This window comes from Sabethes cyaneus, chromosome 1 (genome assembly GCF_943734655.1).
Source record: "Sabethes cyaneus chromosome 1, idSabCyanKW18_F2, whole genome shotgun sequence".
In the NCBI taxonomy this organism is placed as follows: domain Eukaryota; kingdom Metazoa; phylum Arthropoda; class Insecta; order Diptera; family Culicidae; genus Sabethes; species Sabethes cyaneus.
Window position 1 is genome coordinate 165,736,317 of NC_071353.1, and position 70,697 is coordinate 165,807,013.

The 70,697-nt window shown below is 44.0% G+C and overlaps 6 protein-coding genes across 6 annotated transcripts; 3 read left to right on the top strand and 3 right to left on the bottom strand.

The window, feature by feature from the left end:
* The first annotated feature begins 1,964 nt into the window (after window positions 1–1,964).
* On the top strand, window positions 1,965–3,666 carry LOC128732648 (proton-coupled amino acid transporter-like protein CG1139). The gene is made up of 4 exons (XM_053825942.1): window positions 1,965–2,603; window positions 2,659–3,110; window positions 3,182–3,354; window positions 3,419–3,666. The coding sequence occupies exons 1-4, from the start codon at window positions 1,965–1,967 to the stop codon at window positions 3,664–3,666; spliced, it is 1,512 nt and encodes a 503-aa protein (XP_053681917.1).
* Window positions 3,667–10,664: 6,998 nt separating this feature from the next.
* On the bottom strand, window positions 10,665–21,362 carry LOC128745268 (proton-coupled amino acid transporter-like protein pathetic). Its single transcript, XM_053842296.1, has 5 exons — window positions 21,283–21,362; window positions 11,979–12,417; window positions 11,700–11,912; window positions 11,011–11,638; window positions 10,665–10,948 (listed from the first exon to the last, which is right to left on the bottom strand). Exons 2-5 carry the CDS (start codon window positions 12,381–12,383, stop codon window positions 10,680–10,682), a joined length of 1,515 nt encoding a protein of 504 aa, XP_053698271.1. The 5' UTR covers window positions 12,384–12,417; window positions 21,283–21,362; the 3' UTR covers window positions 10,665–10,679.
* Window positions 21,363–31,665: 10,303 nt separating this feature from the next.
* On the top strand, window positions 31,666–35,293 carry LOC128732402 (uncharacterized). Its single transcript, XM_053825649.1, has 3 exons — window positions 31,666–34,450; window positions 34,511–34,664; window positions 34,726–35,293. Exons 1-3 carry the CDS (start codon window positions 31,666–31,668, stop codon window positions 35,291–35,293), a joined length of 3,507 nt encoding a protein of 1,168 aa, XP_053681624.1.
* A 40-nt stretch (window positions 35,294–35,333) lies between these two features.
* LOC128732404 (minichromosome maintenance domain-containing protein 2) lies at window positions 35,334–37,005 on the bottom strand. The gene is made up of 3 exons (XM_053825650.1): window positions 35,945–37,005; window positions 35,657–35,886; window positions 35,334–35,596 (listed from the first exon to the last, which is right to left on the bottom strand). Exons 1-3 carry the CDS (start codon window positions 37,003–37,005, stop codon window positions 35,334–35,336), a joined length of 1,554 nt encoding a protein of 517 aa, XP_053681625.1.
* A 17-nt stretch (window positions 37,006–37,022) lies between these two features.
* On the bottom strand, window positions 37,023–44,726 carry LOC128732405 (uncharacterized). Its single transcript, XM_053825651.1, has 3 exons — window positions 44,465–44,726; window positions 37,412–37,670; window positions 37,023–37,353 (listed from the first exon to the last, which is right to left on the bottom strand). Exons 1-3 carry the CDS (start codon window positions 44,724–44,726, stop codon window positions 37,023–37,025), a joined length of 852 nt encoding a protein of 283 aa, XP_053681626.1.
* Window positions 44,727–45,033: 307 nt separating this feature from the next.
* LOC128732406 (cyclic nucleotide-binding domain-containing protein 2-like) lies at window positions 45,034–60,381 on the top strand. Its single transcript, XM_053825652.1, has 6 exons — window positions 45,034–45,057; window positions 45,130–45,309; window positions 45,371–45,619; window positions 45,690–45,801; window positions 59,437–59,570; window positions 59,647–60,381. Exons 1-6 carry the CDS (start codon window positions 45,034–45,036, stop codon window positions 60,379–60,381), a joined length of 1,434 nt encoding a protein of 477 aa, XP_053681627.1.
* The last annotated feature ends 10,316 nt before the right edge of the window (window positions 60,382–70,697 follow it).

Consider the following 70,697-nt stretch of genomic DNA (forward strand, 5'->3'; position numbering starts at 1 on the left):
CTGAGCTAAACGCTACGTATATTTGTCATCGGATCGGATTTAGTTTTTTTCATCTAAAAAACAAAAAGCAGCAGTTGATGGCACGAGCAGAAGTGGGGTTTTTGCGCACCGGAAGCGGGAGCTGGTCACGCGATTACGGTACGGCGCTACCAGCAGTGGTGGTATCGCCACTATGCCACCCGACCATAACAATTCTGGCAGCTTTAGCCCGACGCAATTCATCTCGCTGAGCAAATCTATTGTGAGTAACTCGCAAAGCGTCAAGCAGAGCTGGTTGCCTTGGACGAGAGATAACGACACGCCGAGGGAGAAGATACATACCGTCCAGACAACAACAAATAAAAGAATTGCCACGACCAGCAAAGACTTGTCTCTGCTAAAAGTGGTAATGCAATTTTTTTCTATTCTTAATCCGTAAAAAAAGAAATAAAGTGTACCTAATATAAATTTATTTATAAAAATTATAAAGTGTGAAGTATAAAGTGTCATTCAAGTTATTGGTGTTATTGGCTGCCATCAAGCACTATTTATTCCACACCTGCTCTTGGAGGTGCTACTGATACGTTTGTACGACGATTAATCGACACATATTTCACACTTGCTCTCAACAATGCAGCAGATACGTTTGCGTAACTTTCATTCGACCCTTATTCCATCACTATTCCACAGTTGCTCTCAGCAATGCTGCTGATTCGTTTGCGCAACATTTATTCCACTTTTATTCTGCACGTGCTGTCAGCAATGCTGCTGATACGTTTGCGCCACGTTTATTCCATCCTTATTCCACTACTATTCCACACGTGCTTTCTGTAATACTGCTGAGACGTTTGCACAATGCTTATTCCACTCTTATTCTACTTTTTCTCCACAATTGCTCTTAGCTGATACGGTAGCTTTTAAGCGACCGGTATTCCACACCTGCTCTTAGCTGTGCTGCTGATACGTTTGCACAATGCCTATTCGACTCTCGTTCCACACTTGAATAACAACATGTAGATGTTGATTAGAAGCTAGGAAAAATGTGGGATATAACGTTTAAACAACACGTACTTCAGCAAATTCGCTTATTCAGCACCGGATGCTACCACGCAACTCTTATTCCACACCTGCTCTTTTAACTGCTGCCGTTTTGCTCCTTGGGTGGGCAGCGGGAAAATGGGCAATCGACCTGGTAACACTTGGTGAAACACCTAAACTAGCTTGACTAGTCTATTTTTGGCATTATGCAAGCCACACGGATACGATTTTGTCGAGCAACTACACAATAGGGCCCATAACCTGTTGATATGAAAAATCATAGAAGTACCATTAAAACAAGATAAATTCGTTTTGTTCATGTTGACAAACCAGTTGCAATGTTTTATTCGACAGAGCATCCAATAAAAAAAATTCCCGATTGAGTTTTAGCAGGCTTGGTCTTATCCTATCTTATTATAAAAGCACAATGCAAACGTGTTAATGTGTTGTTTTGAAAACAGAAACGTTTAAAAACTCTCAGCACCTGCGCTATTGCTAGTACCCAACCTCGTCGGTGCGAGGCAAGGAATTATCGTCGGCTGCTATCAACCACCATTCACCGTTGGCAGTGTAACCGATTGGGTTAATTTTATTTTGTTTTTATTTTTTGCTTACACCCACAACGGTCAACAAGGTTGGTCAGTTACCCTTATCAAAGCACTCCGGCAATTTTCTCGTTCACTATAGAACGAACATGATAGTTGCTTGACACAAGCCGTAAATTTTCCGACCACCTCTCACGCCTACTCTGATAGAGCACGTGCTCTTTAGATTGTTGCAAAAACAGGAAACAAGCGCAGCTTAAATAGATTGCACAATTAGCGGAACGTCAAATTAAGACGCCGTGCAATGATTGACCAATTAAATTCACTTCAAACAATCCGGTTTAAGTAATTGTTAAGACTGCATCTCGAATTTTTTTTCTCTCAGCTTTTTCACTACCAACGATGACCGTTGTGGTTGCGGTGGACGAACGAAACGCACAGCGGAACGGAACCGTCGAGCTGTCCGCAACCGCAAACGGAACCATCAATCATAGTTTCGTGCTGGAAGACATCAGCGGCAGTAAACCGCAGAACGGCATCGAACACCCGTATGGTCCGCATCACGGGCACGATCATCACTACCACGTGCACCATCATCACCTGCGGGAGAAGCCTGGCCACGACTACAGCGAGGATGTCATCACGACGCACGGCGTCCAGCCGCATCACAAGACAACCTACCTGGAAACGATGACCCACCTGCTGAAGGGTAACATCGGCACCGGGTGCTACGCGATGGGTGACGGGTTCAAAAATGGCGGCATCGTACTGGCACCGATTCTGACGGTGTTTCTGGGCTTCATCTGCGTTCACTGTCAGCACATTCTGCTCGATTGCGCGCGCAAGTTGCATCTCGATCCGAACAGCAAGGCTCACCTGCCGGACTTTGCCGAAACCGTTGGTCTTTGCTTTAAGTACGGACCGCCCCGTTTCCGGCGGTGGGCCAAACCGATGAAGATGGCCGTCAACATTTTCATCTGCGTAACGCAGCTGGGGTTCTGCTGCATTTATTTCGTGTTTATCAGTTCGAACTTCAAACAGGTTGGTTTAAGTTTAGTTTCAATGAATGGGATTGAACTATCGAGCTTCGTTTCAGATCTTCGACCGGTACGACATGCCACTGGACGTCCACTATCACATGGCTCTGCTGCTGGTGCCCATCATTCTAACCTCAATCATAACGAAGCTTAAATTTCTGTCCTACTGCTCGATGCTGGCCAACGTGTTCATGTCGCTGGGGATCGGAATTACCTTCTACTACGCCGGTCAGGATTTACCGTCACCGACGGAGCGGCGCTTCGTCGCCGACTGGAACCAGCTGCCGCTCTTTTTCGGCACCGCCATCTTTGCGTTCGAAGGTATCGCCCTGGTGCTGCCGTTGCAGAACGAAATGAAGAAACCGCACAACTTCAGCAAACCCTTTGGCGTACTGAACGTCGGTATGGTGTTTATTGTGACACTATTCACCAGCTTTGGCTTTGTAGGTTACCTCAAGTGGGGTGAAGAGGTTGAAGGTACCATGACGCTCAACCTGCCGGATGGTGAGATGTAATTTCGGTCCCGACCGTCACCGGTTCGTATTAAATGTATCACGAGTTGAAGTTTCACTGTTTTCACAGTTTGGCCGAGAGCGTTAAGGTTATGATTTCGCTCGGTGTCCTACTGGGCTACGCCCTGCAGCTGTTCGTCGCCATTATGATCATGTGGCCGAGGGTGCAATGTCGGTTGAACATTACCAAACACCGAACGTTAGCCGAGATGAGCTTCCGGGTGCTGATGGTGTTAGTCACTTGTAAGTTGCTAAGTTTCTTTTCTAAATCCTAGTCTTGAAAGTATTTTCATCATCACACAAACAGTCATCATTGCGGAATGCATACCGAAGCTGAGCTTGTTTATCTCGCTGATTGGTGCCCTCTGCTCGTCGGCACTGGCGCTGATGTTTCCGCCGATCATCGAGCTGATCGTAGCTTACTCCGACGGGGAGAAAAAACCTAGCTGGTGGATGCTGCTGAAGAATGGATTCATTCTTCTGCTGGCACTGCTGGGTTTTCTGACCGGAAGCTACGAAAGCTTGAGCAAAATCATCCAGGAGCTGTTGCTATGAGTTTGCCATTTTAACGGACGGGCAGTTGCGGTCAGTTGGCTGTTGTTAAGTTTTATTTGTTTTGATGTAAGGAATAAAATAAGAAAGTTTAACTGTTGTAGTTTCTTTTTGTTATCAATCGTTTGTCAGTGCGATTGTTAAAATTCTGCTCTTTAAACTTTAATTTTGTTCTACTTACATACAGAATAGACGAAATCATGGAATTGGAAAGGTTGAAAAGACTGGAAATGGAACTAGCTGATTTGAAGAAGATATTGATTGACCTGAAGGATACGAAGAAGAACAAGAACGAACGGAAAATACCAATCAAACAAAAGAATTCGGAAATGGAAACGAACGTAAGGTGGTACAAAAGAGGAAGCCAACCGAAGTCGGCCGAGACAAAAATAGGATCATCTGCCCTCACAAGAAGATTGGAAATACCGGACTAAACATCTCGCAAACCGGCAAGAATGCTTAATTGGAACCCTCCGGTAGTACCGCTGAGGACTATCACGGCCCTGACTAGATCGGACGTGACCTACCCCGTCACCAACGCAATTGATCATGGACCAGCACCAACGAAATATCAATAGCTCTAATCTTTCTATGACTGAATCGGAAATCTCCAATGCCTTTTATTGCTAGTGATATCAAAACTCAATCTAATCGTTTACTGTCCCTACAATGGAACAACAATATAGACGAACACTTATGTTAGTGAACCAAAAAACCCCTAATTGTGATTGCGTTATAAGGGACTCGTAAGTAGGACAACTCTTTCATCGGACGTTTCCTGAAAGAACGTTATACCTAGTTCAATCGTGCTGATCCTGTAAATAGTGCATCTCGTGGTGTTTCCCTTAGTGTTCGGTTCGTACATAATTTGCCCCGGTACAGCTAACTCTGGACCTATCCATATTAGCCGAGGCTGCCGCCACAATTCGATCACCATCCCTACTAGCACAGTTGTTATAAACTAGTTGTGGTAACCGATTAATGACTAATTTCAGTCGCAAATACGTTGCAGCAATCAGAAATGACAAAAGTGTGCTACTCGGGATGTCCATCAACTCTAGTGTAACTTTATCTGCCCTCCGATTGCCTCACCAAAGAACTGACCAACAATTTCGTTTCGTTTAACTTTAACTTTTTATAGCAAAAAGATGATTCAACTACCTTGCTTCAATCGCTTAATCAACTTTTTGTGCATTTTATCACTTTCTTTAAATTTCCTCTTTGCAATCCTTTCCTCTTTCTTCTTTTCTTTCTCTAATTGCTCAGATCTTTTAATGCTATCAATATTATCAATGTACTTCTGGAATGCTTCGCTCGTTGCAACAGCTGGAGGATGCAATTTTACCTTTCGCTTTTTCTGCATGCTTCTCTCTGTTGACGGATACTGAAAACAATCTGCAAAAACATCCGGTGAGCTTCGTCGTTCAGGATCATGATACTTATCACCAGCAAATATATCGTTATTTTCTAAACTTACTAAAATTATAAATTATATAGTAAAAAGCCAAATTATGGCTTACCACTTGGACTAGAGTCATCAAACCCCGCAAAGGGTTCTTCATCGTCAGTATTTAGAATCAGATCACTTAATTCTCGTTCATTGGTGTCCTGAAGAGAGGTCGATTTAAGTTAGTAGCGAATCGGATAACCCTCTTTTAATTTCCAGCCAAACTTTTTGCAGCTTCCATGTTTTTCGCTACGATTGAACACTTCAATTTGGTGGTGGGTCAGATAAACTTCCAATTCCGAAAGCAAATTTTTTCGTCGTTTGAAGATTTTTCATCTCATCGACTGCCTTTTTTAGTAAAGGAGCGATTTCCTGCCTGGGAAGCAGAGCACCGGCGTTATCAATTCTCCAGTCAACCAACAACTGATTCCAAAACGTTTTGAGAGATCTAAAAAAGCTTACGTCGAGAGGCTGTGTAATCTGAGCAGTGTAAGGAAAAAGACAAATCAGCACCATATTTTTTTCCTTACAAAAATCTATGGAACGGAATACGTGAGATGTATGCCCATCGACGAAAATTACAACAGGAAATGGAATTTTCTCTTTCAGTAGCCAAGGGTGAAATAAATCACGCAAACATAAGAAAAATGTATGTCTGTTCATCCATCCCGATTCAGTTTTTCCAGCTGCCCATCCACTTGGAAGACTTTTAAAGATGTCGTGTGGCATTCTCCGTTTGTAAGGAAAAATTATCATCGGAGGAGCTAATTTGCCAGCTGCGTTTGCTGCGAAAAGAGCAGTGTAAGATTCTATGTCAGAATTGCCAACTTTTGCGTAGACGTGTTTTCCGTTGGACTCCGCGAGAACAATCTCTCTGGTTGGAATAGTTCTGACAGCTGTTTCATCCATATCGAAGATTTGGTTAGGGTTTTCCATTTCCTGTTGCAGATTTTGCTTAACAATGTAAGCTTGTACTTCCTGAAACCATTTTCTTATCTGCTGTTCAGTTACAATAGATCTTTGCTTGGATAAAACCCTCGCAACTCTTCTAGAGACGTTCGGATGACGTTCTAGGAAGCAGCTTACCCACTTTTTACCAGGAACTCCCCCAGCGAATGGATTCTCGGCTTTTTTTAATCTTAAATATTGCGCAACACATATCCTCAGACGTTTCGTACTAACAGGGAATCCCGCTCTGGCCATATTTATCACCCACTTCTCGAATTCATCCTCTATCACACGAGAAAGAATGGGCGGCTTTCTAGGCGACTTGTTGAAATAACTATTATTTCGTTTATCCTGCACGGTACTTGCTGGAATTCGGAACAGTTTTGCCGTAGAACGAACTGAATGTCCTTTCCTGATGTTATCCCGAGCTTCTTCAATCGGCACATCGGTATATTTCTTCTTTGGTATTCTACCCATATTTCTCGAATCCGATTGCGTGGAATTGGGCACCTGTGCAAAAAAGGGTTTTTAAATCCGTTCACTTTTGCATTGAAAATATTGAAAACAAAACAATTGTAAATAATGGGAATTGCGGTGTACTGGGTAAATAGTACCTGCAACAATCCGTCGATACACTTTTGTTTACAAAGATTTGTTAAATCGCTGCAAAAACACAGTTTTATTATTCGCACACGCTCTTAACCGATTTGCTAAGATGGCGGAATGAAGTGACAGTTCATCGATCGTGTTTTTCTTTTCTTTTTTTTATTATGTTGCGTGATGCAAACTGTCGATTTGTTTTCATAAGAAGATAGATAACACTTGAAGATATAGTCTCAAACTTTGATTTCGGAAATATTACGCATGTTTAATTAGAAAATTGTTAATTTAACGCAAAGTGTACGGAGTTAGGCACCGCACGGATTTAGGGCGCCTCACGTTAGAAGGTTCTAGGCGATTATTGAAGGACTCAAAATACACGTTTTTGCAGAAGATTGCAAATCTCTAGGACCTTTCCTTACAAAGACACTAGGAAAAAAGTTCCACTTTTCGCCCTTTTGGACTACTGTACACCGAATGTAGACTTATTGCTGTTATTTGGGTTGTGGTGTCAACGAAACACGTTGTATGCCGTGCCAAATAGTTGTAAAGAATTAATGCGGTCGTCTAGTCCTCTCTCGGTCAGGAATAGTGTCAAAATCGCTCTGAGTTGTCGATAGAAAGAGCTAAAGCACGCACGCGTCAACGTACCGTAGAAAATAGGAATGTTCTCCGTAGGCTATAGGCAGAGTATGACGAACACGTTTCTTCTTCCTTCCGTGAGTATATCTTTCGAATTGAAGACGAGGTTAAGTCGGATCCGTCCTCTTTCTGGTGAATTTTCAACAGTAGAAAATGTAATCGGTCGATTCCGCAAGACATGTCGTTCGACGGCAAAACGAGTAACGACTCAATGCGCGGATAGTTAAAATTGCCGCAAACTATCACAGTGTCACGCTCAGAGCAGGCATCGCACAACTCACAGACGGATGAAATATGTGCAATGATTACATCGACATCCCGACTTTTATCAGGCGGTATGTATACATCTATCTACAACAGAGCAGCAGTTTTTTTAATCACGGATAGTGACACTTACACCCTTTTCTCGCGCAAGAATATCCATAAAACCACCTGGAGATCACCTGACCAACGTACAATGAACCAAATTGACCACGTTCTCATAGACGGCCGGTTTTTCTCTAACATCACGAAGGTACGCTCCCGACGGGGTTCGTATATTGATTCTGACCATTACCTAGTAGCAGTACATGTGCGCTCAAAACTGTCCACCGTATACCGTACACGTCAAAGCCGCCCTCCTTAGCTGAACATCAGGCAGCTAGATAACCCGCAAACTGCCGAGAACTACGAGCGAATACTGAATGACGCACTGCCTTCTTCCGAGGAGTTAAGTGCTTCAAACCTCGAAGACGGAAAAAGCTCCAAAAGGAGGACAGAGATCGTGAAGAATTAGAACAACTATTCCGAGCTAATGACACGCGCAAGTTTTATGAGAAGGTGAACCAAACTCGGAAGGGCTACACAGCGAAACCTGACATGTGTACGGACGAGGGAGGGAATCTAATCACAAACGAGCGCGAGGTGGTCGACAGATGGAAGCAGTTCTTCGATGAACACCTCAATGGCGAAGTCGCAGAAGGAGACGGAACGGAAATTAACCTAGGAGCGCCCATGGAAGATAGTAATGTCCTAGCACCTGATCTCCAACAAGTCAAACGAGAAATCGGGCTGCTGAAGACCAATAAAGCCGCTGGGAAGGACCGCCTACCATCAGAGCTGTATAAACATGGCGGAGAAACGCTAGCAAAGGTTCTACACTGGGTTATTTCGAGGATTTGGAAGGAGGAAAAGCTACCGGAGAAATGGACGGAAGGAGTGGTTTGTCCCATCTACAAAAAGGGTGATCAGCTGGACTGCTGCAACTATCGCGGTATTACGCTGGTAAACGCCGCCTACAAGGTACTCTCCCAGATCCTGTTACGCCGGTTGACAACGATAGCACAAGCTTTCGTAGGGAATTATCAGGCGGGTTTCATGGGGGCTCGCGCAACTACGGACCAAATGTTTACTATCCGACAGATCTTGCAGAAATGTCGGGAGTACAACCAACGTGCTCACGCATCACATCTTTATTGATTTCAAAGCAGCATGCGATACAGTCGATCGAGACAAGCTATGGCAGATAATGCACGAACACGGTTTTCCGGACAAACTGACGCGACTGATCAGAACTATATTGGATCGAGCGATGTGTTTCGTACGCATCTCTGGGACACTCTCGAGTCCCTTCGAGACGTGGCGAGGGTTGAGACAAGGTGACGGTTTATCCTGCATGCTGTTCACCATCGCTCTTGAGGGGGTGATCCGACGAGCGGGTATCGAAACGAGAGGCACGATTTTTACCAAGGGTAGCCAACTTCTAGGTTTTGCGGATGACTTCGATATCATAGCCAGGAACTTTGCGACGGCGGAGGCAATCTACGCCAGACTGAAAGCGGAGTCTAGGAGAATTGGGCTAAAAATAAATGCGTCGAAGACCAAATACGTGAAAGGAAGAGAGGCTCAAAGGAAACAAACGCGCGTCTCCCACGGACGGTAACCGTTGACGGCGACGAACTAGAAGTGGTAGAGGAGTTCGTGTATTTGGAATCGTTGGTGACCGCGGATAACAGCACTAATAAGGAGATCCAGCGGCCTACTTTGCCCTTCGTAAAACGCTACGATCAAGAAGCACACGCCGCCGTACGAAGCTAACAATGTACAAAACCCTTATCAGACCGGTAGTTCCTTATGGACTTTAAGCCGTGACGCTGCTCACGGAGGACATACGCGCCCTTGCCGTGTTTGAGCGGAAAGTGCTGCGGACGATATTTGGCGGAGTACAAACTGAAAGCGGAGAGTGGTGGAGGCGTATGAATGACGAGCTACAGGCACTGCTTGGGGAGACTCCCATCGTACATCTGGCGAAAGTTAGCAGGCTACGGTGGGCCGGACACATCGTAAGGATGCCGGCACTTCAACAACCCCACCGGCACCAGGAACAGGGGGCCCAACAACGTTATATGCCGTGCCAACACCGATCTGCGATCGTCTAGTCCTCTCTCGGTCGGGAATATAGTGTCAAAATCGCTCTGAATTGTCGATAGAAAGAGCTCTTCGATTTTTGTTCTCAGGTCGCGCACATTTTGAACATAGAAGCCTTAATGACGCTTAACGGGTGCATTGAGATTATTTGCTCAAACCATTCCCGCCACTGAGGCTAAAACCGTTCTCCAATGTTTGGGCATTTTACCTCTTTATTTTACCATTTTACAACGCTTGTGCGCACTCCTAAACTTCTGATAGCCGCAACAGGTGTACAAAAAACACTATCAAACACTATCGTATCACGGAACTGTACGACTGCGTCGCTTATATACTCTACCAAATCTCCTTACAGCTGCAGATCAAGTGGCTGATGTCTGGCCACATCACTAAATCTGTTGTTCCTCTTGTCCATTTCGCCACGGACCTGCTACTGTACCTCATCGATCTCTGCTTGCAAGAGCACATTATTCCGCAGAATTGCTCGTCGTTTTACTCATCGATCGCATTTCGATCTAGCCGTCCCAGTAACTACGGATAAGCTTCGATGAATGCTTTCTGGGTGCTCAAGGTAGACCGCTCATATCCGTTCCTAATGCTGGGCAAAGATGGTTGGCGTAAATTACGAATCAATTAATTTCCGCTATCCACATGATTCGTGTCCTTTGACTTCCTGTCAGGGTGTACGACTGGTGCATCCGAGCGGTAGCGATAGATCTTCGGTTTGAATCCGGTTGGAACCCCGCTCTTGCGCTTCAACTTCTTGCTCTAAGCCCGCCTTGATTTCACGTTTTCACATTTTAATTTTTCATTTTCCATTCACTCGGTGTTCAATTTTCAATTTTCTATTTCAAATTTTCAATTTTGGACTGTCTTATTTTTGACTTACAACTCTGGCAGGAATTTCTTTCCTCAGAAAAATCAGCAAATAGTGTTCCTTCTTTTTAAACTACGCTACATTAATATCACACAATCAGTGTAGATGTCGTATTTCATCCAAACTTTCCACGGTGCCTGTCACAAAAATGAACAGGGCCAGCACCAGTATCAGTAGATTCTTGCTCCACACAAACCATCCAATTCGGCTCCCACTACTGCTAAGACCGGGTTGACATTCCTGTTCTGCCATGCCGAGAATCAGCTGCAAAACCGGCGGAAAAACCAACGCCAGCGCTGTCGAACAAAGTGCTCCGATCAGTGAAATCAGGGCTCCCACGTTAAGGATGCTCTCGGCGATGGCAACTGAAAAATTCCAAATCGAATTATGCTTCAAAGTTTATGCACCCTTAAAATCCCATACTCACATGTCACCAGGACCATCACCGTTCGGAACCCCAACTCCACCAGCACTGGATAGCGCTTTCCCAACCGAACTCGCCTCAACACCGACGGCAACATAATCTGTATCGCTATGAAGAACTGAAGCGCGTAGCCTAGCAGTATACCCAACGAAACCATCACTTTTACCGACTGCGCTAGGATCTCCTCCTTGGGCAGGTTCAACGTCAGACTACTCTTCACGTCGTCGCCCCACTTGAGATAGCCGACGAAGCCGAGCGCGGCGAAGATGATCGTTACCGCGGCCATCCCGACATTCAGCACGCCCAGTGGTCGGCCAAAATCGCCTGGATTTTTCATGGCATTGTGCAGCGGTAGCACCAGTGCAATGCCCTCGAACGCAAAGATAGCCGTTCCGAAGTACAGTGGCAGCTGGCGCCAGCTGCTGAAGTATTGTCGCTCGCTGATTGATGGTAAATCCTGCACGGCGTAATAGGCGGTAATGCAGATTCCGAGGATCATGCATGCATTAGCCAGTGTCATGCACCAGGCCAGATATTTGAGATTACGAATCAACGAGGGAAGCAGAATCGGCACTAGGATGATGAGCATGTGCATCCGAACGTCCAGGTGGATGCCGTAGAAGTCGTAAATCTGAAATTAGACCAGGGTGAAGTCCTATTTTGATTGAAGTGTTCAACGGCGTTTGACTTACGTGCTTCAGATTGTTGCTGATGAATCCAAAATAAACGGTACAGAATCCCAGTTGGGTGACGCAAATAAAAACGTTTACCGAAAATCGCATCGTTCGGGCCCAGCGTCGGAATCGAGTCGGCCCGTGTATGAAGCAAAGCTCAACCGTTTCCGCGAAGTCCGGTAGTGCATTCGAATTCGGAAGCTTAGATTTCATCCTCTTGGCACAGACGAGCTGCAAAAATCATGTCAGATTAGATCGAAAATAGCGAAAAGTACCGCCCCCCCCCCCGTCACCTACCAGCAGATGCTGACTGTGGACGCAGATAATTCCCAGTAAAACCGTCAAAATAGGCGCCGCTATGATTCCGCCATTCAGGAAAGCCTGTCCCATGGCGTACAGCCCCGGTCCTACATTACCCTTGAAAATGTGCATTATCGTCTCCAGATAGGACGTCGGATGACCGCTGTCGATTCCATGTCCACTGCCGCCACCACCGTCAGCTTCGTGGTCGTGCGCCGTTTGATCGGCATCCGATCGGATCGGTTTGCCGGCGCTTTCGACGTCTGTCAGAGCGAATGCCTGGTTCAGGTGACCCCTGCCGACGTCAGCGCCCCCGTCGCCATTCCGTTGGACTGCGTCCAACCGTGGCATCGTCGTCTGCTGGGACTGGGACTGGGACGAACGATCGACAGCATTACTCATTATTGTTATTGTCAACGTACGCTCGTCGAGCAGGCTAAAAAAAGAATCGGACATTTATTCTTGGTGCCAGCTGGTATGCACGGTGGGTCTGTGCGGTGGTGAGAGATGGTCAAAATTAATACATAAAGCTAATAACAAAACGATCCATTGTATGTACGCATATTGTATAGCTTTTAATGTCAACATTTTATTAAAAAAAAACTCATTAAAATCTTGGAAATGTTGATTATTTCATTAGGGTTGATGTGAAGTTTCAATATTGTTCTTATCCCGTCTGTCAAACATCAACATTCTTCTATGACGATGGCGCGTGTTAAGTTCCCGGAATTGAAATTTTCTCTGTTTACTGGCAATTAGCGGAACTGAATCACATTTCATGACACATTTAGAAGTCTAATTACTGATAATGAGCATTTGTAGGAGATTGACAAATGCACATTGCTCCATACTCGTTGGTCTGGAGAAACTGTTGGAGTTGGAGTTGGCAGTCTACTCCGGCAACACATGCCTACCAGGTTGTGTTCCTGCGTATCGTCGAATAAAAACATCGATCTCAAGCAGCCTGGCTTCACTTTCAATATAAAGACGGCGTCGGATCATTTGGAGCCCTCGTTGAGCTAAAAGTGGTCTTTGGTGGGTCATTTCTGGCTACCATGATCATTGATTTGTCTTCTCCATTCATCGTTTTTCGTGCACATCTGCTTCCTGATTTTCTCCCCACCAAGCTGGTATGCAAAAAACATCTTAAAAACTCCTTCCACTGTTGTGTAACCAAACTGCACTAAGCGGCACTGCACTAATACCGATGCCAAGTAGCCTAGCTTTTCAACCTCATCGGCAGGTACCAAACCTGTCCCCGCTAACTCCCACCAACAGATCGTCGATGCGAATTAATCGATCCATCAAACGGTCTTCGTTCAACCCCAAGCGATGCTGGGTCACTGCAACTGTGCAACTAGATGGGTTGTTACTGAAGTTGCCTCCGGTGATGCCCTCCGGTCCCTGAACCTAGAAACTCGTTTGACTTATCCCGGAGTTATTGCCATCAAGTGTCCTTAGTATGACCTTAGTTGAGCAACTCAACAAGTTGCAATGTCCATCATCAATAAGCATGCACCGTGAGCTTTTGCCATGATTCTATAACATTAGCCCGAATACCGCTAGCCCGAAAGCAACTAGCCCGAATAGCACATACCCGAATGTAACACAAGCCCGAATGTAACATTAAGAGCTCCGTTACCGCAAGGTTGCAGAATTGTATAAAAACAGAAAGTTATGTTTTCAAATGGAGTGTAGCACCCAGACTTTGCTTTCGGATCGGATATTCCTCACAGACGCATACTCATTCTTTCGGACCCTCGCTCTTATTAATTCACGCACTGCAACGAGTTTTTGCAAGTGTGTGTTTAGCTAACAGCTACGGTCGTCTCCCTCGTTCGTCGTTAAAGCCCGAGCTGCTGATACCAATTACTCGCGAGGGTTCGCACTCCCGCCCATGAATAAAAGGCGAAGGCGAAGATGACGAAAAAAAGGAAAAGCAATGCAAAATTTGTATCACATTACTCCATTAGCTTCACGGGCAGCTGATTGCTCATGAGTTTTTTGACTCGCGAATAAGCTACACAGGAAGACAATGTGAGGATGTGCGTGCGCTAGTGTGTCGGTAGCAGAATGTCTGCACACAGCAACGAAGCACAGTTACGATATTGAATTGATATCAATTTAATTTTTATTATTTATTGATGACAAATAATATTAAAGTTATAGCAAGTAATGTGTAAACACCGCTTGTTCAGTGTAAAAACCAAAAAAGCGCTTTCGTGGCTTTTTATCTTATATATAAAAATGGATTTCTATCTGTCGGGATGTTCCTTATAGGATCAAAAACTACTGAACCAATCGGCGTGAAAATTTGCATGTAGAGGTTTTTGGAGCCAGGAAAGGTTTTAGTGATGGTTAGAGACCTCTCCCCCACTAAGAGGGGGGGGGGCTCCCATAAAAATGAAACTCAAATTTCTGCATAACTCGAGAACTAATCAAGCAAATAGAACAAAATTTGGCATGTGGGTGCTTTTGGTGACAAGAATTTATTCTATGGTAAATTGAGACCCCTCCCCTCTTTAGAAGGGGAATTATGACTCCTCTCCCCTTTAAGAGGGGGGGCTTCCATACAAATGAAATAAAAATTTCCTCATAACTCGAGAACTAATCAAGCAAATGGAACCAAATTTGGCATGTGAAGGTTTTCGAGGACAAGAATATTTTCTATGGTGAATTAGGACCCCTCACCACTTTAAGAAGGGGGGGCTCCTGTACAAATGAAAAACAAATTTCCTCATAACTCGAGAACTAATCAAGCAAATGGAACCAATTTGGCATGTGGGTGTTTTTGAAGACAAAATTTTTTTCTATGATGAATTGGGACACCTCCCCACTTTAGGAGGGGGGGCTCCTATACAGATGAAATACAAATTTCCTCATAATTCGAGAACTAATCAAGCAAATGGAACCAAATTTGAAATGTGGGAGATTTTGGAGTGTAGAATTTATTTTATGATAGTTAGAGACCTCTCACCGCTGTGGTAGGGGCATATGAATTTTTTGCGAAACTCAAAAACTAATCGGACTCGAGAAATTCGAGACTCTTCCATAAAACATTAGTCAATAACAAGACCACAAAAACTATCTATAGTAACTCTAGATCATTCAGGACGAGACGGCCGCGAGTGTTGCCGGCGAACCGCCGTCGGAAGCGTCGCCCACTGGGGGTAGGCAACTCCCCGCAGAAATCACTACTGTCTAGGTTTATTTGTTTTCCTAGGTCTACCTGGGTTTCCTGGAACGAGCGATAGCGAGTAAGGAGAGGATCGCGAAATGGTACTTCCCACAAAAAAATTTTCCGTGAAATGGTACATTCCGCTTAAGGTTTTTCGCAAAATGATATTCGGCGAAATGTTGTACAATCATGGCGAATATTACTATCCGCTTTCTGGCTATGCAATGAGGGGACAGGGGAGTTGTTTTCTACTTTACTGTGAGGAAAAATTGCAAATTTGTATATTAAACTACCCATTCCAGGTAACTAATAAGCAATAACATAAGCAGCAAATCAGCGTATCTGGCATTTTATACTGCACGTTGTTGTATGTTAGCTTTTTGACTGCACAGGTGTTGTAAATTGGCATCCAAAATTGTATTCAAATTCTTCGTATCGGTAATTAGCTGTAAATTAGCATTGTCAGCACTATAAGAAGGTTATCAGTAAAGTAGCTGTATATTTTGCCAAAATAGCATTTAAGTAGCATTTAAGACGACTTAAATGCTTATTGGCCTAAATTTGAATAGCATTGGTGATGCTTATTGGTTACCTGGGATGCTTTCATAGTTACGTAACTGCCAAAATGAATCATCTAAGGTTGAGCTCCTCAGAAACTTGCAAAACTCGAGATTGTGACAAAGATCATCCGATATTCATGATTTATGTATAACACAGGTTAATTTGTGGCAATACGAAGTTTGTCGGGTCAGCTAGTTTTATAAAAAAAAGCAAAGCCTTGGATTTATACCGTCTTTAGATATTATCCTTCTTTATCGACAGACTTCGCAGCCGGCTGTTAGAATACAGGAAAATTACGGAGCCAGTGCAACGATCCTACGGACTCCATCTAGCAAGCACCGACAAGCCGAGATTCGAACATACGACGGCCGGCTTGTTAGACCAGCATCGTACCTCGAAGCTAACTGGGCGGCTTTATTTTATAAAGGTAACTTGATGCGAGGACTAGGGAAAAATAACTAGAGGGCAACTAGTCAACTAGGAAAACAAATAGCCCTAGACAGATGTAATTTCTGCGGTTCTAGTGTTACACTCCGGCTACTGTTCCATTCGGGCTAGTGCCCTTCGGGCATGTGGTATTCGGGCTTTTGGCAATCGGGCTAGTGTTATAAAACCCTCTGAAGCTTCTGAGGTGATGATGAAAGCCTTTTTCTCGAAGATCAGCTTTTCATTGCAACAAATGGTTGAAGTTAGCCAGCTTTCACCGCCGCTTCCCAGATACCACCCTGATGGGGACTGGACGGCGAAATGAATTTCCATTGTATTCCATTGATTACTGGAAAAAGCACTGTCTTAGCTGTCGATCAGATCCGACCAGGTTTGTGCTCGTTGCAATTCCCGCCTTGTGCAATCATCCGTTTCGACGCTCCCAAGAACGTAGCTGTCGCAAGGTCTCCTGTTGCTTCTAAGTGTACCGCCGTGCGTCGACAAGCAAACGAAGACAACGATATACCGTTTCATCGATCGCTCTCCTCGAGCTATTCTAGTTACTAAGATAATTGAGGTTTTTTGGACCATGCGTTCCGCGGTCTCCATATTGGCCTGGGGTACCAGGCCTTCTCCAGAATTCTGCAGGCCCCCTCCAGAAATTTTCCTTGTTGGAATTGGAAACCGGGAAAAACTGTGTAGATATTTTCTTTTTCACTAGGCATCGCAAAAGCGTAGTTGTCATCGTCGGCACTAATTGCCACCCCGGCTCATGCTGTTTCAAGCGTTCGTCTCCATTCAACTACATCTTGGGCCACTCGTCGCAAATTTCCCAATCAGAGAAGTCGCAAATCACTTTCGACCTGGTCCAGCCATCTTGCACGTTGAGCCTACCTATTCCTGATGCTGGTGCAGTTGTTAAAGAGAACTGTTTTCGTCGCACTGTAGCCAACTGACTTTCGCCAGATGACGAAGGCAATCTCTCCAAACAGTGCTTGTAACTGATGATTCATACGTCTCCGTTACTCTCTACTTTCAGTTTGTACTCCGCCAAATATCGTCCACAGTACCTTCTGCTCGAACATGGCGTACGCCTAGCGTTTTGCGAAGGGCAAAGCAAACCTAATTTCCCGCTTAAATGCCCAACTATGTCCCCTTACTAGTGGTGTTGTCCGTGTGCACCAGCAATCCCAAATACACGAACCCATCTCGTTCTAGATTCCGATTTCGTTGGATCACCCCTTCAAGTGCGATGTTGAATAGCATGCAAAATAAGCCGTCATCTTGTCCCAACTTTCGCCGCGTCTCAAAGTAACTCGAAAGTATCCCCGTGATGCACACGAAACACAACACTCTCTCCAATGTAGCTCTGCTCAGTTGCGTCAGTTTATTCTGAAAACCGTGTTCGTGCATTATCTGCCATACTTGGTCTCGATCGACTGTATCGTATGTTGCTTTGAAATCAATAAAGATGTGATGCGCGGACAGGTTGTACTCCCGACATTTCTGGTAATTGCGCGGACCCTTATCAAGCCCGTTTGGTATTTCACTACAAAATCTTGGGCTATCGGTGACAGCCAGAGTAACAAGATCATATTAAAAAATTTTTTGGAAGGCACCCCCTAGGCCCCCTCTAGGGAAATTTCCTAGCAACGCCAATGACACCCTTTACTTAGATTAGAGCGTTTCGTAGTTTCTCATCGGTTGGACGGGAGGACAGCTTCATTTCGAACGGGTTTCGCTTGACGGATTGGACGAGCCATTCCCAGCTCCCACCCATGTGAGGAGAAGCTGGTGGATTGAAATGCCAGAAAGTGCTTGAAGAGACGAACCCTTGAACCATTCTGTTTTGGTCGACTGCTTGCGATAAAATTAGTGCCCCTTTCGCTATAGAAAATGGCAAGTGTTCCACGGCGCGTAATGGAGTTCCTTATGGCCATTATGCAGAAATTCGGGGTCAACGAGCTAGCTACTCCAACTGTACAGCGCGAATACACAGGCATGCAAAAAGAACCCCCATCTCTTCTCAACCTGCCTCTTTAAAGCAACTGCCGTAGGACCGAAATCTTCTATTCCGCTATGAGTGAACGGACAAACGCGGTTAATCGGCACCGAGGCATTTCCGGGGCGCGAGGGCTAGTTATCTCGCAACTTATAGTGCTGGCAATCAAATCAAATCAAATTTTAGCATACACTCATCGCAACCTTCCCCGGATTTCGTTGATAACTAACTCGTGGTTCCGGTGGTGGAACTTTTCGTGGTAGTTTCTAACGATAAGGTCGGTGATTTGGTGGTCTCGGGGAAGGATAACGGGATTTATGGTATCTTGGGAAAGGTATTCACAAAATTCTGCTCTGCCTAGCATACGCAGCAATCCGCGCTCATCAACGAATGGGTTGAGTTTGTACAGTGGGCCCCGCTTGGGTATTACCGACATTACATTACATTACATCGTAACATCGTAAGCGTAACTAGTTTCGTCGGAAAACCATGTTCTAGCGTTATCTGCCACGGCTCATTTCGTTTAACTGAATCGTACGCCGCTTTAAAGTCCACAAACAGATGGTGTGTTTGCAAGTTGTACTCCCGGAACTTGTCTAGCAACTGATGCAGGGTGAACATCTGATCCGTCGTGGATCGACCCTCACGAAAACCAGCTTGGTACTCACCGACGAAGGACTCCGCTAACGGTCTCAGTCTGTTTTTCCTCCCAGATCCTGACAATGATCCGGTGGATTGCTTCGTACAGCCGCTCGCTCCCCGCTTTTAGAAGTTCAGCCCGGATACCATCCTTCCCAGCGGCCTTACTGTTTTTCAGCTCACTGATTGCCTTCTTAACCTCCTCCTGTGTTGGTGGCTCCACAGCTTGACCATCGCCTACAATTCCTATCCTGTCCCTGCTGATCTCCGCATTTACCTCTCCATTCAACAGTGTCTGAAAGTGCTCTTCCACCTGGCTGCTACCGCCGTTTTGTCGGTTGCCAGCACTATCATTGCATATCACAGGCATGGCAACATTCCTGCATCTCACCGCTTTATAGAAACTCCGTGTGTCGTTGCTAGCGTGCTCCTCGTACTCGCGTTTCTTTAGACGATGGATTCTTTTTTCCGCAGCTCTAGTCCCTCTGTATCTTTCTCTGTTTTGACGCGTTGCCGCAGTGAGCATGCGACTTCTGGCCTGGTTCTTTTCGTCTGTCACTCTCTGGCTTTCGGCATCAAACGAGCTGTTACGCAGTCTTCCACGCGTCGTGCCAGCTGTTTCGATGGCACCATGGATGTTCCTCCACAGCCAATTTATATCTTCTTCTTCTACCTGCTGTTCTGCGATTCGTTGATCAAGCTTCCTGGCGTACTCCACTGCCACGCCATCTGCCGTTAACCGCTGGATGTTGAAACGCAGCGTCCTCTCAGTGCGAGCTTTCGCCGTGTTCGCCAGCCTTGCGCGAATCTTACTCACTACGAGATAGTGGTCAGAGTCGATATTTGGTCCCCGAAAAGACCGTACATCGATAACATCCGAAAAGTGTCGACCGTCAATCAAGACATGATCAATCTGAGAGCTAGTCTCCATTTGGATGCCTCCAGGTGTGTTTCCGAATATTCAAACGTGGAAAGTAGGTGCTACAGATAACCATTCTTCTGGCCGTGGCAAAATTTATGAGCCTGGTTATGTCTTCCAATAACTGGACGGAAGAATTGCTCCCTCCCGATCTGCGCGTTTGCATCTCCGATGATGATTTTCACATCGTGTTTTGGGCACTCTCCACAGGTCCTTTCAAGCCTGTCGTAAAACTCGTCCTCATAAGTTGATTAGGCTATAGTTGAAGAATTTGCCCTTAATCCTCAACACGCATATACGGTCATCTACGGGGCTACACCGGATAACTACGCACATTCCAGGTACCAAGTTTCCAATCGTTATTCCTTAATCGTTTCCTTGTCCCCTGCCGTGTCCTATACCGACTGTTCCGTCCTGAATATCTTTGTTCGTTGTTCGTGGTAATTGAGTTTTCGGTATACTACCTCACCGGGGTCGCGATTTTGAAAAATAATGACATTTGCCGTTGGTATATTTTATTTCTTTAAGAACGGTCTTTTGAACACCGTGCGAACTGTTCCAAACTCAACAAGGCTTCTATCTGGAACCATTCTGACATTTGTAAACGAGTAATTATTCCTGATTTGGCACGAATGTTTGACATGCTTAGTGCTGCAATGAGTACAGACAAGGTTTAGGTTCAGTCTCTCTGACAACAGAAGGTTACATGGGACGATATACACCTACTCGCTACAAACTTGTAGTACAATTTAACAATTTCGAGACAGGAATGCTTATGGTGCAAGCAGTTCGACGGATGCCTGACATCGTCTCTGATTACAGTAAAATCAATGAGTGGCAATGTTTTCCAAGTTCCCGTTCCTCTCCACCTCTTACCATCAGTCGCCAGACAGTCCTGCATGGCACTCGAAGCTTCTACACCTGTTACCACTCCAGAACGCTCCAACTATGGAGTATAGAGGCGCAGTTGGTAAAACCGCAACGGCAACCCACCGTTCAGTGATTTCACAATTTTTGCCACTTCACAGTCAACCAGCATTGAAATATTATATCCGGAACTCAAAAGGTCGCAAAAACTATGATACTGCACTAAAACGTTTATATAAAAACCAGTCGGGCGTGCAAATTGACGAAATTCTGAATGTAAAAAGGTCATCCCAGGAATAACTAACATATGGAGTCTGGAGACACTAGGAGCCTTGGTTTTTTTTCTCACAAGTTCAAAAAGACCCAGCGGGTCTCCATAATTTCAGAACATCTAAAAACATTGATCGTTTCGAGGTTGGGAAGCGTTCGAAGTTTCACGCCTAATTATGACCAGCTGCATCAAAAAATACCGAGTGTTCACTAAGTGCCGGCTGACATGGAACGGAACGTGTAGAGCGGTGGTCATAAAAATAAAAAAAACCAACGCCCGCTGCAATGACGACAGCGTGAAGGCGCGTCGTGCTTCGGCTCCATCGCCACACTGCCAACACAAGCACACACACACAAATCTTACAAGCACCAACAACGACGCGAACGGCACGGACAAAACAAAACAGCAGCGAGCGGCAACAATTGCACAAGAACTTACGTGATGCGTTCGAAAAACCGGTTTTCCGAAAGTCCAAGCCAACTGGTCCGATCGCGCACGCGTTCTATTCCGCACCGTGAAAGTGTCCACTCATCGTTACTTTTCCATCGTCAGCTGAATGAACTGTCAATTTGGTGGCACTACTTTCAAGAAGATGGCCTACTATGCGACGCACGGGGGCGATAAATTATCACTCACCTGAGACTGAGAGGAGCTGCAGAAATACCGTCCTATCAACAATAAAACAATATCGACAAGGTCGTAACTTTATCTCCCGTTTATCTCCGCCGAGTGCAATAATTGTCCAGTTCAGGTGTTCCAGATCCAGAGTTTACGACTGATTTCGGTCGACACAGCGCAAATATTTGAGTCAGAATTTAATCGTCGATCACGGTGAAATTGTATACGCGCCGGTGCCGCCGGCGTGGAACGTGCACGCGCGTTCCTCCGGTATCCTAATAGGACTGAGTCTGCTCGAAACGAACCGAACCGAACCGAACCGTACCAAGTCGCTCGTGTGGCTCGACTGTTTGTTTGCTCGCGAAAACAACAAATTCCAACCGCCGCCGGAGTGTGGCTGTCGATGGTTGTTCATTTTACCGGGGATTACCGCGGCGTTCATTTCCCCGCGCGAGACGACACGTTCATTTAATCGAATAAATGATCCGTTCAAAATATCCGCGGCGCGGCACGGCACGGGCAAGCAGCGGTGATCGTCCTTGAAGAAGACTTGACGGGTGGCGGCGGTCTGGTTTGATCTAGCGAGGGCGGCTGCGACCCCGCCGACGTTGTCGTCCCACTGCACCGGTAATGAATGAGTGCAAGTGCATGCTTTGTCAGTCAGTGGACGTTGCTTATAATTACTAGATTATGCAAATCCGGTGGGGTATTTTTGTCCCGTTTGTCAGTGGAGACAAACCACCGACCAACGTTCCAAACCACGTTCAAAGACCGCGTGGAGGCGAATCGGTGATCGTTTGACGTCCGATTGTCTGTGCGGAGGACGACGCGCGAGATTGAAATAGTTTCCACTGTGGCACAGCTTGTCCAAGTAAGTCGTCAGAATGGCCCAGCCGCAGCAGCGGGCCGTTTGCCAAGTTTGATTGTGTTATGTTTCTATTTTCTTACACCCTGGTTATTAAGCAGCTTGACAAATTTGTCGACATGCATCTGCGCTGCTGTTGGGAAATACTACGGGCGCTTCGGGTCAACGTCAACGGGGGTTCACTGGTTCTGGTGCCAAAATGAAAAATTGAACAAGATACAACCGTCGATCTTGTTGCCTTTGTGGCAGTGCACAAATTGCAGCATTTATTGGTTTCTGTTTGAATTTCGTTGGATGATCAGCTGGTGTGATCTGCCAGCTGGGGCTAATCAAGATTAAGTCGACTAACGAAATGATATACTGCCACGGACGTATGCCAAATTTTGTTCCTGCTTTTTGAAGATAAATTCGATCTAACGAATTTATTATTGCGTAATGTAAGTTCGTGGTGTATTCCACGATTTAGAGTGCATCGAAGGACCGTACGTCTACAAAATAAATACTTACGGACGTCAACGAATAAAGTTCTAAGAGTCATGTAACATATCTTGTAGGTATCTTTCGATCTTGGATTTTGCGAGCGTCCAATGAAGTTGAATGAACGTGACTTTATCCCCAGGCGCATGATCAACACAAACTTGGTACAGTTCATTTTGTTTGGTCTTACTGTCTCTTTTGTCTTTTGATCTCTTTAACTTTATAATAAAGTTACGCTTATTCAACCGAGTATTCACTACTGATTTAATTTACAGGCTATATAAATGATAATTAAATAATAAATGTTGTTGCAACCAGTTTGCGTTCTTACTTACTTACTTCACTTTTTCGGCGACAACCCAGGTATCGAATTCGTGCCGAATTCAGGAGACGTCTCCACGTTTCACGGTCTTGGGCTGCCACTTGCCAGTCGCCACTAACACTCGCTGCTCAGCATCCAAGTCAACAGCCCTCATCCAACGGGTATTGGGGTCTGCCTCGAAGTCGTTGGCCTCCGTCGGGTTCTCTGCTCTGCTCTGGTCTTTCATCCGACATCCATGTTATGTGGCTAGCATAATCTGCTCATTTCATTTAACTGAATGGTACGCCGCCTTGAAATCTAGGAACAAATGGTGGATTTGCAAATGGAATTCCCGGAATTTAACGAGGATTTGTCGCTAGGTGAACATTTGGTCCGTCTTGGAGCGTCCCCCTCAAGAATCGCACTGGTATTTTTTGACGTAGGACTACGTCTTTGTTTACTATACTGGCACTGTGTAGCACTTTGTAAAAACGAAAAATAGAAGTGTAACGTTTGAATGAAATATTTCAAACGCTAATAGCTACTATACTACTGAACGAAACATAACAGTTAATATGTCGTTGGATAGATAAAATGTCCAGCAATTTTATAGTAACATATCAATAATAATTTTTTATACGCTAAATAGTGAAAATGTGTGTAAAGTTTTAAGGTCGAATTTTCTCATACATTTCCCTTGTGATCGCCTAGCTTCACAGGCACGGACAATTAGATACACCAAAGGATTTGGATCCAAATGATAACCTTTGAGACCACTTTGTAAGCCACACCCCTTTTCCAATCCAATTGGCAACATCGATGGCTATTGACGGCAACACCGACCCCGAAGACAAGCGGAATCAGCGGGCAATGGCCAACGTGAATCCCACACGATGAACTTTACGTTACATTTTGCATTATCCCCGTCGCAGACATGCGAAATTGTTCGATAGCTTGCTCAATCAGTGTCAGACAATCATTTAAGCAGCAGCAGCCGATATGGTTTCCACCACCACCTACACTAGCTTACAAGTAGCAGCGGCAGTGCCAGTAACCATAAAATGGTACACTTGGTTCGCCGGCTGCTCATTTATCGCACTATCGCACTGACGGACGGTCAGTATTTATCATCGACGGCTATTGGTGGCGAAACCAACGGCATTTGGCGGCAACACCGACAGTAATTGGAGGTAAAAACGATGGCATTTTGGCGGCAACACCGGCAATTGGATGCAAATCCAAGGACTTTTGCGGCAATTAATGGCAATTCGAGGCATGCCCGATGGAATTTGGGCGACAGTTTCAATGGAAATTATCGCAAACCGACACTGAAGGCAAATGGAAACGGATCGACTGACGGGCAGCAAATTCAGCAGCAGGCCATTGTGGTCTTAAACAGTTCTTATAGGAACTATAGTAATTGAAGAATGGAAAGATTTTTCTACACTTTCTAAATGGTTAACGTTCCATTTTGCGTTATACCATGGTAAACATGGAAAATGCTTGCTCATTCAGCGTCGGATAATCATTTGAGCAGCAGCAGCAGTCGATCTGGTTTCCCCCAACACCTACACTAGCTTACAAGTAGCAGCGGCAGTACCAGTGACTATAAAATAGCACACTTGGTTCGCCGTCTTCTCATTTATCGCACGATTGCACTGACGGACGGTCAGTATTTACCGTCGACGGCTATTGGTGCGGCAACGCCGATGGCAAATGGAGGCAAAAACGATGGAATTTCGGCGGAAACACCGGCAATTGGAGGCAAACCAAGGGCTTGGGATGGCAATTGGTGGCAAGACCAAGAACATTTCGCGGCAACGCCGGTTGTTAGTGGTAAGTGTTGTTTCAATATTCAGTCTTCCAAGAGGCTTATCGATTCTTTCACAGGGACGCTTGGGAATAACGCCGTAACATAGATAAACAAGAGACTATTATGTCGTCTCCTGCTAGTTCTCCCGATGTTTTTAGGTGCTCGAAGAATTCCCGTGTGCTGCTGACGGGCCGGCATCGGGAATTTTATTGGCATTCTTTGGAACTCGGTTACCAACCACTTGGCATCTTTTCCGTGGGTGATCCGTTTGCCGTCATAATTTCCTGCATTCTCGTTCCTGGTTTATGTATTTTGGTATGTCCGTAGTAATGATAGGTAATGTAGTCTAGCCGACATAACCTAAACCTAGCTTCCTGTTGCTGATCGTAGACGTGGATGTCTTGTCTGGTGATTACCGTAGAATCGGGGGATTGTGTGTTCATAAGAACACACAAAGTGCTCCTGGTGGTAGCAGTGAAACATCCATCCTCCTTTTTTAATTGCTCTAGACCGTTGTTGTGGTCTTCAGGCAACGTTTTCCGGTAGAGTCTGAATGCTCCCGTAAAGCTTGACTCCGGGCTTTCTGTTGGACTTGCGTTCCGTGTTGTGTGTGCTGAGTGACAACCTGTTAGCATCTCAATCGAACGCGGTTTTAACCTTGTTAAATGAACGGCTAGCTCCTCGGCGGAGGGTTGATTGACCGAGTTGGTCAGAGATACGATAGTTTGATTTTTTTATATAATTGAATGGTTACATATAGTGATGTCTAGGACCTTATGTCTAATAGCATCAGTAAAAGTGGGAACGTTCCGTACGTTGTTAAAAGTCAAGTATTCAAGTAAGTACTCACCTATGGGCGTTGGCATCACAACCGATCAGGGACGACCCGTTGATGACCATGCAATACCGATCAAGCACAGTACCGTAGGATGGTGTTATTTCTTCGTTAACAGAAGTAAGCGCACACCCCAACCTGGTTTTGATGACTAGTGGTGTAATTGGTACTTCCAGCTTGACGGCGACGACATCGCGTCGTATAAATTCTGTAATGGAAGAAAATTTAATTTTATTGTTCAACCGAATCGCAGCCCTTGACTTGAATTGCGTTTTACAGTAAATCAACTTACCGTAGTTACCAAGATCAATGATTTTTCTACGACGCACCCTTGTTTATTCGAGCCTTCTAACAAATAGCCATTCGCCATGCTAGTTAGTGATAGAGTAACCGTCGTTCTGAGTTTGCAGCAGACGGAGGATCCTCTTACTCTGGAAATAACCCTTGAACAAAAGAGGCCTCGGGAAATCACTCATAGAAGATACATGTATTATCCAACAACTTTGCTATTTCCTCACCGGGTAATGCAGTTATTTCGGTAATAACGTGCGGAAAACTGTGGTTAATAGATGAGCTGGGTAATCGGTTGAAGTGACTGCAAAGTCGGTAGCTCCCACCATCTCTCTACATGAAACCCATATGTAGGTTTGGACACCGAAAGCCTTCGTTATAGTGTTCGTCAGGTTTCTTATTTTTTGTGTTTTTCAAGCGCTCTCGAAAGTCGACAGTTTCCGGCGACCTGTTAGGATAGTGTCTTCAGTTCGACACTTTAAACCACTTTTTCATCACTCACCTGACTATAGCGCGTCCCCGGTCAGTAGAAGTTCCTCACCAACGTGGCGTCGCACCACCCGACGGTATGGAATTCCCACCACGGGTTGCACACAGCCCCAACCGTCGGCTGTTTTTTTTGAGGCTCCACTTTCGGTATGGTAAATGCCTCAAACACTGCCTTGTCTTCAGCGAAGGTGTAGAACGGTATTTCTTATTCTTTTGATCGTGACGGAACACTGAACCCTTTTGTCGCGGCAAACGTAAAAACTGTTTCGCTGCGACTGTTCACTTTGAAGAAAATCACCTGCAATCCGACCAAGATACCTCTACTGCCACGTGGTGGTGCAAATCTGATCAATTCCGACTTGATTCTGGCCGACATGGCCCCTTCTGGACGCTGCCGCACACGCATTCTCTCCAGTAACGACCGTGGGAGGTGACCGTTTTGTCCACGGGTGACAACTCAAACGAAACTACACACGCGTAACCACGGAAGCCTTTCTCGTTTCAACGAAGCACTCCGATTTCTTCTTTATCACACATTCATGCGCTTTTTAATCACACCCGGTGGCTGCGAATAGAACTTGTTCGATTTAACAATTAGCCCGTTTTCACTCAACTTTTGCGCAGTTCGGTGCGGTAATTTTTTGATGTTCTGTCCTCTGCGATCTCCGTTATGCGCAGTGGCGTGCGTGCTGGATTTTAAACGGTGGATAATCCTGTGGCGCACTACGCACTGAAAGCAAATATTTTTTTTTGTTTTTTGTGGCAAAGTAAATTTCTACGCTACAAACCTGCTACACTGCTTGTTCTGATCTTAAACGTGCCGCAGCTGCTAGTAGATAGGAAGGAGGACGAACTTTCTGGCCTCTACTTATTTATCGCCTACGGGGATACGAAGATATCTGTGCCAACCCTTTTGTGAACCAAGAAATCACTTGACCGGCGCAGAAAATGACTCCGATTCTTTTTTCGTCCTTTGACTGGACCGAGAGTCTTTTTCATTAGGTCAATTTGAGGTTATCGAAGAGACTGAAATTTTTCTGCACAGCGAATCGCTTTACGCTATATCAATATTCAATATGTCCTCCAGTCTTTGATTCTTCGTTCGATCAATTGCATGCAATTCTTCTGTATCGCCTTTTTTTTCATGTTGGGTATTTTTATCACTGCGACCATTTGTTTGGTCTATTGTGATATATTCCCCGTTCTCGTCCTGTTATAAGACCAGTATAAATGCTTAGATCTTTCTTCGAAAGCTCCAGGATTTTGCGAGTCATTGAAACGTTTGGAGTGATAAAACGTTTCGACAGCCAATCATTGAAAGTGTTATTCTAATTTGATTCCACTTTCGTACATTCCCATGCTTTTAGCTCCATTTTTAAAGCGGAAGCAGATAAGCAATAGAAGGGCTCAGGTCCTACAAATTGATGAGATGATCCGAGTCTTGCTAGTGCATCAGCTCGTTCATTTCCATCAATTCCACAGTGACCTGGGACCCAGTACAAGTTGACTTGGTTACAAGACCAAGATTTTTGGAGTGATTGAATACATTCCCAGACAAGTTTTGATGTGCTTGTCGCCGACTTTAGAGCATTTAGAGCTGCTTGGCTGTCGGACATGATGCATATATTTGAATGTCTATAGTTCCTGCGCAAGCACACAGTCGTACATTCCATAATTGCTTGTATTTCAGCCTGGAATACAGTTGGCCATCTGCCCATAGAAATTGACATGTCTATTCCTGGGCCAGTTACTCCTGCTCCCACTTGATTGTCCATTTTTGAACCATCTGTATAGAAAACTGTCGAGTCTGGACGAATATCGGGACCACCATCTCCCCAGAAATCACGTCTAGGCTCAAATACACGAAATATTCGGTTCAAGCTGTATTTTTTCTCCATCCAATCTTCATTATTAGTTACAATAGGTTTAATACAAATAGTTTTTAGAATACTGAGATGACCTGTTATGATCACCTTCAAATAGATTCATTGATCTTTTGATCCTTAGAGCACTCTTTTCAGCTTCTAATTGTATAAACTGATGTAATGGAAGTATATAGAGTAAAGCATCCAATGCATTCGATGGTGTATTTCTCATTGCACATGTTATTGAGAGAGTGGCTAGCCTTTGAAGTTTTTCCAGCTTCATTTGGGTAGTTTTCTCTTTCGTTTTTGGCCACCAGACCAACGAAGCATAGGTAATCTTTGGTCTGACAATGGCCGAATAGATCCGATGGATCATTTTCGGTTTCAGTCTCCATTGCTTACCAAAAGTTCTTTTACATATCCATAGAGCTTTTGTTGCTTTATTTACTGCTTGCTCTAGATGCGTGTTCCAATTGAGTTTTCTGTCAAGAAATACTCCAAGATATTTGACAGTGTCCGAAAGTTTTAAAAGTGTTCCTTTCAATCTGATGTTGTTTAATGTAAATTTTTTCCTTCTCGTAAATGGTATGATAGTAGTTTTATTGGCATTTATGCTGAGGCACTGCCTATCACACCATGATGAGATCAAATTTAAAGCCATTTGCATTCGGTCAGCGATAATAGAATCAATTTTTCCTCGAACAATTATCACTATATCATCGGCGAAGTCAATTATTTCAAAGCCTAGCGCCGTCAACTTTTGAAGAAGATCATCAACTATTAAAGACCACAATAGAGGTGATATTACGCCTCCGTGTGGGCAACCTTTTACTGCTCTAATGCTTATAGATGAGCTTACAAGGCTTGCTGATATCTCCCTTTTTGATAACATTTCGCTAATCCAGTCGATTATGGATATATCGAAACCACGTTTCGTCATAGCCGTAATCATTGAATTATGAGATGAATTATCAAAGGCACCTTCTATGTCAAGAAAGGCACCTAGTGAAATTTCTTTTGCTTCAAAAGACTTTTATAGTTTTTTAACAACAGTTTGTACTGCTGCTATTGAAGATTTGCCTTCTTGATATGCGAATTGATATTCGCTCAAAGGATTTTTGGCTAAATATGATGACTTTATATGCTCATCAATTATTTTTTCCATTGTTTTTAACACAATGGACGATAAGCTTATGGGCCTGAAGGATTTTGGTGAAGTCTTATCCTTCTTATTAGCCTTCGTAATGAACGTGACCGTACGTACTTGTTGCCATACTGCTGGTATATGATCTAGTATCGAGCTTGATTGAAAAAGGTTTGTTAGAATAGGTGTTAAAAACGCCTTGCCCTTCTGTAGTAGTACAGGAAAAATTCCATCCCTACCCGGTGATTTGAAGAGTTCAAAAGTGTCAATCGCCCATTCAACCTTGCTTCTTGTAAAAATTTGTTTGGCCCAAAGTACAAGCATCATTCCTGTTTCTATCTAACCCAGTTATTTCACTCGCTATTTCGTGAATGTCTGTCCTGGTTTCAAGTTTTACAGTTCTCTGGAGTATTTTCAATGTTTTCACATGTGTGCCTTCAGTGAATTCTCTTTGATCTTCGTATTTCCCTATTATAGGCAGTGAGAGTTTGTTTATACTCTTCCCACTGTTGTGTTCTTTTTGCCTGGTTAAATAATTTCCGAGTTTTCTTTCGAAATTTCTCCAAAGTTTTGTTCCACCATGGTACATCTCTATTCGTAGAACGTTCCTTTGCAGGACAGGTTTCGTGATAAGCTTGTTGGATCAGGTTTGAAAATTCTTTTGAGTTGTCCTCATGTTCTTTACATGTCCTTGAGCAGCCTTTCAAGTTCTTGACTCCAACCTTCAGTATCGCCTACAGTGGAGTCCTTTATTTCCGGCATTGTCTAGCTGAAATATTAATTTTTTTTACATCAGAGAAGTTCAATTTGAAGTCCCGCGAGTAGTTGTGGAACGGATCCACTGCATCAGAGTCCCCCATGATGTAATAAGTGCCAATATACTGAGCAGGGCGTCCTCCTGATAGTCCTCAAGCTCCGTTCGCCTCCATTCCTATTTATATTAGCTCCTCTAGCTTAGCCCTCGGCGCTCAGCATAGGAGTTATCCATTTGACGTTAGCGTGATAATTTTTTCGCCAAATCATGAACTGCCAGCGCTGAAAAGAGCAATATAACGAAAGTAATTGTGATTAATATACGATATTACCCGAAAAATTCTTATCTTACACCTACCTAGTCTTCGTCCGTCTCTTCTGCTTTTCTTAAAATTGTTGAGTCATGAAAATTGCTTCCTGAATCGATGCGACATTTGATACACTGGATCGTCTTTGTGTTTTTCCTCTTGGAGTGCTGTCAGTAATTGCTTTTTGGTGTTAAAAGAGTAATTGATTGTTAAATGTGTTAGATGTTTTGAGATCCTCTCTTTTCCGCTTTTATTTTGTTGTTAATTCCATTCAGCCATACTGAATTATATGATCAATGACTATTCAAATTTTATGGTTAAAAGGTCGAATGAATTCAATCATGTCACAACCCTTCAGTTATTTTCTAACCGATTAGTTGCAGTTTCTAGCAGCAAAGTAAACAAACTAAAAGCGACACTTTCGACATGCAAATCGACTCACTTTCACTGACGATTTTCCAGCTTCCCGAACAAACGCAAGCAGAAAACCCAAGCAGCACGCTTGCGACGTTTATTCTAGAAAAATGAAGTACAAACAAACTATTACTTTCACCTTACTCGAACTAATGACCGTTTATCTCGCTCGTCCTCCCGCCCGGCGTTGGCCCATCCCTCTATCGTGGAAAGAACCGAATGCACAAGTTGTAGCCACACACATGGGCGCGACATTCACGACATATTGCCGGGGGGCAAGGGCCGATTAACCTGCCGATGATGATGATGATGATGCTACCGTCAAAGAATTGGAGCGCATCCAAGTTCACGTATCGCGATCGGTTCCCAACCATTGGTGAGCGTCGCGACGTTTCTGCCGTATAGGAAGGTAGCAAAGATCCAGAAAATCTGTCAACCGATTCGGGTCGGGCATGGCAGCAGCACGGTTTGCTGCTGAGATAATCTCGGTGCATGGCGCAGTGGCACGCGACGTCACAGTTCATTGCGTCCCGATTAGGGAGGGTTTTAGCGCACTGAGATGGGTGAAGGAAAGCTTCGCAGTTCAAAGTTGTTAGTCTACGCGTGACTTTCGTTGGGAATGGTTTGGGTTCTCATTTCGATCGGAAAATGTCCTTTGCGTCGTATTGGTTTCGGTTTGTGGTTTGCTGTGCGGGCTTAAGTCGCGTTTTGGCTCTGAACGCCATTTATGTCAACAACCAGAAGATCGATAAGATCGATTTGGATAGGATACAGTTGCATAGTCCAACGAATGTACTAACCAAGATCGTGAAAAAGGCGGATTTACTGACAAAGGAGAATTTCACCAATCCGGCGCAGTACTATCAGTACCTGTTGGGAAGTGATCCGGGTGGAACGGTTGATGTGTTGTGGGGCAAAAATAAAACTTATTTGCCGTCGATTTTTCGGAGAAATACAACTACGGAAAAGCCAGTGGTGACCACTTTAGTGTACGCCGATGATCTCTCACCCCTTGAGAACACTTTGAATAATACAACTCCATTTTACAAGGGAGACTATTACGTCGAACAAACCACTAAAGCTACGACCACCACAATTCGCCCGATTAGAAGGTTGAAGAGACCTAAAACCAAGGTTGAAACCGTGAAGAATCGAACCAAACTTACCAAGGAGACCCTGGAACTGCTGCGCAAGTATTTCACCATAAATTGCACGTTAACTCCGGTTCACACGTCGACAACTCCGCTGCCAAGAACGACGACGACCACTCGAAAAGCCCGGACGAGTTCAAAACCGGCCAACAAAGTGATTCGTCCTGCGAAGGTGAAGAAATCCTCCCGTCCGGTTGAGTACGTCTACCCACCGGTCGTTAGTTCCCTCGGCGGGGTACTGGAAAGCTTCTACAACTACATGCACGATGCGTTCATTTCGTCCGAGTACATCTCGATAGAAGAACCGGACGGAGACCGTGGGGATCGTGTTGTGGACCACCCCGGCAAGAGCGGTAGCAAAAAGACGAAACGTGATTCGAGGAACTCAGGACTGGGGGTTACACCTAGCGGTGCGGTGGTTTCAACGATGAAACTGTACGATCAGGGGACTTCGAAGCGGGTTGGTTTGTCGGATGAGGCGACGACTAAGAATAAGCTGACGACCAACATTCATGTGACTAGCGAGTATACACCGGCTACGCCGGCGACTATTCCGTTTCTGCCGGAACAAGCGGCAGCGCTGACCGGTGACAAAGAGAAAAGTAGCGAGGAGAGTGAATCTGAAGAAGCTGGGGAGGACGGTGATTACTACGGGGGGTTTGCCAATACCAGTTACGAAGATGATGACGACGACGATGAGGAAGATGATGATGATGGTAGTCCGGAAGAGGACGACAGTGAAGAAGACAGTGCAAGTGATGAGGCAGTGGGAAATCAGGTGGCACTTAGTGGACACGACAAGGATTACGATTATGGTGATAGAAACGATAAGATCATGAGTTCGGTGAAGGTAAAGCGGCACAAGAAAAAGCCGGTCAGTGTGGAAGACTACAGCGAGGAAGAGGATTACGATGAGGAAGATAGTGAGGAAGAACCGGACGATGGGGGGAGCTTCTTTTCGAGTATGTTTTCGTCACTGGGACGATTCGTTAGATCGTTGGGGTTTCGACCGCGCACACCGGTCGAGTATGACGATTATGACGAAACGCGAAGCACAACACCGAAAATGTTCGATCTTCTGAAGCGACCAACTCGCAGCACCGACCAGCAGGATGCTCAGACCCAGATCGAACGAATTGCGGACTCCACCGAGAAACAACAGCCGTGGTTCCACTACCCATCGTACATGTTCAACGAAATCCAGGAACCGGAGCTGGATAATCAAATCACAAACGCTGATCAGGTTGCTGTCACCGAGGAGAATTCAAACGATTGGTTTCAGTTCCTGATGCCGTGGGACTTTTTCAACCCATGGTCCTCGTGGGACTCAGCCGGTGACTCGATTCAATCCGAACAAACGACGGTGGCGACAACGATGCCTCCCCCAGTTACAACTACGACTCCGCCGGAGTCTGGCTGGTTCCCGAACCTGTTCGGAGGGGGGGCTTCTACAGAATCGCCTTCCAGGCCCACAACCCAGAAACCTTTGATTCCATTCCTACCCGCAACGGATCCACTGCAAAAACCGGAAACTTGGTTCAGCGTTATCGCTCAGCACGTCTTCACGACCACCCGGGCCCCAAAAACGACCCGGGCTCCATCGACGACGCATCTCGGCAAGCCAACGAAAATTTACTACAGCGGCTACCAGCTGTGGCGCGTTTTTCCACGTTCTTCGGAAAACATTCGCTCGCTGGAGGAGTACCGCGTTTCACCGGAAGGCGTCAAGCTACAGTGGTGGAAGGGTCCGAGCTTACGGGGGGCAAACGATATTCTGGTTCCTCCGCAAATGCTCGAACGGATGGCTGCCTATTTGCAGGATGAAGACATCGCGCGGGAAGTGGTGATGCGGGATATGGGTCAGGCGATTCTGTACGAGAATCCTAAGATGACCCGAAGGGAGCAGATTGAGAATGAAGTTTTGCACGGTCATCCGCTGACTTGGTATCGGTATCATCGGTATGGGGATATTGTGAAGTTCCTGAACTATCTGGGACGGAGGTTTCCGCGAAATGTTGAACTGATTCATGTTGGACGGAGTTATGAGGCGCGACCACTGACCGTCGTGAGGGTGAGGTTCGATGGGAAGCGGTCGAGCAGTGGAAAGGTGAGCAACTCAAAGTTCATGAAGGGTTCGAAGCTTCGCTTCGCAGCCAGCAAGAAGAAAAAGGGTCAACGTGGTGCGGTGTTCATCGAAGCAGGAGCACACGGACAGCAGTGGATCGGTCCGAGTGTCGCTACTTGGATACTGGATGCGCTGACGAAGGCGATTGCTAATAATGGTTTGTAATTTATGATGAAAATGGGTAAAATTTGTACTTACCTTCGTTTGTTCCCCGCAGATACAGAGTTGGAGAACATGAAGTCGCTGGATTGGTACATCTTTCCGGTTATGAACCCAGACGGCTACGAATACAGTCATGAGTTTGATCGAATGTGGCGAAAAACTCGATCCAAACATATAGAAACCCAAAGCTCGGGAATTCTGTCTTCGGCGTAAGTTTGCTCTTCTCAATAATTTCTAGTTTTTCGTAAGTTTTTCACTGCACTGTTTCAGACTCAACTGGTTGCAATCGCAGAGCTCGCTGACCGTCGACTCGGATCAATCCTGCTACGGAGTGGATCTGGACCGCAACTGGGATCACCGATGGAACGAAGAAGGCGCCTCGCGCTCGGCCTGCAGTGAGTACTACTCTGGCCACAGAGCCTTTTCCGAACCGGAAGCCCGAGCGTTGAGCAAATTTTTGCTCAACGGTCGACGGAACATTCAGATCTACGCGTCACTGCAGTCGTACGGACAGACGGTCAGCTATCCGGACGAAAAGCGGCCACTGGTCGATGGCGAACGGTTCAGCGACGTGCACGAAATGGCCGCCGTCGGTGTGGAGGCTTTACGTGGTTCCGGTAGTGACAGTTCCTACCGAGTGACGCCGGAAAGTGAAATGTTTCATCCGAGATCGGGAACGTCGGCACAGTTCGCCAGGTATGAGGCTGGAATCAAATACAGTTACACGATCGAATTGCCCGATACGGGAACCCATGGGTTCTTGCTTCCTCCTTCCAGCATTGAAAGCACTGCTAGGGACACGCTAGAGATACTCAAAGGAATGATAGATTATATTTAGTTTAGGCTAGAGAAATGTACAATTAGAATAATTGTAGAAGTTAACGAGGCGTTGAATTTCTGAGAAATTCCTTCAACCAGCAATCGAATCGGTACAGATACTGCTCGAGTTCGTCAATGTCGGTAAAAGTGTCCATAAGCGGAGCCGCATTACCTGGGTTCGAGAAAACACTGTGAATAAAGCGTTCACATATCATAATGGCTACCATGACGTCCAGGCGGGTAGCATGGTTACGGAAACAGAGCCGCGCATGAGCCTCCGTCAACTTCCGAAGAGCAAAGAACGAAGTCTGGGTCAAGGATTCTGCATGAAAAATCACTCAATTAGTCCACGTTGTAGAGAATAGCATAAATGACCTCCAACCTGGTACGGTAAGTCTAGTAGTAACGAAATAATCTCCCAGTAATTGTTCAGCTTCCTCCGAAAAACTGACCTCCTGGCAGTACATCATCTTCAAGAACTGTCGGACGTCCTGTTCACTAACGAGGACTTCCTGATCCGCCGACTCAAAGCCGACAAGCGATCTTTCCAGAATGAAATCGACCACCGACGCGGGTGTTTCCTCCGGCAGAACAACCGGTATTCCGAAAGCACTGCAAAAAAAAACAAATACCTTCAATTCTTAATTTCCTAATCGCACCAACCACTCACTTCAAAAAGGTCAACACCGCAGTCAGATCCTGCTTCGCCTTGCGCGTATAGTTCCAGCAGGTCCAGATGGCGCACTCCAGCGGATAGGTGATGGCATGATTCTCGATGATCACCAGTCCGGATTCGATTTCACGCAGGATACGAACCGAATTGCTCGGCTTCTGCATGGCCCAATCACCGATGTAGCAGACGCCCGTACGGGCCAGCGTCGTAGCACCGCACTCGACGAAGTTGTCGTCCAGCACGTGACCTCCCGCCAGGGGGTCCAACATTCCGGTGACAAAACGACGGGCCAGCTGCCCGATGGAGGACATCAACCGGTGCGAGATGGCCGTGTCGGCGCCCAGCGCGATCACGTGAAACGGTTGATTTTGGCTGGATTTCTGGATTGACGCTATGCTGAGCAGTAGACTTAGTTTCAAGCTATTGTAGGCAGTGGTAGGCACCGCATCCTGACAGAGTTGAGCTGCTAGGAGGTACGAGAAGCAGAAGTCACTGTATTGTTCAGTTACCGAGGTGTACAGTTCACGAATCGAGTTTGGAATGGGTGATACTTCTTGGTAGAGGGAAGTAAACGCAGTTACGGAATTTTCCTCTTTGATTTCAATATCGGTTGTGGAACAACCGAAGGTATTTTGCGTTTCTCCAGCATCAACCGGCGAAAATTGCTGAGAAAACGTCCAACCTTGAGCGGCTTCTATTGCTTCATTGGTAGGGAAAGTCATTGTTAAACCAATTGGTGCCTCCGAAACTCCACTAGAAGTTTCTATTCCGGAAAACGTCACAGACAACGGTTCCGTATCCTGCGTCATTAAAACATTTAACTCATCTTCACCAATTTCTACCTTTAAGTGATCAGTTGGTACTACAAATAAGTCTTCACTTTGTTGACTAAGACCGTCTTGAGACGTCTGCTCAACATCCGTCTTGGTGTCAGCTTCGGTCTCTTCCACCACCAAACCATCACTCGCACTACTCCCGTAGGTCGTTCCTACCACGGCCACACGCGAAACCTCCCGCAGCTCATCCGGATCCGACACCAACCCAACGGCAAAATCCATCACTCTAACTAACGCAACTACAGCAGCTCCTCCACTTGCCACGTGCTAAACAGCTGACTCAGCGGGTTGAACACCCCGGTAAAGGCGTACTCGTAGCCGAGCCGCAACTGCTGGCTCAAATCGTCCGCCAGCCGTACGGAAATGCTCGGATAGATGCGCCCCACGGCGGTCGGCGTCTGCAAACTGTCCGCCGAGAATGCCCGCACGGTGCAGAAATCGGACACGGCTCGAATCCGCTGGTGTTCCTGCAACGCAATACCGCAATCCTCGCACTTGGGAACTCGCTTGACCTCACCGGTTATGGTGATCGCGAACGGATCGTCCGGGCAGACCCACACCGACTGGAGGCTGTCCACCAAATGGAATCATTAAACCGTTGAGCCCGGTTCTAACCGATCATACTTACATGTACTTCTGAGCGGAACTGAAGCCTTGTACGACACCGTGCAGTACGGTTAATCCGATGGAAACCTTTGGCGTGCGAAATAGGTACCGCTCCTCTAGGGGTAATTTCATTCGTAACCTACAGTAGACCTGTTCAAGCCGGATCCGGAAGGGTGACTCGAGACGACAGAAATAGGTGTTGGCAATGCTGAGGACGACTTCGCGGAAGATTTTTTCGTACAGGATCGGTTCGCGGATGATTTTCGACAGAAGTTTTTCATCTGTGGTTGATAAAGAGATTAATTGTAGCGAATTGTACCGAAACCAGCAGGTACGAGCAAGCTGTACAAGTTCATGTTTCGTTCTGACTTATAATGAAGACAGGTAATAATTTGTATAACGATAGACTTTTCAATAGACGGAGAGAATTGTTGACCATGTACTTTGGCGTTGTTAATGGTAAGTCCTAATCTCAGTTTCCAATTTAAAAACCCTAAAGGGCACCATTGATTCCAATGAAATCGACGTCATCCGCAAAACCAAGAACCATGTGATATTCGTGATGATATTCTCGTTCCTTTTCATGGTTGCTCTTAGTATTGCACCGTATAGAGTAGCAGCTTAGAGAGTGCATCCCCTTGATTCGTTGCATCCAACGTCCAACGAAAGTGGCTGACGTCTCACTCGCTATTCTGACGCATGATTTTGACCCATTCAGCGTCGCATGAATCAGCTTAACTAGTTTCGTCGAAAAACCCTGTACTAGCATTATCTGCCACCGCTCATTTCGTTTAACTGAATCGAACGCCGCCTTAAGGTTCACAAACAGATGATAAGTGTGCAAGGTGTACTCTCGAAACTTGTCTAGTAACTGACGCAGGGTTGATTAATCGGTCGTGGAGCGACTCTCACAAAACCTAGTTTGGTACACGCCGACGAAGGACTCCTCTACCGGTCCTGGCCTACAGAACAGGATACGGCAGAGCACCTTATAGACAGAATTGAGCAATGTGATGCCAAGATAGTTTTTACACTCGAATCGATGTCTTTTTTAGAATAGAGCAAACCGCTCCTCCGGTATTTGTTCTTCCTCCCAGATCCTGACTGTGATCCGGTGGATTCTACCACCTCTCTGGCAGTTGTTTCAATAGCACCCCGTAAGTTTATCCACAGCCCACTTACAGCTTCTTTTTCTTTTAGTTGTTTTGCGATTCGTTAGTCATGCTTTCTGGCGTATTCCACTACCACGCCATCTACCGTCAACCGCTGGGTATTGAAACGCAGTTTTCTCTCAGTGCAAGCTTTTGTCTCGTTCGACAACCTAGCGCGAATCTTAGACACGATGTGATAGTAGTTAGAGTCGATATTTGGTCCCAGAAGACCGTACATCGATGCCATCCGAAAAAAAGCTGACCGTCGAACAGGAAATAATCGATCTGGGTGCTAGAGTCTCCATTTACGTTTCTTCAGGTGTGATTCCAAATATTCAAAAGTGTAAAGTAGGTGTTACAAATGACCATATCTCTGGTCGCGGCAATTTGTGAGTCTCGGCCCGTTATCGTTGGTTGATAGATGATGGCTATCTGCCAATGACGCCACTATAGATGAGATAATTGAAAAAAGGTCCTCGACTACAGCGTTTCCCAAATGGAAAATAGTATACGGAGTTTGGCCAAAAAAGGTTGGGAACCGCTGATCTACTACGCGTTAAACCTTTTCTCCGTAATTAATCCAAAGAACTTCCTGAATGGCAGCGGTCTCTACTCCGAGCCGATGTAGTAGGCCAGCTCGTGTCCGGTTTATGAAGAGTTCAAACATCCCGGGTACGGAATTTCCAAAGTGTGTCAACGTCTTAAAATGTAAATTTGAGGTTCTAGTCTTTGACAATATTTTTTAAAATGTCAAAAAACATCATTCGGTTGGATGTATTGCTTTGTTTTTCAGTTTCAATTGACACGCTGCTGTTGCTGGTTCATCTTCAAGATCAGCGAAATCGACCTCAGATGCATCCTTCGCTGGTTACTATTAAGAGAATTGGTGCATCACTAGCTTCGGCAGATAAAAATTCGCTATGATTGAACACACTTCTATTAGGATAGAAGCTTGTGCGCCGAAATCCCTTTTTCTCCACTCGACTCGTCTCCATTCAACTCGGTCGAGCCATCGTGCTTGTTGGCCCCCTGTTTCTGGTGCCGGTGGGGTTGTTGAAGAGGACTATTTTCGTCGCACTGTCGTCCGGCATCATTACGACGTGTCCGGCCCACCGTAGCTTGCTAACTTTCGCTAGATGTACGATGGGAGTCTCCCCAAGCAGCGCCTGTAGCTCGTGATTCATACGCCTCCGCCACTCTCCGCGTTCAGTTCGTACTCCGCCAAATATCGTCCGCAGCACTTTCCCGCTCAAACACGGCTAGCGCGCGTATGTCCTCCGTGAGCGGCGTCACGGCTTCAAGTCCATAAAGAACTACCGGTCTAATAAGGGTTTTGTACATTGTTAGCTTCGTGCGGCGCCGTAGTCGGCCCGATTGCCCGCTTGGGTGTGCCGCTGGATCTCCTTACTAGTGTTATTATCCGCGGTCACCAGCAATCCCAAATACACGAACTCCACTATCACTTCTAGTTCGTCGCCGTCAACGGTTACCGTCTGTGGGAGACGTTTGTTTCCTTTGTGCCTCTTCCTATTCATGTATTTGGTCTTCGACGCATTTATTTTTAGCCCAATTCTCCTAGACTCCGCTTTCAGTCTGGCGTAGATTGCCTCCGCCGTCGGAAAGTTCCTGGCTATGATATCGAAGTCATCTGCAAAGTCTAGAAGTTGGCTACCCTAGGTAAAAATCGTGCCTCTCGTTTCGATGCCCACTCGTCGGATCACACCCTCAAGAGCGATGTTGAACAGCATGCAGGATAAACCGTCACCTTGTCTCAACCCTCGCCGCGTCTCGAAGGGACTCGAGAATGTGCCAGAGATGCCTACGAAACACATCACTCGATCCTATGTCACTCTGATCAGTCGCGTCAGTTTGTCCGGAAACCCGTGTTCGTGCATTATCTGCCATAGGTTGTCTCAATCGACTGTATCGTATGCTGCTTTGAAATCAATAAAGATTTGATGCGTGGGCACGTTGTACTCCTGACATTTCTGCGAGATCTGTCGGATAGTAAAAATTTGGTCCGTAGTTGCGCGAGCCCCCATGAAACCCGCCTGATAATTCCCTACGAAACCTTGTGCTATCGGTGACAGCCGGCGTAACAGGATCTGGGAGAGTACCTTGTAGGCGGCGTTTACCAGCCACGATAGTTGCAGCAGTCTAGCCGATCACCCTTTTTGTAGATGGGACAAACCACTCCTTCCATCCATTCCTCCGGTAACTTTTCCTCCTCCCAAATCATCGAAATAACCCAGTGTAGAGCCTTCGCTAGCGTTTCTCCGCCATGTGTATAAATCTCCGCCGGTAGGTGGTCCTTCCCAGTGGCTTTATTGGTCTTCAGCAGCCCGCTTTTTCGTTTGACTTCTTGGAGATCAGGTGCTAGGACATTACTATCTTCCATGGGCGTTAATTTCCGTTCCGCCTCCTTCTGCAACTTCGCCATTGAGGTGTTCATCGAAGAACTGCTTCCATCTGTCGACCACCTCGCGCTTGTTTGTGATTACATTCCCTCCCTCGTCTCTACACATGTCAGCTTTCGGTGTCTAGCCCTTCCGAGTTTGGTTCAGCTTCTCATAAAACTTGCGCGTGTTATTAGCTCGGAATAGTTGTTCTAATTCTTCACGACCTCTGTCCTCCTTTTGGCGCTTTTCCCTCCTCAGGATCGTGGTCAACTGGTTTGTAGCTCGTCGGTATTTGGCGACGAGGTCTTAACTACCCAGCAATTACGACAACCCCCTTAAACAAACCTCAGGGACTGTAAACGTTCGCGACTTGTTATCAAGAAAACCCCTGAAAACCTTCTGCTTAAATTGTTCCCTTTATTAAAGAATTTCCTTCGGTAATTTCTACCTTTTGACATCTAGAGGTTTCACTTCCGGCGGAGATGCTGACCGGAATCCGTTTGCGGTCAGGTCGATGACTTTTGGCGCGAAGCTTGATGGCCTACTCCCGGTGTTCCGGCTGCGGGCGCACCTGGGGCTCTGAATAAGCGCGATGGCGTCGTTGGCAGGGACGCTCCTTGACGTGAGGACAAAATTCGGTAAAACTCAGGTACAGTTTCGGGTCACGTTGGTAACCGTCAGGTAAACGAAGAAAACTCAGAGGTCCTAAGAGCGAGATGGTTTGTTTAGCGTCGAGTTTTGCAGTGGTCATGGTCGTGAATATGCCGTGAGAATTCTCTGATAGCCATACCTGTTGTTTGCTTCTTTTCGCACGCCTTTTTAGTCTACCTTTAAAACTTTGTATATTTGTACTGGTCTTTCACTAAGAATTTATGATACGTAGCTTTATACACTCAGCTCAGACTTTTATTTTAGTTTTGTCTTCACTGTCTCAGTTGTGCGACTATATTCCGTTTTTTAGTACCGTACTGTTTGACTTCAGACAGGGTAATGGCTCAAGCTTTTGTCCAACGACCTATGGCCTTTTCGTACTAAAACCTCCACTGTCTCTCGCTTATCGTTTTCTGGACTCTTTATCGCCACCCGCAATTCATGTTAGCTTTGCTCCATTTTCCGCCCATCATAAAATCACAAACATCATTAAAAGACCGTAAACAAAAACTAAAACACTCTATTGTGGAGGCAAATGCTTTCTTGTATAAATGCTATAGTGAGTTTCAGTGAGTAAGCTAAACCTAGCTACCGTCGAAATGGTACCGAAAACTAGAGGAAAAGCCCCCAAATATCCTGGCAAGCCCCAGAAAAACATCATATAGGAGACCAGAAACGAATAACCCGGGGTTGCTGCTGCTATATCAAGAGCTTTTCTCCATTGTACTCGTCCTGGGCTATTTGTCGCCAATTCGTTGAGCATCTCGACATTCGCAAGTCAGCTGCAATCTGGTCGAGCTACGCTGCACGTAAGGCCCCTCTATTTCTAGAGTCGCTGGTGCATTTTTGCGACATGGCTCACATGCCAGCGCCATTCTCTGCTTTCTGCTTGTACTCCGCCAAAAATAGTCCGCAACACCTTTCGTACAAATACACGTCTATCTTCCATAAGCAAGGCTGCACAAGTCTTGTGGAGTGAAAAGAAGGTCCGAATTCCAGCTTAAAGGCATCGTTGAATCTTCTTAGCTGTATTATTAGCGGTTCCCCTATATATTTGGTTTGCGACGCATTGATTTTTTACCCAATCCTCTTAGCCTCCGTTTTTCGTCGTCTACAAAGACAAGAAGTTGGCTACGTTTGCTGAAGTTCGTCTCATTTGTTCCGATACTCGCTCGTCGGATCACACCTCCAATAACGATGCTAAACAAACAGTCCATAGGACAATTCGAAAGGAGTCAACCGCGTTAGTTGGTCTGGATAACTGTTCTTATGCACTAACTGCCATAGCTCTTCACGTTTAACTGTATCGTATGCTGTCTTGGAATCCACGTCAATATTAACCGTGGGCATGTTGTACTCCCGACAACACGGGAGGAATTGTCTGAGTGAGAAAACTTGACCCATAGTAACACGGCCTCTCGTTAAGCTCCCGTGATACTGCCCTACGAAATTTCTTGCTATTGTAGAAAGACGCCGCAACAAAATCTGGAAGCACTTTGTATTCCGTCGGTAGGTTTCAGGGTGGGTGTACCCGCATCCCGTAGGGAACGCCATCGTAGGGCCATTGATGAGAAGTAGGTAGACATATTAGGCTCAATACCCGTTGGTCAGATGATCTCAAGGGTAGCTTGTGATTACCTTTGCTTGGAAAAAAGTGCTTCCGATAATCATGCAAAGCTGCAATGTGCTCGTTCGTGTCGGTGTGCAGACAATAAACGCCTTCATACATAACTCCGATGACGATCTTGATGCCCCACAGAGATCAACTGTTGAACGTCTCGTCGTCGGGTCTACAGCAGTTTAAACAGTCGAAAGTATGCTACATTTACAAAACTGAGAATGTAAAATCAGGCATCGAAGATAAGATAACCTATGTTTCTAGAGAAACTGACAAAGTAGGACTTTAAAAACATTTGTACTTCCATTTCTATAGAAAAGCAGGATTTCATTTTAAAAATCAGGATTTTTCGCTGTAAACCAGGGCACCAGGACAACGCTCGTGAAAACAGGACATGTCCTGGTAAATCAGGACGTGTGGTCACCCTAGCGCGGAACATTGGCTGTAGCCTCCGGCATGTACTTCAAGCATTTTATTTTGTCGGCATATTAAAATTGAATGCACCTTAATAGTAGAATCAATATCTTGATTATACTTCCTTAATGCATGGTCTCTTATAACAATGATGAAGATATTTAACTATAAATTTTTCCAAAATTTATAAAACCAAGCCAATTTTTCTTGGGGGGCTTATGGTTACTTGGACAGAATAGAGAAAATTCTGCTAACACACTTTCAAATTTCAACTAAGTTTCAGATAACGCCAACTAATTTACAACGGAAAATATTAAAGAGAATCTATTGCCCGTCTAATACAGTTGTGCTGACTAGACAAAACCATCGTCTAAATCAAAGTTAAATAAACAGAAACGGTACACTGTAAAGAACGTTCCGCTAGGCTTCTGGTTTCAAACCCAAGTTTTTTTTCTGTAAACCTTCTGACTAACTCAAATAACCAACTAGCCAAGATTGATTCGATATGTTAAATTGTTAAATGCTGTTATTTTGGTACAATATCATTCGATTCGTGCGAAACTTTAGCTCTAGTTCAGTTGTTTAGATTTTTGAACCAACTTGAAATACCATTGATAAATAGGTACTATGCAATGCCGTGTCGTAAATTAGAGATGTAGGTATGACATTCTACATCCAAACCATTCTTTTGCTTCGATATTTGAAGAGAGCCCAGAGTTCATTCTTTTACTTAGGTATTTAGAACATATATGTAAATCAGAAATAGAAATAGGCTGTAGCAGGTACCAGGAATGCAACCAACCCTAGCTAAGAAAAAATAAAGATGGTAAACCACAACTCACCAAATTCCTGCAGCGGACCGTAGCCAATGTGCAGTGGCACCACCAGCGGACAGAGCAGCAGATCCTGATCGTTACCTTCCGCCAGGAACCGTTCGTGAAAGGCGGCGCAAGCTTGCCGCACGTGTTCCAACAGCTCGGTCCGCTGGATGAGCAGCACAATTCGTTCACGTAAACGCAGTTCCTTTTTCAGCCCCTCCAGGTGGCAATCGGTCAGTAGGGTTGAATACAGTCGCTTTCCACTGCTGTCGTCAAAGGTGGACATCTACCTAAATTAATTGCCTTTACCGGATTCTTCTTTTTTTCACTCCAAGAAACGATGACGAGCTACGAGCACGTTGCTTTTTGCAAGTTCGAATCGATGCAACATGATGCAAGTGACAGTTTGCTTGAATTCAACACCTCACACCTCACCTTCTGCATAGGAGGCGATGTTTTGCTACCACCAGCAGCGCCGCCCTACCGGTCGGCACCGAAAACTGCTTAAGCGAAAAGCGAAGCTTTTCGCAGCAGGCACTGCTCGAAAAGCATTTCAAATTGGTTTGAAAAATCGAAAAAACGAAAAGTGAAGAATGGCGAGCAAGAAAAAGGCCGACGTAAGTGCGGTTGATTGGGTTGATTGTATGCTGCATTCTATTTAATTAACACCTGTTGTATATTGAACATAGGAGGAAAAGCTACGAAGACGGCGGTTGGCACGGTTTCGTTTCAAGGCACTTGTTCGGTTGGTGATCTGCAACAACTACTGGCTGTCCGAAATTGATGAGCAGGAAATTGGGGAAAATGCCCGCCGGAACATTGCGATCATCGTTCGGCGCAAGGGAAGGAAGGGTTTGCTGACGCTTTTTGTAAGTTTGTTCATTACTTTCCACTAGAATTGGATAATATAGACAGAAAAATTGAACATAGGAAAAAGCAATTCTCAACCAACCGGCGAAGGATCGCACCGCGGAGCAACGTGCGAAACTGGTCGAACTGTTTCGTCGTTTGGAGTGTCTGTCCCGTTTTCCGTTGGAGGTACGAGAGCAGCTGGCCACGTGCGCCAGCTACCGTTACTACAATGCCGGTCGAACCGTTCTGCGCGAAGGTCACGAAGCTCAGGCAATGTATTTCGTTTTGGATGGCGAAATTACCGTCAGCCGATCGACATGGGACCCGGTAAGCGTGGCTGGTGGCATGGTTGAGCTTTGCTTTTGCTGTTGAGGAAGTAACCGTGTGTCTTCGGTAGGTTTACAAGCAATATAATGACATTGCCTACGGCGTTCGAGTGCCGGGGGAAATGTTTGGGGAAATAGCGTTCCTGTACGGGCGCCCCCGTACCATGACCTGTGCAACGGCGAGTGAGTATTTGCTACTTTAAATCATTGAATTAGTTGAAGATTTATGCTTTATTTAATCAGACTTAAAATATTGTTAAGAGGTAATCTGTTTCAGTACTGTACTGTAAAATAAGGAAAGGTTCTCAACAAATTTGCGACCTACATAACAAGGGGTGAGGTGAGGGTGAACTATTTTCGAGCACCACCCGCAGAATGACCGAACTAATGAGGTACAATTAAAACTTTTCCTTATAGGTCGGGAAAAGTTAGTTGTACGAACCAAAATCGCGTGTCGGCAGACCATCAGACTGTCGTCGTCAGTCCTTCCGTGTTCATGCGATGCTTGTGAAAAATCGCAAAACTGTCCCATGTTTATGGGGTATTCTAAAAGCTGCGAAAAGTGGTTAAATGGTGGAAACAATAGTTTGTGGCCCATGCAATTAGTCGTGGAAGGCATTAGAAAAGGGGGCCGCCCATTTGGCATAATTCCTGAAATATCACTTAATAACCAAATGGTCGCTTTCCTAGATGGTTCAAATGGTTTTCAGATAACCTTCGGACAACTTTCAGACTGCTTTCAAATGATTTAAGGGGAACTGAGCAGTCATTAACTTTTCCAGTTTCTCAACGACTCTCTTCCCCAAAAAAGGTTTACAGACGGCTCTCAAATGACATGCAAACGTTTTCCTAACAGCTTTCAGACAGACTACAGGCGACTTTTGGTATTATGATGACTTTCACGCTACTTTCAAACAATTTTTAAACGGCTGTCAGGCGACATCTGGAGAACTTCAGGATGATATTTAGATGACGTTGACATGACGTACAAAAGACTTTCAGGTGGCCTCCATCAACTTACAAACGACGCACAGTGGGCAGAATCGACCGAAAAAACGGAACTTTTTGTTGCCGGTGTTTTTAAGGGGTAAAAGGTGACTTTTCGTAGGCATAAAACATCACGAAAAATCAATTGATGATGGTCTCAACGCGCGGAAATGACGGGAAGTAGCCTCCGGCGACACAGAGGGTTGGTGCAGACTTTATAAGCCATCCGTAAAACATAGGGGCCGGAACAATCGGCATAGACCAAGGCAACGAAAAAGGACTAACGATTGGAAGCTTGGAACATGGAACTACAAGTCTCTCAATTTTCTGGGAAGTACCCATATTCTTTCCGACTTACTGAGGGCCCGTAAGATCGCCAAGCGCTACAGGAGTAATGCTGAAAGGGGTCTACGTTACATTCGTATAGAGACGGATACACCATCTACCAGAGCTTTGGCAATACACACGAGCTGGGTACAGCTTTTATCGTGATGGGAGACAACTGCCCAAGACATGACGTCAAAACCGTCATCCGAGATCTCAACGCACAGGTTGGTTCAGCGCACATCCGCAGCTGGCAAGGATGGCATCGCAGCGGAGCTTATCAAGATGGGCCCGGATAGGTGGCTACCTGTCTGCGGCGGCTGGTAGTCGAAATCAGGGATACAACAGCTACCGGAGGAGTGGAAGAAGGGAGTAATGTGCCCAATATGCAAGAAGAGCGACATGTTGGAATGTGAAAACTATCGAGCGATCACCATTTCCAACGCCGCCTATAAAGAGCTTTCTCAGATCATCTTTAGCCGCCTATCGCCGCTAGCAAGTAGATTCGTGGAAAGTTATCAAGCCGGTTTTGCAGATCCTTCGAGAGTGTCGCAAATACCAAGTCCCTACGCACCACCACCTATTCATATAGATTTCAAGGCCGCCTACGACACTATCGACGTGAAGAGCTACGGACAATTATGGACGAAAATGACTTTCCCGGAAAGCTGACTAGACTGATTAAGGCCACGATGGATGGTGTTCGGTGTTGCGCGACGAGTTCGGGCGCGTTATCAAGCTTGTTTGAAACATGCAGGGAACTTCGACAAGGCGATGGTATTTCCTGTCTTCCATTCAACATCGCGCTAGAAGGTGTTATGAAGCGTCCGGGTTTTAACACATCTAACCAATTTATCTGTTTCGCTGACAACGTGGATTAAGATGACGTTTACATGATGTTCAGAAGACTTTCAGGTAGCCTCGAACAATTTTCTACTTTTTAGACGATTTTAAATTGACTCTTAGGCTATTTTCAGAAAACTTACAGATGACTTTTAAAAGAATTTCAGACGATTTTTAAAAGTCTTTTCGACGGCAAATGACGTGCAAGCGCCTTCCAAGCAAGCGGTTTTTTTACGCGACTATTTTTACGCGAATTTCGGCATTTACGCGGTTTTTTTACGCGAATTTCGGAATTTCCTAGGTTAACTTCCGTTCCGTCTTCTCTTATAGATCGCCATTGAGATGCCTATCAAAGAACTGTTTTCACCCGTCGCCCACTTCTCGCTCGTATTAGCCCTGAATAGTTGTTCTAAATCTTCACGATATATATAACTATTCTTGGCGCATTTTTCCTCAGGATCGTGTCGTGGTGAACTATTTGTTCCAGTCTCAAATAACTTTTCAGAGCCGTTTTGCCTTTGGTTTTTAATTCCATCAGGTGACCTCTGGACAACATTCAGATGATATTTCAGTCGGCAGTCAAATGACATGCAAACGCCTTCCTAACAGCTTTCAGACAACTCTGGGATACTTTTGGCGATATTTAGATGACTTTCAGGCTACTTTCAAACGATTTTTAAACGGCTTTCAGACGACTCCTGGAGAGTTTTCAGATTTTATTTAGATGAAGCTTACATTCAAAAGACTCTCAGGTGGCCTTTTAAACGACTTTTAGGTGACCTTCGGACAATGATCAAGCGACTTTTCTGCTAGCTTTAAAATGGCTTTCTAGACGATTTTAGGATGACTTCCAGATGTTATTCGGATAACTTTCAGATGACGTTATAAATACTTTCAGCGGGCTCTATAACGACTGTCAAAATCAAATGGCTTTCAGATTACTTCTAGACTTTAGTTGATATTCACATCAGATTCTAAAGGTTTTTTGGCGGCTTTCAAGAGACTTGCAGGTGATTTAAAAAAGAATTTCCGACGACCTTATGATGACTTCCTAGAGACACAACTTTCGGATTAATTTTAAGAGACTTTAGGAGGCGAATTTTAAATGTCTTGGGTTTAGGCTTCGTCTTATGTTCGAATCTCGACTGTTAAAGTCAATAGGATCGTAGCAACTAGCCCTGCAAATGTCCTGTACTCTAACAGCTGGCTGCGAAGTCTATCGTATAAAAACAGAAGGTCATATTTCGATACCGGAATGTAGCACCTAGGCTTTGCTTTGCATTTTGCTTAGGTTTCAGAGGCTCGCCGAGGGCTTTCAGATGGCTTTAGAGTGTCTCTTTAACGACTTTCAAGCAACTTCAGCACGCCTTTTAGACTTTATCCTTCAGACGATATTCAGGTGGCTTTTGAGATGACTTTTAGACGACTTTCTAAAGATTTAATTGATTTTCGGACAAGTCTTAGGCTACCTTCAACTACTTCGTTTCTAGCCGGCTTATAACGAATTTCAAGCGTCTTCCAAACGACTTTCAGAGGAATTCTAGACGACTATTCACAACGATATTCCCCTATGATTATCACAGACGAATATCAGACGGCTAAAAGCTTTTAAGCTTCCCACTTCCAGATGACTTTTAGACTATAATTAGATGATTTTCAGTTGGCTATCAGATAACTTTCAGGCTACATTTAGACGACTTTTAGATGACTTTTAAAAGATTTTTTTGCCCGGGGACTTACCACCGCGGCCAGTATTGTGATCTATTGTGGTGTGTCATCACTTAAAAGACTTTTAGATGACTTTCAAACATTTTCCAAATGGCTTTCAAGGGACTTCTGAATAACGTTGAAGCGATATTCAAATAATTTGCATACGACTTTTAAAAGACTTTCAAATCAAAAGGCTCTTTAACGGCTTTGAAACGTCTGGTAAACGGCTCTCAGGCGTTATTTAGATGACGTTTCCATGATGTTCAGAACACTTTCAGGTGGCCTTGGACGACTTTCGCCGTTTTGGACGAGATGATTTTTAGGCGATTTTTGGACAACTTCCAGATGATTTTTAAACGACTTTCTGTCACCGTTTAGACGATATTCACACGACTTTCAGTGGACTTTCTGACGATCTTCACGACTTTTAGATGACTTAGAATTTTAGACATCTTTTAGACGGCTTAAAAGTCTTTCCGACGGCAAATGACATGCAAGCGCTTTCCAAATAGCGATTTTAAGCGATATTTCAGCTGATTTTCAGGCTACTTTTAAGCAACATTCAGATGGGTATGAAATGGGAAAGGCAAATGAGGAAGCGTCCAACATAGCTCCAGCCATCCCAAGCCCCTACCTAGCGTCTCCACGTGGCCTTACCCGGTAATGCTCTATTGAGTAGCCAGGCTAGGAGGTACGATGATGGGTGTTTCCCGGCTGCCTGATCTCAAAACTGCGGGTTTGGATGACGGCTGAGCCACACGATCTTGTTAGTAGGTAAGCTTAACATAAGTTATTTTACTTATTTATTTCGTTTTAGCTCATGGAGTAAGCACCTCCTACTGTGCAGTGAAAACTCGGGCCGAAGAAAGTTTAAATAATGCTCATGGATACCGGAAGAAAAATTAAATTAATAATGCAAGCACTCATGTAAACTCAAATGATGCAACTCTATTCCATTCGAAGGATTGCTGGTGAGATTGTTCTATTTTTGTCCATATATATTCATATACTATATATTTATATAACACATATCTTATAACATTGCCATATACCATCATTATCGTAAAGGGGAAGAAGCATCAGGGCATCGAATGAATCGAAGACTGGATGGGGGAAGTGGTAACCAGCCCAAGTCATATAAGGTCGGAGAGGATTTTGACGCGCCCTTCTAGCACAAAATCATCACGCAAGATAAGTTTGCAGTGCGAAGTTATGTATCTAGAAACCGGAAGTCTATGCTGGAGTGGAGTGTCTTATATTCCTGTGGAATCATATAAGCGACATTGCTTATAGATCCACCCAACCTTTTGGTCCTTCACGAACAATGCTGACATGAAAGTTGTTAGGTAGATAAATTCGATTCTGCAGTAATTCTACTTGCATACAATGGGAAACCCTTGAGGTGATGGTGGCTAACCCCAAACATACATACTTACATACTTTCAAAGGCTTCCTAAAAGACGTTGAGACGGCTTATAAACGAATTTCAAGTGTCTTCTAAACGACTTTCAGGCGTGTTTTAAACGACTCTTCATGACGATAACCCCCTATGACTTTTAGGCGTCTTTCATACGGTTTAGGGCTTTTAAGTGACCTTCAGATTTCCAGATGACTTATACTCTATATTCAGATGATTTTCAGGCGGCTTTCAGGTAACTTTCCGGTCACTTTTAGGTGATTTACAGACGATTTTAGATGACTAAAAAGACAATTAGAAGGCTCTCAGACGGCCATCAGACGTTTCAAGCGACTTTCGGACGACTTTTACACGATATTCAAATCACTTTTATACGACTTTCAGACGATTTAAAACACTTAATGCCTCTTCAACGGCTTTCAGGCGATATTTAGACAATGTTTACATAACGTTCAGAAGACTTTCAGGTGGTTTCAGCAAAGCAATGCCTTGGTGCTGCATTCCGTTTTTATACGACAGACTTCACAGCCAGCTGTTAGAGTGCAGGACAATTGCAGGGTCATTTGCTACGTTCTTATTGACTCTAATAGCCTCTCCCAGTCGCATTTCCAACCAACGAACGACTGGCTTGTTAGGTCAGCATCATACTTCGAAGGCATCTGGGAGACTCAGGTGGTGTCAGACAACTCTTAAATGACTTTCAGGTAACCTCCGAATGATGTTTAGGTGCCTTTTCTGAAACTTTTGTCCGGCTCTTTAGACGATTTTAGAACGAATTTTAGACGTCTTTCGGATAACTTTCAGATGATTTTAAAAAGACTCTGGAATTTACGACTGTCAAAGTATTTCAAACGGCTTTCAGACGACTTTAAAACAACCTTTAGCGAATATTCACAGCACACAGACTTATAGGTGATTTAAAAGAATTTCAGACGACCTTTATTGACTTTTAAGCAACTTCCAGATTCTGTTTTGAGGATTTTCAGGCGATCTTTAGATAACTTTTAAAAGGTTTGCAGAGGGCCCTCAGATGGTTTTGAAACGTCTCTTGAACGGCTTTCAAGTGACTTCTGGACGATGTGGTACTCACTATCAGACAATTTTCAAACGACTTTCGGGCGTCCTTCAGCCGATGTTTAGATGGCTTTTAGACGACTTATAAACCAATTCCAAGCGTATTCCAAACAACTTTTCACGACGATATCCCCCTATGACTTTCAGACGAATTCGATACATACAGACGATTTTTAGATGACTTAACGGAAAATCAGCAGTCATTAACTTTTCGTCGGAAAGCCTAATTTTGAAAGTAGTTTTTGGGCACAAAACATGGGTTCTGTATTTAAAAATGTATTCACTGCATTCTTTTTGCCAATCTGAACACAGCGAATATATTTTCATGGACAGAATTTTTATTTCAAACAAAAAAAACTGCTTTTGAAATGTACAAAATCAATGACGACTAATTTTACCTTAAAAGACTTAGATAATTCTTAGACATTTTCCAAACGGCTCTCAATTGACTTTCGGACGACTTTTACACCGATATTCAAATGAATTTCATGCGACTTTCAGATGACTTTAAAAAGGCTTTCCGACAGCTTGAAGCGACTTTATAAGCTTTCCGGATGGTTTTCAAAGCACCTTCTAGACAATGGGCAATGCAGACATCGAATAAAAATGTAGTATCTTCGATGCAATCGATGTCGTCAGGGATGTCGGAACTCAATGACGAAATTAAAAGACTTTCTACTGTGACGATTGATATAGCGGCTAACTCAACCATACAGCACTACCCAACAATAGGGCTGGAAATTCTCGATGAGTTAAAGTCATTGTCAGCAAATCTCATAGCAATGCAAAATACTGTGCCACCGCCAATGGTATCTGACTCATTCCCCAGTTTGTCAACAGAATTAAACAATAACGAAAAAACTGATTCTTCAGGATGGCGATTTTTGGGTACGAAGAGGGTATGGAAAGCTAACTGGGAGGAATACGACGCACGTCAATTATGCCGTTTAAATCAGCAAAAGCAGGCAATAAATGCAAGACGCAGAAGGCAGCGTAGAGCAAGAAACAATAATACACACAATGTTTCTAATAATGTGGATAACGGTAACTCCAATCAGAATCACGCTTTTAACCATAACAACAATAACAGCAACAATAACAACAACAACAACAGAAGCAACAATAACTACAGATACAATAACAATAGGAGTAATAGAAACAACTACAATCGGAACAGCAGGAACAGTAACAACCGGAATAATAGAATCATCGGTAATAACAACAGGCATTACAATTATAACAACAACAACAACAACATCAACAACAACAACAACAATAACATCAACAACAACAACAACAGCAGCAACAACAACAACAACAACTACAGGACTGGTAATCGTAATAACAGAAGGAACCACGAACCCAGTAATAGTAGAAACCATTACATTGACCAACGTAACTCTAATTTCACGGGCATTCAAAACCGAAACATGTGGCTGCCACCTGTTAGAGAGCTTCTTGCGGCAGCGAAAGACCAGTTTTCCAGGCCGCCAGCTAACTATCATCCGTCAATACAATTCCAGAGAGGTGAAATTTTAAACCCGTATCCACCTAATGAATTACCGTCGCGCTCTTATAATCTTATGGACCCAAGGAATTCTCTACCTACAGCATGTGAGGCATGCTCCTGCCGACATTCGTGTTTTACGAACATCCGACGCACTCCCTAGAGGAAGATTTAACACCATCCGGCGTGAACTCAGTAGTACAATCAAAATCAGAAACAGAAATTGTAGTGTACTGTCAAAACCTCAACCGCATGAGAGGTTCGTCTAAGATTAGACATATTTGTAATAAAATTTTAAGTTGTTCCTTTCCAATAATTTTGGCGAATGAAACTAGTTGGGATGAAAGTGTTAGAAGTGAAGAAGTTTTTGGAAATGCTTATAATGTTTACAGAGATGACCGAAACTTTCAGGTTTCTGAAAAGAAGTCCGGTGGTGGTGTTTTAATTGCTGTCTCAACTAAACTTGATTCCGACATTATTATTACCACGAAATTCAAAGAATTTGAGTATATATGGGTAAAGGTACTGGTAGCGGGTGAAACACACGTTTTTTGCTCAGTATACTTCCCTCCAAATAACGCAAGTAAATCTGCTTATGAAAATTTTTTCAAGGTTGCTGAACAAATTTTTTCCAAATTTCCCCCGGAAGTGAAAATTCATATATACGGTGATTTCAATCAACGCAATGCCGGTTTTATTCCAGACACTGAAAATGAGGACATCTTACTTCCAATTGTAGGCGAAAATGAAACGCTACAGTTTATTTTTGACAAAACTTCTAGTTTAGGACTTAATCAAATCAATCATGTGAAGAATCAGCAAAATTGCTTTTTAGATTTATTGTTAACAAACATGCATGAAGACTTTTGTGTAACCGCTTCATTGACTCCACTATGGAAAACCGAAGCATTCCATACAGCAATTGAATTTTCTATATTCGTACATGAAAATAAGAGACCCCTTGATTGGGAATATGAAGATGTCCACCAGTTTCATTTGGCAAATTATGATATCATTAAATGTTGTCTTAGCACATTAGATTGGCAAACCCTTTTCAATTGTGATGAAGGTATCGAAACCTCTGTAGAAATCTTTTACAAATTATTAAATGAAATTATAAATGAGCATGTCCCCCTAAAGAAAGTAAGGCGACATGGCTATTCAAAATATCCTATTTGGTTTAACCAACAAATAAAAAACTTGAAAAATCGCAAACAAAAAGCCCATAAAAGGTACAAGAATAATGGCAGTAACGCAAATCTGGCCCTTTACTTAGATAGTTGTAACCAACTAAATGTAGCCATTGATACAGCATACGAGCAATATAATTCCAAAACCGAAAGTGAATTAAAACGTCATCCAAAAAATTTCTTTAATTATGTAAAAACTAAATTGAAATCGAACAATTATCCGACAGAAATGTATCTCAACGAAACGGTTGCTGATAACCCAGATGAAATTTGCAATCTATTTTCAACTTTTTTTCAAGGAACTTATACTGCTTTTTCGGAAACAGATCGGGATTACAGATATTTCGATTTCCTCCCAGAATTTACTACTGATATCACTATCAAAAAAATCGAAGCACATGTTATTTTAGAAGGTTTAACTAAGTTGGATGCCTCCAAGGGTTGCGGACCCGACGGTATTCCTCCCGTGTTTTTGAAAAAGTTAGCATTAGAACTTACAGCTCCATTGTATTGGCTTTTTAACATGTCACTAGAATCCGGCAATTTCCCTAAGACATGGAAAGCCTCATACCTCATTCCAATTTTTAAAAGCGGTAAAAAATCTGATATAAGTAACTATCGAGGTATTGCTATTATTTCTTGTATTCCCAAACTTTTTGAAGCAATCATTAATGAATCGTTGTTCAATCAAGTCAAAAATAGAATATCTAATATGCAACATGGGTTTTTTAAGGGCCGCTCAACTAATACAAATCTAATTGAATTCGTTAGTTATTCGCTGAATGCAATGGACAAAGGGAGCTATGTAGAAGCATTATATACTGATTTCAGCAAAGCATTTGATCGCGTTGATATACCCATGCTATTATTTAAATTACAAAAAATAGGAGTCCAATCAGATCTGCTTAAATGGATCGAATCCTATCTGACTAATCGTCAGCAAATAGTCAAATTTGAAGGGAAAAAGTCAAACCCTCTAGAAGTAACCTCTGGAGTTCCCCAAGGTTCACATTTAGGCCCTCTTTTGTTTATTTTATTTGTGAACGATATCTCTTTTTTGCTGAAAAATGTTAGGGTATTAGTATATGCCGATGATATGAAGCTCTTTTTAGCAATAACAAACGAGGAGGACGTCAGAGTATTCCAGCTCGAAATACAGGTTTTCTATATTTGGTGTAACAAAAGTCTTCTTCAACTTAACACTCATAAATGTAGATCAATAGCCTTCAGTAGAAAAAGAAACATGCCAAACATTACAATTTCTCTAGGAAATAATTTGGTTGAAAAGTGTGAAAAAATCAGAGATTTAGGAGTTATATTAGACTCAAAACTAACATTTATTGAACATTATAACACAATTATCAACAGAGCTAACAGTATGCTAGGATTTATAAAAAGATTTAGCTACGACTTCCGTGACCCATACACAATAAAAACACTATATCTTGCATATGTGAGGTCAATATTAGAATACTGTAGCATAGTCTGGTCACCATTTTCATTAATACACCAGGAACGAATAGAATCAGTACAAAAACAATTCGTGCTGTTTGCTTTGCGTAAACTAAATTGGACAAGCTTTCCTCTTCCCTCTTATGAAGCCCGCTGCTTGCTTATAAATATACAGACACTAAAACAGCGACGTGAGTTCGCCAAAGTGTCATTTGTAAACGATATTGTTTCACACCGTATAGATTCTATGGAAATTTTATCCAAACTCAGCTTTTATGTACCGAACCGTCAATTGCGGAACCGAAATATATTTAGCATAAGTCACTGTCGCACAAACTATGCCAAATTCGGGCCTTTAAATCAGATGATGATCGCCTATAACCAACATTGCGAAAATATTGACTTTACTATGTCTAAATTAAAATTAAAACAATACTTTAATTCTACGCGTTAGATGCAAAAAATGTAAGCAATATTATGTAATTTAAAAGTTGCACTGTTCAGTTTTCTTTGTAGACTGTGTTGTAGTAATAGAACTAATATTATGTAATAACTAATGTTAAAGGTCTACTATGATTTGACGACTAAATAAATAAATAAATAAAATAAATAAATAAATAGACAAGTTTGAGACGATATGCACATGACTTTCAAAGGGATTCCTGGTGACCTTCACGACCTTCAAATGATTTAGAATTGACGACACCTTTCAGACGACTTTTAAGCCTTTCCGACAGCAAATGACATGCACAAGCGCGTTCTAAACAGCTACTTTGGCGATATTCAGATGACTCAGGTGGTTTTCAGAGCTTCTCGTGATTTTTATGTGTTCATTCATTCAGATGCCTTCAAAACTTCTGGACGACTTTTAAACGATATTTCCATGACCATAAAGCGACTTGCATTAGGCATTTAGTAGATGCCTTTGAAACAACTTTCAGGCGACCTTCAAATAACTTTTATGCGTAAAATTTGCAAATGATTTTTAAAAGATTTTCAAATGACCTTCAGCGATTTTTAGTCGATTTTCAGACAATTTCCAGTCGTCTTTCATATTTCTAGACGACGTTCAGACTAGTGTTCGACATCGGAACGAAAATTGAAGTCCAGCACGAACTTTGTTATTCCGACTATAAAGATTAATAATCCGGTCCGATTTGGCTCTGTTCAGGTTCCGGAACCGGAACAGAGCCAAACCGGACCGGAATAAAGTCGGAATAACAAAGTTTGTGCCGATTTTTACCGGACCGGATCGGAACCCGGATTTCAATTTTCGTTCCGATGTCGAACACTATTTCAGACGATATTCGCATGACCTTCAGGCGACTTTCATGCGACATTTAAATGATTTTCAAACGGCCTTTAAAAGGCTTTCTTAAGACGACCTTAAGACGACTTCCAGGTAATTTTCGGACAACTTCCAGATTTCTTTATTGAGACTTAGACCGCTCCAAGACAACTTTCAAAGTCTTTCAGGCGGTTTTCAGACGATTTAAACAACTTTTAGAAGATATTCACCTGACTTTTAGAGGGGCTGGAACCGAATGGCCGAATCACGAATGGCCGAAATACAAATGGCCATTTTCATGCGTGATCTTTTTGATAACTTTTAGACGACTTTCATACTTTCAGATGTGAGACAGCTTTAAATCGACATACCGATGATTTTTCAGATGAATTCAGGGCGGCTTTTAGACGATATTTGCATGAGGCGACTTCCGGAGAAATTCATAACCCATTAAATGTCTTTCAAACAGTTTTCAAGCGACCTTCATGTATAAAACTTTCGGATGACTTAAATGATTTTCAAATGACTTCCAAGTGATTCTCAGACAATTTTCAGATGACTTTTCAACTGAAAAACGGCTATTAGACGATACTCGCATGACCTTTATGAGGCGCCCAGTTAACTTCGAGGTACGATCTGCTGGTCTAACAAGCCTGTCGTCGTATGTTCGAATCTCGGCTAGGCGATGCTTGCTAGCTACAGTCAGTAGGAAGATCGGCACACTGGCCCCGTATTTTTCCTGTACTCTAAACAGCCGGCTGCGAAGTCTGTCGATAAGCAAGGGCAATGTCTAATGACGGTTTTAGTCCACGGCTTTGCTTTTAGACGGCTTTTAAATGGCTTTCAGTCTATCTTCAGACTACTTTCGGGTGACCTAGAAGAATTTCTGACAACTTTCAGCCGACTTTTAAACTGTATTTAGATGATTTTCAGCAGCTTTCAAACGGTATTTGGATACCTTTTAACAAATTTGCAAAACAGCTTTCAGATGACTTGCAGTCGACTTTAAGCCGACTCTCAAAAGGCTTTCAGACGATTTTTAGATGGCTTTCAGACGACCTGCAGATGGTTTTCAAATGACTTTCAAACGGTTTTCAAGTTTAGAATGAAGAATTGCAGAATTTAGGAATACTGCACACGGGTAATATGCGTTCAGAAGAAAATATTTGAAAATTGAAGATCGGTTATATTTCTTTCCATTAAAAAGTGCTTGAATGCAAATCAGAATTTTAGATTATTCCTAAACCTTATTGTAGTGTATTCCAAAAGAATATGATACACCTTAAACGTTTATTTAAAGCTTGCTAAAATAACTTCTGCCCTACTGCTAAACTCAAATAATCATGCACTTTCAACATTACCGCTTTTCCTCTACAATAAAAGAAATTGATTGTCTGTTAAATCCTTCCACAAGGCAGCAACACAGTTCCGATTGCGACTTCAGTGTTCGCCTAACCCTTCTAACCTAACGGAAGGGAAAGCGTGCCATGCCATGCAGCCACTAGCATTTATCGTGATTAATAGATTAGTGGTTGGAGCAATTTATCGCTTCGTCGAGCCACTCGTCGCATCGCTTCGTGTCATTCGAAGTTTTGTGGGTTTATTATTGCTGTCTATATAGATGTAAGAAGGAAGTTACGAGCGAACCCGTTTTCTCCGTATCCTCCTTTTTGGGGGATAGAAAAGATTGGCACTGGAAGATTGCGAATCAACACAGGAAAACTGTCAAAGTTCCCTTCACTCATTTGAGGGGTGAACTGAAAACCCGTAACCAACTATTACGGGGGCCAAACTGCGGGCCAACTATTTGCATGCCTTTGCTAGGAAATGTGTGTGTGTGTATGTGTTTGTACGTTACAAGCGGAAAACTTTAAACGATTTCCGATTGCCGCGTCGTGCTACTTACTTGGGTGAAAGCTAGAGCGTAGAATAGAAGCGGAAAACTCACCAATAATGCCCCGAAACTTTTTCGCTCATTTACTCCTCCGGTCGGGTCGCGTACGGACGGCATTCCCGCTGACTGCAGCTGACTGCGAGCTGCTGTGTGTATCGCGGGACGATTTCGTGCGTTTGTTGGAACCAACCCTGCGGCTGCAATGGTCCCAGATGCAGGAAGCGATCCAGCGCTTCCAGTACTTTGACCACTGGAACGAAGATCAGGTGAGTTTCATTCAATTAGTCTGTTTCAATTGGTCAATCACTAACTAAAACACTTCTTTCGCCAACCTTGGCGCAGATTCGCGAGTGCTGCATCCTGGCCAAGGTGAGCCACTTCAAGCCGCAGCAGCAAATTGCCGTTGCCGAAACGGGCGGCCAGTTCGAGTACGCCTACTTCGTGCTTAGCGGTCAGTGCATGATTTTGCAGTGCCTTAAGGTCAAGAAGAAGATGCGTGGCCAGCGTGAGTGCTATCGGCTGCAGCCGGCGGAGTCGGAAGAAATGCAGCTGCGAATTGCCGAACGGTTGATGAAACGCAAGGATTCGGATGTAATACTTTCGGTACTGTCCCCGAGACTGCGTGCTTCGCTGGAGTTGACGGCAGCAGATGGTGGCGGGGAATCGCCACCACTTCCCGAACAGCAACCTGCAGTGTCACAGCAGGAAATGCTGGAACATCACTTTCTAGACGTTGGCACCTACAGCTGCGGATCGGTTTTCGGACTGGGAGAACGAATGGCGGATCGCTCGATCGTTGCTCGGAACCACGTGCAGTGCATGATGATCCCACGCTATTGGTTGTTCATGAAGCACCAAAATACCGGCAACGTTTGGCAGCGCATCAAAATGTATCTGGACATGGCGATTCCCAGCCGGGAGCAGTTGTTTCAGCAGTTTTTGGATGACCTAAATTGGTTGGTCTACCGAAAGAAGGTTGTCAGCGAAGTGATTCGGCTGCGCGGCCGCCAGAACCATACCCGGCTGGCCGACGTTCCCATGGTGTGCCGAGTGGAGCAAGGCAGAGGATCCAATTGATTGGATGCGACCGATTATGTAATAACTAGCAAGCCGCGCGAATCACCACCGGCACCGGACAGACACACGTTGAACCCCGCGCGACTAATTGCTGTTTATTTTCGATCTTTACAACTTTTGCTTTCAATGCGCGGTGAGCCAGCAAATAATCAGCATCATCATCGCATATATGCTCACACACTAATGATTAAGAGGGGCTTTTCGGGAAAAAGAAGCTCGAGTGTAGATGAAGTGTAATGGATAATAAATTATGCCCGAGTCGGGTCGTTACAGAAAAGGAAGATGCTTCGTGTTTCTATTACGTCATGATGGCATGAGAGTGTGCGGGGCAGAGGGCTTTTGGCTCCCGGCAGGTAAAAACGAAACCGAAATGTAATGGTTCACTGGATGACCTTGCGTGTTCGGTTGATTGAGACATATTGAGATGGGTTGACCCGTGCGATCGTCCCCCCGCTTGGTCGCCCGCCCCTGGCGGTTCGGTTGGGGTTGTTAGTTTACCCACTGCAGTGCGTGACCCGAGTAGAGGAGACCTGTGGCTTGATTTGGATGACATTTGCTGACGCTTGACGCAGTCAATGTGTTGTGGTGACAGAAAGATGATCGTAAATTGATGTGAACAGGAAAACCCAAACACGCCACCAGGGTCGGTCAAATATGCAAACTTGGTCAAGGATATATGGTCAACGCTCTTAGGGGCGGTTTGATTAAAAAAAAATAAAATATTCACAGGTGGAGGCACAGACAAACAGACGAGACACTCGCGATAATTCCATCGTCCAATCAAAAACCACTCATTTTTCAAAAAACCATGTTTCGCAACATGGCCACACCGCGGCGCGCGAGTGTTACTTTGAGTTTTCAGTATAAAACCATTCAAATGTACAAAACCTTACAGCATAAAACCCTGCAAATGCAAGCAACATGCATAACAGAGGGTGCTAGTGTGCAAGCAAAATGTGCAGGACGATGGTTTTTAAAGGATTTTCTTCTAAGTGTCATGTCAGTTCGTCAGTGGTGGAGGTATCGAATTTTGAACCTTGATTTTTAAACCTTTCCACTCGCTCTGAAGAAAAGATGTAATTCGGTTAATTAGACACTGCACCATCACTGCTACCGTGTGACCGTGAGTGAATTGTCGAATTATTGATTTAAGAAACCCAAAATCAAACGCAAAGAATTAGTGCCATCGATCATCACTCGTCGATCAGTCGTCAAATCAGTTGTCCACCGATCGTGAAACCTTCAGATTATGAAATGCCCGAAACGTAAACTTGAAAAGATGATGAAAAGGTCATCATCGATAGTGCGTTTGCTTACTAATTTATTTGTTTTGTTTTTCTGCTGCTGCTGCTCGACTAAACTTATGCAAATCGCTTATTCAAGTGTCCATTTTTTGCAATTTGGTCGTAATAACTGTTTGAAAAATTTACCTAAGAGCGTGCCTTCCTTACGGTTGGGTTTGTGAGATTTCAGGACCCACAATCAATGAAGAAAACTATAAACTATATTGAGTTATATTTTTTATCACTTTTTTCGACTAATTCTTGGAGCTTGCAGTTCGCGTAACACTCATTTTCAACATGCTCTTTACAATCGGTTAGCTCAGGATTCCTTAACAGGTCTTAGCTCCGAAATATATTGTGTCCAAATTCTACTCCTTAGGAACCACGGTGACGTCATTGTACTCCGTTGTACTGACGTTGTACTCCGTTATTTGGTCAAGTTTGACCAGGCAAAAAAGACAATCAAAGTCTTTTGAAGGTACTGCTTTTGAACAATTTCTTGGTTCATAGATCCATAGTTCATAGCTGCATGTGGCAGCAAATGAGGAGGTTTTTTGGGGGAGTTTCGAGGTCTGCTTTATGTTTCAGTCTTCGATCGAATAAATTATACAATTCTTGTCCAGCAATTTGTCCGAAAACGGTATTGTAGTACGTAGGGGACATCAGACGCGAAGGATAGTATGCTAGGCATAGAGCCACCAGAATGATCTGACTCCCGGCAGTATTCTATACAAACGGTAAGGAACCACTAGCACTTCACTACATAATTTCAAGGATTTGAGAGGAGAAACTACCGAGGGAGCTGTGGTCGGCACGATTGCTGTAATTACCGTGGACGGCTGATCAATTATCAACCCAATGGCAAGTAAAGCGGGTTTCATGAGGGCCCGTGGATTTCAGGGCAGCATACGATCCAGTCGAGCGCGAACAGCTATGGCAGACAACGGTTTTGCCGACAAACCGACGCGGCTGATTAAAGCTACCCAGGAGCGAGTGATGTGTCCTGTGTTTCCGGAACACTCGAGTCCCTTCGAATCATGCAGAGGACTGCACCAAGGAGATGGACTGTTCTGCATGTTATTCTACATCGCAATTGGAGGTTTGAAGCGGCGAGCGGGCATCGAAACAAGAAGAATGATCTTGAGCAATAGTAAACAACTCATAGGCTTCGTAAACGGTCTACGCCAGACTAAAAACGGATGCTATGATGATTAGGTTACAAATCAATGCGTTGAAAACCAAATATATGGTAGGAAGAGGCTTCAAAGAAAATAACGTTCACCTCCCTCGAACAATGCAAAACTCAGAGGGGTTGTGCATAAGACACGACCGCATAGGTGACGTAGGACTACGTAAGTCTCTTTGTAGCGATAGCAGGATGTATCCATGTATGTAGTAATATGATTCTTCATGTATACAAGCTACATACGTAACGTTTATCAAAGTAGTAACATTGTTATACGTTCAATCCCCAACCGATTTTGGATTTATATCCATGAATTAATTGAATCTATTCTATTAAAACGAATCGAAGTCACACTAAACCAAACAGTAAATCAATAATAATTTGATAATTTTGCGCAACTTTTCTGCGGCTCACAAAAGAACACTCATAATAAAGCATTTACAAGTTGCAGACGTTTTGTAAGTGGCAGAAAATGTCGCCCGTGGCCAGAAAACTTATTTCCGTCATTTGTTGGTCGTCCACAACGGCGAAAAATTCAACTTTTCCCTCGTTGTCTGTGTTATTATGGTATTAACTAGGCAGGAAAATATTATAAACTCTTCGATCGTTGTGAGGCCCTTGAAAACGCACTTAACGTAATTCTGTTTTCGGTAAATTGGAGCACCAATAACCGCAAACCAGGCACGGTTTGTTGCAACGGATCAACCGGGAAGCCGGAAAGCAGCCATGCGATCGACGAAGCCGTTCGTGTATGGTCATGAGTCACGATGAAATACCACTCCAGGTAGCACACTGCAAGTGACGTGGGATAATTCTGGTCGTTTTGTTGTCGCGAGCAGCATATTTCTTGCCAGTTCCACAACTTCAGCAGCCAGATATTCCATCACGGCAGCGAGATGAGTGCTCCAGCTCCAACACGCTCACCATACTTTCCTTTCCTGAGCAGCCGATGAACACGACCGACCGGGAACTGCAGACGTGCACGACTCGACCGTGACTTTTGCTTGCCCTTGATGCTTCCTCCTTTGTCGCGTCCAGACATGCCAATAAGATGTTCGCAGTAGCAGCGTTTAAATAATGCTGTTCGCCGGCTTACCTCGTGTTATATACCAGAGCAAACGACAAGAATCGGTTCCGCCTATTTTTCATGGTCTATCATTCCATCATCTACGTTGAACAAACTTGAGCATTTCAATTTCAGTCTGAAGAAAAGCCAAGCTGCCAAAGAAAACTTATTACGTATTACTGTAGCATTGCTGACGGATATATTTGTGTTGCTAAAGAAAACCGAGTGAAAAGCCCTGCGTTCCAAGTTTCCTAAGCTTCATCAGTTACCGAAACCCGTTCTTTTAAGAACGAACAAATTGTTATATGAAGATGCAAAAGATGTCACTAAAACTGCTAATACTAATACTGCTTATAACAAGATATAAAAGTGGAGTCACCTCCGGTGTAGAAGTTAGCATTCACGCCTCTCACTCCGAGGGCCCGGGTACAAATCCCAACCCCGCAGAAGTCACGAATGACCCATACTGTTAAAGTGACTATAATCAAACAAAAAAAAAAACAATCAAGGAAAGGTAGGTAGGATTTCATTTGGTACTCTTGTAACTTTGTTATAGTAGAACTAAATGGAATTTTCCATCGACTTTCTCGTTGATTCCTGAATTGTACCAAGACTTGTTCGATAATAATTGGAAATTATTCCAACCAATCACGAAGCGACAATTTCCAGGACGACCGAATTAGTTATTTTTAATTTTTCAATGACGCGCATTGAAAATCAATAGTTTTCTATATTTTCCAATTCGATTTTCCGACCAATTGGTGCAAATATCTTGGAAATCTATTGAAAATTAACTTATAATTCAGCCGAAGCGTGAAAACGAGTTATCACTTTGATGACGTCATTTCCAACAACCACGAAGCGACAATGCTGGTTAAACATAGGTTTATTATTATCATTTTTTCAATAGTTCAACATCAAGAATCCATACTTTTCTTCAATTGGGCCAATTCTTAGATTTTCCGATCAATTGGTGTAAGAACATTGAAAATCGATCGGGAAACTACTAACGTTCAAAACCTGACTACTTTTCGAGAAAGACTTTTTTTGGAATGACCCCTATCCCAAACCTTGCCGTAAGACGTAGTTCTACATCAAAAAAGGCCTATGCGATAGTCTTAATGATCGTCTTTTGTGGCAGGCCCCGATTGATGTACACAGTTTACGGACTGCTCATAGCCATTGATGGAGTTGAGCCGCATAGGTACTACATGGTTAATAAAACCAATGACCGTTTTGGGATTTAGGCTCCATACCTGATACATGGAGTAAGAAGGAAGCCACCGATAATACCTTACCGATATTCTTTAAATGATAAAGAGCGGGGCTGTGTCCTGTTAGGAGTCCCGTGATTGTGCGTAGTTCACTACGAGTTAAATGGAGGTTTTGGTGGGGTTTACATCAAGTCCCTCTTGTGAGCACCATAACATGGTGGTGTTTAGCACTCCTTACAAGCGACTTGACAGTACTGCGTCAAACTTTTCTCTGACAATAAGTACAACGTCGTTGGCGTAGGCAACGTCCTCATAGCTTAGTTGTGATAGGGTTGTGAAGGAATGCGTTGGCCATCAGTGACCAGAGCAAGGAGGAGAGAACTCCTTCCTGTGGACATCTCTTGATCATCGAAGTCATGACCGACGTATCTTCTAATGATGCTGTAATTTCTCTGCTCGAGAACAACGCTTGTATTAATTGACGCAAAGGACGTGTTATCGAAAGCACCTTCATTATCAAGAAAAGCACAAAGTGCTGTCTCTTAATATTTAAGCGATTTCCCAATTAACGTCACTAAGCAGTGCAGTGCGGTTTCCGAAGATTTACCGTGTTGATTTACATGTAACGCAGAGTTTTAAAAAACTCATTGCGAATATAGTTATCCGTGATTTTATCCATCAGCTTAAGAAGCGTTGAAGTCAAACTTATCGGTCTGAAAGCCTTGGGCATGGTTTTGTCTTTTTTGCCAGCCTTAGGTATGACACCGCCCTTACTTTTCGCCAATTCTCCGGGATATTTTCCAAAGTGAGACTGGCTCGAAAGAGGCTGATGAGCTCGGACATTATAACACTGTCCGTTTTTTTTTCGTAAGAAAATAGTTAGAATCACCAGCAAATTCTGCACACTAGCTTTTGTGCATTTCCTGGATGCTGCTGTTCAATTTTTCTTGCATTCCTCCATGCTTTGGGAAACTGTTCCTTCCCTCCTGAAGATCCTCTTCACAATCGACCCAAGTTCCTATCTAGCACCTCCACGTGAACATACCCGGCAATGCTCTTTCCTTAAGATTGAGTAGCTAAGCTAAGGAGGTGCGATGCTGCGTGGATTTCGGCTGCCTGATATCAAAATCGTAGTTTTGGGCAGACGGCTGATCCACCCAGCCCCTTTGATACGTAAGCCCCAACACATATTCTAATTGTTTGTTTCGTTCTAGCTCTTCAAAAACCTACTATAAAATAGAAACATTGACAGTAAAACTTGCTAATAATGTACATGGATATTGTTAGGTTGTTGTACATGTAGGATTGATAGAAACTCAAATGATGGGATCATTATGATGCAACTATATTTGATGTAAAGGACTGCTGGTGAGCTCGTTCTATTTTTATCCATATTAATTTCATTTCATTATATATCATATGATAAATTCATTATACGCATTAAAAGATAAATTCATGAATACAGAGGCAACATATGAGATATGGAAGTGTGGAGGATGGAGTGAGGAGTCAACCGGAATCACTAGGAGGAAACTCCTGAAGGTCTGAAATAATATTTATATTGCACTCTTTGAACAAACAAGCCATCACGTGGGTTAAAGCTGGAGCAGCGAAATTGATTGTTACATAGAAGGATCCTAATGCTGAAAGGAAATTCTTATAATCCCGGAATGCGCACAAGTGTCTCTGATTGTGGGTCCGCCCAATCCCTTTCGGTCCTTCTACAACAGCTTTAGTGTGAAATTCATTTGACAATCAAATTTGGATCTACTGTAAGTCTACCCACATACACTGGCAGGATTCCCTGGCAGGCAGTGGATTCCCCTCCATACATACATATACATACAAACATGCTTTGTGTAGAAAATACGCATCGCAGACCACAAGTACAAAAAGCATGCCATACTAAAACCTTCTGTTCAAACTTTTCCAGCGTAATCGTACTGTCGGTATCGTCCACCACCTCGTCCGCCGATTTCGTGTAGAATTTCGGCCCTGGAAGCGCTTTTGAATTCTGTTTGACGTAAGTTTCGTCGTCCATATAGATGCACTTGTTGCCGTTGTCTATTATCCGTTTATAGTTATCGTGCCCTTATTTAGGCTCGAGATTGTTACTCTCCGGACTTCTCAGGTACCTTATGATTCTTGTGTGTCTTTACGAAGTTCCTGACCTTGATTCACTGAATTATCGCAATTCTACTTTTAAGTATTTTAGCCAAATAAGACGTTGTTCGGTGTCGTTTAATATGAGTTATTACTTCAGAATCCACCGGGGGCTAACTGGAACCCTTCTCTATTCATCGATGATATTTTTACGCTTGTGTGGTGCACTTTAAACCGTTTTGTGATTTGGTTGATAAAAAACACCGTTTTCAGTGCACCAAATGTGCAGATTTTTTTTCTGATTTCAAGATCAATCCGAGGCATAGCGAAACGTAAAAAATAATCGACACAAATCGATTGCACAACTTTTTTTTAGATATTTAAACAAACTTTTGCTTACACGCACATAAAAATTACTTCACCCATTTTTGAGTAAAATCATTTTAAAGTTTTAAATGAATTATGACCCCTCTCCTCTTTAAGAGGGGGGGGGGGCTTCCACACAAATCAAATGCAAATTTCCTCATGTCTCGAGACCTAATCAAGCAAATGGAACCAAAGTTGGCATGCGGGGGATTTTGGCGGCAGGAATTTTTTAAGAGGGTTTGAGACCCCTCACCCCTGTGACAGGGAGATAAGGACTCTCATACTAATACAACAGAAATTTTTCCGTAACTCAAGAACTAATCCAATTCGAGAAATTTTAGACTCTTCCATAAAACATTAGTTAATAACGAAAGAGAATTTTTCAATCGAACAATCGGAGGGAGTAGCCCCTCCGCAGAAATCGCCTCTGTCCAGGTTTATTTATTTTCCTTGGTCTACTAACCTCTATTACTTTTCTTCTTCTATTACTGTTATACAATCACGACGAATATTGCTACCCGCTTTATTATCCGCTATCTGGCTAAGCAATGAGGGGAGTTGTTTTCTATTTTACAGTGAGGAATAATTGCAAATTTCTATATTAAACAACCCATGCTTTCATAGTTACGTAACTGCCAAAATGAATCATCTAAGGTTGAACTTCTCAGAAACTTGCAAAACTCGAGATTGTGACAAAGATCATCCGAGATTCATGATTTATGTACAACACAGGTTAATTTGGCCAAGAACCGCTAGCAACGGCACTTCACTGGCTGATTTGGCAAGAAGAGAAACTACCGGAGAAGTGGATGGAAGCCCAAGTAACAAGTTGGGTTTTATTGCACTCTTATGATAGTATTTAAGACCAAAATTGGTCACGGAAACCGCCATAACAGTACAATAAAACTCACATTGTTACTTGCGAGGCGTAGTCTGTCCGATCTACAAAAACTAGACTGCTGTAACTACCGCGGCTTTACGCTGGTCAAAGCCGCCTACAAGGTGCTCTCCCAGACATACGTGCACTTGCCGTTTTTGAACGAAAGGTGTTGCGGACTATTTTTGGCGGAGCACAAACGAAAAGCGGAGAGTGGCGGAGGCGTATGAATCACGAGCTGCAGGCACTGCTTGGAGAGATTCTCATCGTATACCTGGCGAAAGTTGGGAGACTACGGTGGGCCGGCCACGTCGCAAGTATGCCGGACGACTGTGCAATGAAATCCGTTCTCTTCAAGAACCCCACCGGCACCAGGAATAGAGGGGCCGAACGTGTTAGATGGCTCGACCAGGTTGAAGCCAACTTGCGTGTGTCGAGACGCGCAACGAATTGGCGACGAGTAGCCCAGGACCGAGTACAATGGAGAGGAACTCTTGATATGGCAAGAGGCATCCCGGCTCTCGGCTGAATAAGTAAGTAACAGGTTAATTTGTGGTAATACGAAGTTTGTCGGGTCAGCTAGTAGCTTATAAAATTCGTGACCAAAACGGACTTTACTTTCCAGCTGTGTGCCAGGGATTTGGTTAAATAGGAACCAACCATGAATGGTGTCCCATAACGCTGGAATGTGTCCTGTATTTTTTTGGAGTATCCCTTTCATCTAGTTTACCTAGAACAATTTCAGTTGCATATGTTCGTAGACAATAGATTCAAATTGCTTCTTGTGTGAATTTCACATCAATGTTATCAAAGGATTACGGAGGGTTGGTATCCGCAAACAGTTTTAGGCATCTCTTTACAACATTTGGATTCTCCATTCTCAATTTGCTAAATTAGATAATATTCGAGAACTTTTCCTTGAGTCACTCTACTATGAAGTTTTGAAATGCTTTTGACCGACAGTGATGAGACAGATCAGACAGATTATTATGAAAAAATGGATGACTTCTGCGAGCTGTGGTTTTATCTCACTCACGTACGTTACATGACACAAAAACCATTCGATAAAGTCGTCAAGCAGACACGGTCAGCAAGCACGTGTTTGCTGGTGTCTTATCCCCGCTGATCGCCACTCAATTACGAATTTATGCTGGTTGTAAACATAATTGTTGCAAAAAGTTTTAAACTCCTCTCCGAAACCAGTCGGTAATTGGATGCACGAGAGTATTACGATCCTGATCGTAAGCAGATAGACACCGACCGTGCCGTAAAAACGGCAACAACAAAAAAACATTCAGTAAAAAAGCCTCCGGGCAAATTGTTTCTACCGCGATCGACCACGCTCAAGAGTAAATCACTATGGTCAAAGCTTTTTTTTCCTTTTTTAACTACATCTTAACAGCCTGGTACGGCACGTACCTACCGTCCCAAAACCCAAAACGCTCGCTAGTTGTGGTTCGGGCTCTTCACGGCACGGCATGGCAGTTGCATCGGCCAAGGACTGCGGCAGTCTCCTCCCCGACCCAACCCAACCGTGTGTTCGAAAGGTGAAAAGTGGGCTAGTAGAGTCGTCCGTCGAGGCGCGCACTGATCAAAACGAGCGTTATGAGTATCCTCATAGATTTCAGAAAATTGCATGACTCGCTTGCCGCTACGGATAGCGGATCGTCGAAGGTCCTGCCTGCTTCAGCCAGCAGATGATAAATGTCACCCTACAAATGTCATCCATGTGCTCATAGTGAATCAAAAATTCGCTGCTAACCCCCTCGGGGAAAGATCGTCGATCATTAATCAAATCCATCAACGACCGGCATCGGTTGACGGTGATCGTTGACAAGCATTCGGGGGCACTTAATTAGATTTCTTTGTTGATCCTACGATCGTACTATTTGTGTGATTTGGTGCGTGTTTGCACACGGTAAGTTTCTCAGATGACGCACCGCTTTCGAAGCGCATTTACACCGCGCATAACCGCCTTTGAATGGCCTTCGATAGCGAAATAGCGAGAGAGAGAAAAAAACAGAAACTCATCTATCAGTCAAGCCGCCGCCGCCGCCGCAAAATTAATCGAAGGAAGATAGCAAAACCGAAATCTGTGTTTAAGTGTCTCTCGAGTATTGTACCCACGGGTTTTTATCGTGCGACCGTGGTGGACGCCCTGACAGGACACGGGGAGCGCGGTTGGTTTGGTACTGATGGTTGCATAATTGTAAGCTCAGCT

Excerpts from the sequence above, each read along its gene's own strand:
- LOC128732648 (XM_053825942.1), top strand. The coding sequence starts at position 1,965 with ATGACCGTTGTGGTTGCGGTGGACGAACGAAACGCACAGCGGAACGGA. Across the intron at positions 3,111-3,181 it reads AACCTGCCGGATGGTGAGAT|TTTGGCCGAGAGCGTTAAGG; the intron begins GTAATTTCGGTC and ends CTGTTTTCACAG. Across the intron at positions 3,355-3,418 it reads GCTGATGGTGTTAGTCACTT|TCATCATTGCGGAATGCATA; the intron begins GTAAGTTGCTAA and ends TCACACAAACAG.
- LOC128745268 (XM_053842296.1), bottom strand. The coding sequence starts at position 12,383 with ATGAGTAATGCTGTCGATCGTTCGTCCCAGTCCCAGTCCCAGCAGACG. Across the intron at positions 11,913-11,978 it reads TCCACAGTCAGCATCTGCTG|CTCGTCTGTGCCAAGAGGAT; the intron begins GTAGGTGACGGG and ends TGATTTTTGCAG. Across the intron at positions 11,639-11,699 it reads TCAGCAACAATCTGAAGCAC|ATTTACGACTTCTACGGCAT; the intron begins GTAAGTCAAACG and ends GTCTAATTTCAG.
- LOC128732402 (XM_053825649.1), top strand. The coding sequence starts at position 31,666 with ATGTCCTTTGCGTCGTATTGGTTTCGGTTTGTGGTTTGCTGTGCGGGC. Across the intron at positions 34,451-34,510 it reads GAAGGCGATTGCTAATAATG|ATACAGAGTTGGAGAACATG; the intron begins GTTTGTAATTTA and ends TGTTCCCCGCAG. Across the intron at positions 34,665-34,725 it reads TCGGGAATTCTGTCTTCGGC|ACTCAACTGGTTGCAATCGC; the intron begins GTAAGTTTGCTC and ends GCACTGTTTCAG.
- LOC128732404 (XM_053825650.1), bottom strand. The coding sequence starts at position 37,005 with ATGGATTTTGCCGTTGGGTTGGTGTCGGATCCGGATGAGCTGCGGGAG. Across the intron at positions 35,887-35,944 it reads GCGGTGTTGACCTTTTTGAA|TGCTTTCGGAATACCGGTTG; the intron begins GTGAGTGGTTGG and ends TTTTTTTTGCAG. Across the intron at positions 35,597-35,656 it reads TACTAGACTTACCGTACCAG|AATCCTTGACCCAGACTTCG; the intron begins GTTGGAGGTCAT and ends TTTTTCATGCAG.
- LOC128732405 (XM_053825651.1), bottom strand. The coding sequence starts at position 44,726 with ATGTCCACCTTTGACGACAGCAGTGGAAAGCGACTGTATTCAACCCTA. Across the intron at positions 37,671-44,464 it reads CGGTCCGCTGCAGGAATTTG|ATGAAAAACTTCTGTCGAAA; the intron begins GTGAGTTGTGGT and ends TATCAACCACAG. Across the intron at positions 37,354-37,411 it reads AGTTCCGCTCAGAAGTACAT|CCTCCAGTCGGTGTGGGTCT; the intron begins GTAAGTATGATC and ends TTTGGTGGACAG.
- LOC128732406 (XM_053825652.1), top strand. The coding sequence starts at position 45,034 with ATGGCGAGCAAGAAAAAGGCCGAC. Across the intron at positions 45,620-45,689 it reads GCCGATCGACATGGGACCCG|GTTTACAAGCAATATAATGA; the intron begins GTAAGCGTGGCT and ends TGTCTTCGGTAG. Across the intron at positions 45,802-59,436 it reads CATGACCTGTGCAACGGCGA|CTGACTGCGAGCTGCTGTGT; the intron begins GTGAGTATTTGC and ends CGCTGACTGCAG.